Source organism: Triticum aestivum, chromosome 5B (genome assembly GCF_018294505.1).
Source record: "Triticum aestivum cultivar Chinese Spring chromosome 5B, IWGSC CS RefSeq v2.1, whole genome shotgun sequence".
Taxonomy (NCBI): domain Eukaryota; kingdom Viridiplantae; phylum Streptophyta; class Magnoliopsida; order Poales; family Poaceae; genus Triticum; species Triticum aestivum.
The window spans coordinates 109561283-109633371 of NC_057807.1; the positions used below are offsets into that span (position 1 = coordinate 109561283).

Below are 72089 nucleotides of genomic sequence, written 5' to 3' on the forward strand. Positions count from 1 at the left end.
CCAGACCGCATCATTGCTACTATCATCTTTCAACTTAGTTTTCTCTAGGAACATATAAAAACATAGGGAAGCTACAACACAATTTATTGATCTACAACATAATTTGCAAAATACTATCAGGACTAAGTTCATGATAAATTAAAGTTCAATTAATCATATTACTTAAGAACTCCCACTTAGATAGACATCCCTCTAGTCATCTAAATTATCACGTTATCCAAATCAACTAAACCATGTCCGATCATCACGTGAGATGGAGTAGCTTTCAATGGTGAACATCACTATGTTGATCATATCTACTATATGATTCATGTTCGACCTTTCGGTCTTAGTGTTCCGAGGCCATATCTGCATATGCTAGGCTCGTCAAGTTTAACCTGAGTATTCTACGTGTGCAAAACTGGCTTGCACCCGTTGTATGTGAATGTAGAGCTTATCACACCTGATCATCACGTGGTGTCGAGCTCACAGAGACACAAAGACACAGAGATTTATACTGGTTCAGGCCACCGTTGTGGTGTAATAACCTAATCCAATGTGGTGTGATGGATTTCCTCGAGGGGCTATGGATGAACTAGTACAAAGGATGAACAAGCCTCAGGAGGTAAGGTGTTCTTGAGCTGGTGTGGTTCTCTACTTGTTCTGGTTTCGATCCCTCTCTATGGTGGTGGCTAAGTCCTATATATAGTGGCCTTGGTCTTCTTCCCAAATATGAGCGGGAAGGGATTCCACAACGGCGGGATTTGAAAGGGGACAAGCAGTACAGTTTATCCTGACAAAAGTAGTCTTCGCCTGCGAAAAGCCTCTGGTCGTGACGCTGTGGTGGGCTCGTTGATGACCTCCATCCTGCCGTCCTGGCGGTCTTGGTCTTGTTGCATTAGAATGGAAACCTTTGGCAGATTCCTCGGGACTCCGCGCCTGTGGCTTGCCTCCCTTGCACCGAAGAGGAAACCTGCGCTCTGCCACCGCCTGGGGGCCGCCTGGCGCCTGCCTAGCCTTGGTCGTCATGGCTCACGTCAGCTGAGCCTCATGAGGTAACTGCACAGAACTCTCCGCCCCTCAGGAGGCCTCTTACTTCGAGGGTCTTGGCGTCGTCCGCCTCACGAGGTTTGGCCCCTCGCGAGGGTCTTGCTATGTTGGTGTTGAGGCTGGGCCGTACCAGGCCATCGACGAAGCCACGTGGTGGGCCGCAGGCAGGCAAGACTAGATACCCCCAAGTCCAGGACGCAGACAGTAGCCCCCGGGCCCAAGGCGCACTCAGACTTGGCTTCCAGGCAAAGCCAAAGGGCAAGTGCGGAGCGCCGCGGGCCCTAACCGCCTGCGGCCTTGATGACGCGTAGTGATTGATTGGACGTGGGCGAATCCACTTCCCAACGCTGCCTCGGCAACTGCTCGACTCGACCTTCCGAACCTGGGTAAAACATCGTGTCCCTTGTCTCCTGTTACCATCCGCCTAGACGCACAGTTCGGGACCCCCTACCCGAGATCCGCCGGTTTTGACACCGACATTGGTGCTTTCATTGAGAGTTCCTCTGTGCCGTCACCAATAGGATTGATGGCTCCTTCGATCGTCAACAACGACGCAGTCCTGGGTGAGACTTTTCTCCCCGGACAGATCTTCGTATTCAGCGGCTTCGCACTGCGGGCTAATTCACTTGGCCATCTGGAGCAGAACGAAAGCTACGCCCCTGGCCATCAGGTCAGATTCGGAAGCCTAAACTTCACGGCCGGCGTCCGCGGAGACTTGATCTTCGACGGGCTCGAGCCACAGCCAAGCGCGCCGCACTGTTACAATGGGCACGATATAGCTCTGCCGCCGAACAGTGCCTTGGTGACCGCACAAGAATCCGCTCCGGCCCTTAGACCGGAGCCGATCGCCCAAATCGAGGACCGGTGGTTGGACACCGCCTCGGGGGATCCAACTTCCACGGCGATGGAGCCGAACACTAGCCTTGTCCCTCGCGAAACTCGTGACTCCAAGGTACCGGACTCCTTGCCGGACTCCGGACCTCCCACGCCCCTGCCAATCGAATCTGATTGGGCGCCGGTTATGGAATTCACCGCCGCGGACATCTTCCAATACTCGCCCTTCGGCGACATCCTAAATTCGCTAAAGCATCTCTCGTTATCTGGAGAGTCCTGGCCGGATTATGGCCAGGATGGTTGGGATACGGACCACGAAGAAATTCAGAGCCCACCCACCACCCACTTTGTAGCCACTGTCGACGATCTTACCGACATGCTAGACTACGACTCCGAAGACATCGACGCTATGGACGACAATGCCGGAGACGAACAGGAACCAGCGCCCACAGGGCACTGGAAGACCACCTCGTCATACGACATATACATGGTGGACACCCCAAAAGACGGTGACGGCGAAGAAGCAGCGGAGGCAGATTCCTTAAAGAAACAGCCCAAGCGCCGGCGTCAGCGGCGCCGCTCTAAATCCTGCCACAGCAAGAATGGAGATTCCGGCACAGGAGATAATAATACGCCAGAGAGTGCCGAAGATAATCCCCTCCAGCAAGACTCAGCGCAGGAGGATGCAGAAGCAAGCCCTCACGAGAGGGCGGCAGACGAAGAGGTCGAGGATTATAACTATATACCTCCCTCCGAAGACGAGGCAAGCCTCAACGATGACGAATTCGTCGTGCCCGAGGATCCCGTCGAACAAGAGCGTTTTAAACGCAGGCTTATCGCCACGGCAAATAGCCTAAAGAAAAAGCAGCAGCAGCTTCAAGCTGATCAGGACCTGCTGGCCGATCGATGGACCGAGGTCCTCGCGGCCGAAGAGTATAAACTCGAACGCCCCTCCAAAAGCTACCCAAGACGCAAGTTACTCCCCCGACTAGAGGAGGAAGCATACATACCTTCATCACCAGCGCACGATACGGCAGACCGACCACCACGTGGTCGCGACAGAGAGGCATCCAGGCCCTCAACCAAGACCGTACCCCGGCATCGCTCCAAAAGTACGAAGCCAAAAGGGAACGCGCCGGACTTGCGAGACGTATTGGAGGACAAAGCAAGGCAACCCAGATCCATCTACGGATCACGAGGGCGCCCCACGACCCGCGACGAATACCGCCGCGCCGGATACAATAACCCCGGCCGGGCCGAACACAGCAGACAACGCTCTCTCGAGCTGCGTCGTGATATTGCTCAATACAGAGGCGCCGCACACCCGCTATGCTTCACTGACGAAGTAATGGATCATCAAATCCCTGAAGGGTTTAAACCCGTAAACATCGAATCCTACGATGGCACAACAGACCCGCGGTTTGGATCGAAGATTATCTTCTTCACATCCATATGGCCCGCGGCGACGATCTCCATGCCATCAAGTATCTCCCACTCAAGCTTAAAGGACCAGCTCGGCATTGGCTTAACAGCTTGCCCGCAGAGTCAATTGGGTGTTGGGAAGACCTGGAAGCCGCATTCCTCGACAACTTCCAGGGCACGTATGTGCGGCCACCAGACGCCGATGACCTCAGCCACATAATTCAGCAGCCAGACGAATCGGCCAGACAATTCTGGACGCGGTTCTTGACAAAGAAAAACCAAATCGTCGACTGTCCGGATGCAGAGGCCCTCGCAGCCTTCAAACATAACATCCGCGACGAGTGGCTAGCCCGACACCTGGGACAGGAAAAGCCGAAATCCATGGCAGCCCACACATCATTAATGACCCGCTTTTGCGCGGGAGAGGATAGCAGGCTAGCTCGCAGCAACAACCTCAATAAAAATTCTGGCAGTCCGGATACTAAGGACAACAATGGCAGGTCACGTCGAAGCAAAAATAAACGCCGCATTAACGGCGATGACAAGGAGGATACGGCAGTCAACGCCGGATTCCGAGGCTCTAAACCCGGTCAACGGAAGAAGCCATTCAAAAGAACCACCCTGGGTCCGTCCAATTTGGACCGAATACTCGATCGCTTATGCCAGATACATGGCACCCCTGAAAAGCCAGCTAATCACACCAACAGAGATTGCTGGGTGTTCAAGCAGGCAAGCAAGTTAATTGCCAAAAACAATGACAAGGGGCTAAACAGCGACGACGAGGAAGAGACCCGACCGCCGAACATTAGAGGACAGAAGGGTTTCCCCCCACAAGTGCGGACGGTGAACATGATTTACGCAACCCATATACCCAAGAGGGAGCGGAAGCGTGCACTAAGGGACGTCTATGCGATGGAGCCAGTCGCCCCGAAGTTCAATCCATGGTCCTCTTGTCCGATCACTTTCGATCGAAGAGACCATCTGACCAGCATACGCCATGGCGGATTTCCGCATTGGTTTTAGACCCAATCGTCGATGGATTTCACCTCACGAGAGTCCTGATGGACGGCGGCAGTAGCCTGAACTTGCTTTATCAGGATACAGTGCGCAAGATGGGCATAGACCCCTCAAGGATTAAACCTACAAAGACAACCTTTAAAGGTGTCATACCAGGTGTGGAAGCCAATTGTACAGGCTCAATCACACTGGAAGTGGTCTTCGGATCCCCGGACAATTTCCGGAGCAAGGAGTTAATCTTCGACATAGTCCCGTTCCGCAGCAGCTATCACGCTCTGCTCGGACGAACCGCATTTGCAAAGTTCAACGCGGTGCCGCATTATGCATACCTCAAGCTCAAGATGCCAGGCCCTCGTGGAGTCATCACGGTCAACGGAAATACGGAACGCTCCCTCCGAACGGAGGAACATACAGCGGCTCTCGCGGCAGAAGTACAGAGCAGCCTTTTAAGGCAATTTTCGAGTCCGGCCGTTAAACGGCCGGATATTGCAAAACGCGCCCGAAGCAATACCAACCAAGACCACCTGGCACGATCAGAGCACGCGTAGCAATGCGGCCCTAACCCCCACCCTCGCATGATGGCAAGAACAACTCTCCGCGTACATCATTACGCTTTGGAGATACCATGGGCGTAGGGGAAGGGGCACGATCACAATGGACCCAAAATGCGGCTCGACCACACCAGGGGCTCGCAAGTGTGCCACTCTTTTTTATTATTTTCCTTCTTTGTATACACAGGACTCCGTTAACCAGAGGCCCTGTCCGGCGGTGAACCTGCCGAACTCACGATGCAACAGCCAGGGAAAAAAGTAGGCTGCGACGAACACTCAGCTGGTCTTAATTACGAGCATTAAATTCGATTATATACACCAAGTCCGCAGCTCATCCCTGGAGGGGGACATGTTTAATTAGTCCAAATCCCTTGCTTACCGCACTATTTGTATCAGTCCGCACTCATAGCAGACTTCCTTTCATAAATAATGCAGCACTTTTCGACTGCAATTACATTACTTTATATATATATATGTTCATTACATGACATCTTGCACCCGTATATTTTGGTACGGCCTAATACACCAGGGGCTTATGTTCCCCACATTATGGTGTGATAAGTCCGAACACTTTCATAAGTGCGGCACCCCGAACTTATAGCATTATATGAATCGGCTCCGAATCATGTCTTGGGTCAATAGTTGGGTTTGCCCGGCTCCCACGTTTTGGTGCCTTACGTTCTGTTCTGTCGGCTAAGGTGGCACTGGGAGAACCACTGCGATTGCGCCCCGGTTGAGCCGGGCAAGCGCCTCAGTGGAGAAAACTAAAACTGACCGGCATGATAAGGCGAGAGACTGGTCGCTGTTCGAGAGGTCTTTTCGGGTCCTTAAAGACTCACGCCGCTTCGAGCGAAGTTCCGGATAATGTCCTACGAAGGCGTGGATAGCGCCCCGGATTCGGTCTTCTGAATACCAGGGGCTTCGCCGAAATTTAAAATTATAGAATTCTATGGCTAAGTGAGAGTGTTCAAGCATTATAAGTCCGGTTGCCTTGTTCGTTGTGTTGAGCGCCTCCCTAGATGGACCCAAAAATGGGAACAAGAGTGCTCAAGTTTATCCCGAACACCCCAGCACTCGCGGCTCGGGGGCTGAAGCCAACGACTTGCCATCTCTCAGATTTTATAAATGGCCGCACAGAAGGTAATATTTTAAATTAAACAAGCGTTGCTTAAGGCGCATATGAACAAAGTTTTCAGCGCACAGGATAATACATAGCGAGTTTACTCAAAAATTACATCTCTAGGGCATTCATCCGCAATATCGCGGGCTCCCTTCAGGACAGTTTTATAATACATTTCGGGCGTGCGATACTCCTTGCCCGGTGGTGGTGGGTCAGTGAGAAGCTTCTCCGCATCCAGCCTGCCCCAATGCACCTTTGTGCGGGCAAGGGCCCGGCGAGCACCTTCAATACAGGCGGAGCGCTTGATGACCTCCACCCAGGGGCACGCATCCACCAGCCGCCGCACGAGGCCGAAGTAGCTCCCAGGCATGGCCTGTCCAGGCCACAGCCGGACTATAAGGCCCTTCATGGCCTCCTCAGCTACCTTGTGGAGTTCGACCAGCTGCTTCAACTGGTCGCTTGGGGGCACCGGATGGCCGGCTTCAGTGTACTGAGACCAGAAGACCTTCTCCGTTGAGCTCCCCTCCTCGCCACGGTAGAATGCAGCGGCATCAGACACACTGCGCGGCAGATCTGCAAACGCCCCTAGAGAGCTCCGAATGCGGGTAAGTGTCAGGTAGTTTACATTAACATGCTTGCTTTGCATGAAAAATGCCTTACCCGCCGCTATCTTCTTTACATCTTCAACCTCCTGAAGGGCCTTACGGGCCTCGGCCTTGGCGGACTTGGCACTTTCGAGAGCCGAGGCAAGCTCAGACTCTCGAGTCTTGAAGTCGCGCTCCAAGCTCTCATGCTTCTCCATGAGAGCCTGGAGCTCTTGCCGTACTTCCGCCACCTGTGCCTCCTGCTTTTCTCGCTCTGCCCGTTCCGCAGCCGCACTGCGTTCGGCCGCGGACACAGCCTCCTTCAGGGCTGCCACCTCGCTCGTGGCCCCTGCAATACCCATTTTATCCTTGTTAATTTTATTGCAACCAAAATCCTTTTCTGTAAGGTAACTATTCAAAGTGGTGTTACTCACCTTCTTTGTCCTCGAGCTGCTTCTTGGCATGGCCGAGCTCTTGCTCGGACCGCTCGAGATCCTGCTTCAATGCACCGACCTCCGCAGTCAGTGCGGCAGAGGTCAACAGCGCAGCCTGCAAACCCATATTGACATATTTAAAGCAACCCTGCGTATATCTTCTTAGATCCTCAGTCCGGCTTTTCTTTCCGAACACCGAACTGACCATCAGGGGCTACTGTCTATGCGGTATTACATTACATAATTATAACTTCTTACCTCAAAGCCTGTTAGAAGGCTGCTGCAGGCTTCGGTCAGCCCGCTCTTGGCGAGCCGAACCTTCTGAATCACCGCACTCATGATAGTGCGGTGTTCTTCCTCGATGGAAGCGCCTTTGAGCGCCTCCAACAAGTTATCCGGCGCCTCCGGTTGGACGGGGGCTGTCGGTGTCACGGTCTTGTCCTTCTTGCGAAGGGGCCGCCTGCCGGACTCTGGAACCACTGCGGGTTCCGGCGCATAGTCCGGGAGGCTGCCTTGCGGCGCCTCCGGGGCCTCCTCCTGATGGGTCCCTTTCCGGGATCCCACCTCGGCGTCCTCGTCGGCGCGAGGGGTGGAGGCAGTCGGGATGGACTCCACATCCGACACCGCCAACGACCCGCTCGATGAAGCAGGGAGATCATCGTCGGCCGGACTATAGGTATGCGGCATTAGAAAGGCACTTTGTGGCACGAAAGAAATTTCAGATTATACAGGGATCCGGATACTAACGATCTCGCCGGAGGCCTGGCCCTTGAAGGCCACTCCTCTTCGCCAACATTGGTGTTGGCGGAGCTGTCCGGGGGAATAGTTCTCCCCCTCTTGGACCCTTCGGCCTCCCCTGTTGGGGAAGCCTTCCTTTTCCTCTCTCCCTCCTCCGGGAGAGAGTCTTCTTCCTCCTCCTCGTCTTCGAGGGAGGAGTCCGCCTCGTCGTCGGACACCTGATTACGGGAACTCTTTCGAGTCCCTGTGGCCACCTTCTTGGCCTTCTTCTCCGGCACCACGTCAGCTGGCATGGGAGCCGGACAGATGAGCTACTCGGCCTTCTCCATCCATTCCTGCCAAAGGAAAAGAGAGATTGAAACCCTCTTAGAATCAATCTATTTACCATAAGTGTCCCGTAAAGGGGTTGAATCACTTACCTCGTCAGCTGGATGCTACGAGCGAAATCCGCGATCTTCCGTCGCGGATGCGGGGGCTTCGGCGCCCTTAAACAGCACCCTCCAGGCGCCTTCGTACGTCGTGTCGAAGATCCCGCTTAGCGCCTGGTGCTGTTCCGGATTGAACTCCCACAGATTGAATGCCCGTTTTTGGCATGGGAGAATCCGGCGGATGAGCATGACTTGGACCACGTCGACGAGCCTGAGCTTATTGTTCACCAGCTTCTGGATACAGGCTCGGAGTCCCGTCAGCTCCTTCGGATTGCCCCACAACAAGCCCTTCTCTTTCCAGGAGGTGAGCTGCGTGGGGATGCCAGATCTGAACTCGGGGGCCGCCGCCCACGTGGGTTCGCGCGGCTCGGTGATGTAGAACCACCCCGATTGCCACCCCTTAACGGAGTCCACGAAGGCCCCTTCGAGCCAAAGAACGTTGGGCATCTTGCCCAACATGGCGCCTCCGCATTCCGCTTGCGTGCCCTTCACAACCTTCGGCTTGACGTTGAAGGTCTTGAGCCACAGGCCGAAGTGGGGCTGGATGCAGAGGAAGGCCTCACACACGACGATAAACGCCGAGATGTTGAGGATAAAGTTCGGCGCCAGATCGTGGAAATCCAGGCCGTAGTAGAACATGAGCCCCCGGACAAAAGGGTGAAGTGGAAAGCCCAGTCCGCGGAGGAAGTGGGGGAGGAAAACAACCCTCTCATGGGGCCCGGGGGTAGGGATGAGCTGCCCCTCGTCAGGCAGCCGATGCGCGATGTCGCCGGAAAGGTATCCGGCGCTGCGCAGCTTGGTGATGTGCTCCTCCTTAACGGTGGAGGCCAACCATTTGCCTCCCGCTCCGGACATGGTCGGAAAAGGTCGAGGAGAGATGCGCGAGCTTGGGCGTTGGAGCTTGAGTGCGCGGAGATGGATAAGCAAAGTAGGAAGAAGGCGTAGGTGAGAAGGTGAATCCTTATCCCTTATATATAGGCGGGTGAAGACTGTGCGTCCCCCACCAGCCTGGTAAAACTCGCTTATCTCCCAAGCGCCACCATCAATGGCGCGGTTGGGTTACCCACGTCCGTATTAATGAGAATCCCGGAATAAGGGGAACACGATCTCTGCTTCGACAGGACATGCCAAGGAAACCACTTCGCTAAACGTGCTGAGGTGGTATAATAAAAAACGATTCAAGTAAAGGCTTGGTAGCGGTGTGATGTCGTGCCACATAATACGTCAGCAGATTGGACTTGTGTACATTATATTCTCTCTACGGTGGAATGTGGAATTTATTTTGCAGAGCCGGACACTATCCTGGTGTTCATGATCTTCTCTGGATTATTCAAAGATGGAACCCGCCTTGCAATGCCGAACATTATGCGCGCCGGACTTATTGTCATTGAAGCCTGGTTCAGGGGCTACTGAGGGAGTCCTGGACTAGGGGGTGTCCGGACAGCCGGACTATCATTGTCCGCCGGACTCCAAGATTACGAAGATATAAGATTGAAGACTCCGTCCCGTGTCCGGATGGGACTTTCCTTGGCATGGAAGGCAAGCTTGGCGATACGGATATGTAGATCTCCTACCATTGTAACCGACTCTGTGTAACCCTAGCCTTCTCCGGTGTCTATATAAACCGAAGGGCTTTAGTCCGTAGGACACAACATACATTACAACAATCATACCATAGGCTAGCTTTAGGGTTTAGCCTCCTTGATCTCGTGGTAGATCCACTCTTGTACTACCCATATCATCAATATTAGTCAAGCAGGACGTAGGGTTTTACCTCCATCAAGAGGGCCCGAACCTGGGTAAAACATCGTGTCCCTTGTCTCCTGTTACCATCCGCCTAGACGCACAGTTCGGGACCCCCTACCCGAGATCCGCCGGTTTTGACACCGACAGCCGCCATTGCCCTGCCGGCCGCACCACGGACCCACGCCGAGGGTAGCTCGCGCGAGTTCGTGGTGTGGGTGGAGATGCCTCCCGATACCTGGATCCGACTCCCGCGGTTCTTCGCCCGCGAGTTACCTCCGAGGGGACAGGTGGAGCTGTGGCTGCAGCATGCAGGGTGCCGCAACTTGGCAATCGGGGCTGAAGTCGAGGTGGTGCCACCTGGAGACGTCTTCATGATGCAAGGATGGGACGAGATCACCCGGGCTTGCCGCGCGGAGGGAGCCCTGGCGATCCACTTCGAGTATGACAGTGTGTCCACCCTGTTCTTCAAGGTCTTCAACGAGCGGGGTGAGTGGCTGGAGTGCTACCCCGGAGGAGATAGCTCGAGGGACGCCGTAATGGGTGCTGGATATGCCGCTGCCCCCTTCAGCGCTTCGTCCAGCAGCAGCGATGACTCCTGGGAATCCGATGACTCTCCTGAGCCCAGTGATTCTCTAGAGTCGAGCGACGACAGCTACGTGCCGCCGAGCTCCCGTCGAGGCCAGAGTGCTGCTGCCGCTGCCGCCCGGCACCGTCGATGACGTCGTAGGACCTAGTAGTTGCCTCCCTGCATGGAATGAAGATCAGCCCCCATGGGGCTTGTAAGGATCGGAATGTATTTAATATCAATGTTGCTTCTTTTGATCTTGCGATGGATGCGCGTATTCCAGTTCGGCTAGGTTCCTCCCTTTTCTTTTCTCTAGACAGTGTGGTGCTCTACGTCGGCAGGACCCAGTCCCCAGGCAGGCTTCAGCCGTCGCTACTATGCCAAGTCGTGATGTCGTGGTCAAGGCTAGGAGGTGAGCGGCCCAAAGTCCAGTAAGAGCTCATGAGACGCGATGCTCACGAGGTCCCCTTTGGAGTGCAAGCAGCTGTATAGAAAATTGAAAAGGGGAGTTGAACCTCCCAAGTGGAACTGCGGGGCGAGGCGTGTGGAGCAAAAATGGTGCCGTAGCGAGCTGAGACTTATCTTTTTTGCTGTCTGAGTCCATCGAGGAGGTGATGCTTGCTGTCGCACCTGTGGTACCATCAGGCGCAGCCTGTCTTGGCCACCCTCCTGCCTCGCTTGCCAAAGTGCTCTATGTCCTTGGGACCCGGCCCTCGAGCATCCTCAGCCGCCGCTGGTATGCCAGGTCGCGATGCCGTGGTCAAGGCCAGGGGGTGAGGGCTGGAGAGCCAGTAGGAGCTCCCGAGACGCGATGCTCAGGAGGCCCCCCTTTAACGTGCAAGCGACTCGTGAGGCCAGACGGTGGTTGTCCGGGCCGACCTTTGGCCCATAGCTGGGTGAACATGCAGGTTAGATGACAAAGGAGGCCGAGAGCCCCAGGGGCGTGAGACGGAGGCACCGAGGACCCTGCGAGGTGGTGTACGTGAGGCGGGCCGCGAACCAGAGCTTGATCCTCGGGTTTATCGGCGTTGCAGGGACGGACCCGAGCACAAGCGTCGTGCCGATGTGTGTGTCGTGCAGTGATGTGGGAATGGCATTAGCCAGAATGCATGAGGGTCGTGAGGTGGTGGTCACGAGGTGACAGCCATAGACAAATTCACAGAAACAATTAGATATTCCTGGTGAATGCAAAACGATACACGCCATAGGGACGGATCCACACGGCCTGGGGATAGCGCAGCCCACGGGGCGCCTCCAAACTGAACGAACTAGGGAGATGTCACCTGGTACCGTTGCTGAAGAGTTGTTGAAGTAGCCAAAAAACACGCGCCGCAGAAGCCATTCCTCGTGAGCTGCTCCGGTGCCGAGCCTCGGGAGGCTCAGAGGGACCGGAAGGCTCCTGAAGGTGCTCCTCCATCTCCGCGAGGAGCACCTGGTGCCTGGCTTTGCAGGCCGTCCGAGCGTCCCTCATGCAGCGCTGGAACGCCTCAGCCGCGCCCGCCAGGCCGAAAGGCATGCGGACATAGTTGTGAGGCAGACCCTCGCATCGGCCGACACGAGACGGCCACATGAGCTGCCGAGACGCGGCCCTTTTGATCCCGGGGATGTCGATGCAGACGAGGAACTGCTTACCCTCACCGGGGAAGTGAGCTGCGCCATGTGGCAGGCAACGAACGCCTTGCAGAACCCTTCCTTCCTAAATGTCCTCGATTGCCTCGCTAATGAACTCCTGAACGCCTGGTGCCTCACGCCTGTTGCCTTCTCCTGGGAAGTGTGCTCTGAAGAGCGCCTCCACATGGTGCCCGAGCGCCATTCTCGCGACATCAGCTAGATCTGAGGCCCTCTAAAGGAAATCCCCCGAGCCCAGCCTGAGAGGAGCACCGAGCGCGCCTCCCTATGCGATGGGTGAAGGCGCAGTGTCCGGAGACGCGAGACTCAGCGCCGCATCCTCGAGTGATGCTCCCTCATGAGACCCCTGGCCTAGCTGCAGCTTCTTCGTCTTGGGGGTGACCTCAGGAGGGAGGGCACCGTCTCCGTCTTCTGGGTTCTCAACTGCTGCAGCCTGGAAAGCGCGCTTGAGGAAGCACACTGCATCCTTCTCTTGGCAGGTGACCATGATGATGCCGCCGCTTCCTGGCATCTTGAGGACGTTGTAGCCTTGGTGTGTGGCCGCCATGAACTTGGCCAGTGTTGGGTACCCTAGGATGGCGTTGTAGGGAAGACGAATGTCGGCGACGTCGAAATCGATGAGCTCAGTGCGGTAGTTGTTGCGCTCGCCGAAGGTGACAGGGAGGCGGACTTGCCCGATCGGGTGTGTTGATCCGTCGGTCACTCCTGAGAATGTCTTGGTGGGGTGCAGCTGGTAGTATGGCACCTGGAGTCTGTCAAACGTCCGAATGAAGAGAACATTGAGCCCTGCTCCGCCATCGATGAGGGTCTTGGTGACGGTCATGTTGCTGATAACGGGGGAGCAAAGCATGGGGCGCGCCAATGGTGGTCGCGCACTTGAGCCGGTCTGAGGAGTCGAAGGTGATGGCGCACTTTGACCACTTGAGAGGGCGAGTTGCTTCAAGCTTGGGGAGCGCTGCATTCACCTCGCGTGCAAACTTCTTGAAGACACAGTGGGAAGCCGGGGCCTGCGAGCCGCCCAAGATGCAGGCAATGGCCCGAGGCTCCTGGAAGCCCCTAGCCCCCTCATCATGGTGGTGATCTTCGTTCCTTCTTAGCGGTGGAGGCAGAGGAGGCAAAGCTGTGTTGCCCCGAGGGCGGTCCTCACGAGGCTACTCCCTCCAGTTGCCCTCACGAGGCTGGTCCTGCCAGCGGTCCTCACGAGGCTGGTCGCGCCACTCCTGATGGTGGTCGCGTCCATCCCAGCAACGTCCGCCTCGGCCACCTCCGTGATCGTAGCCCTGATCATTGCACTCGGGGCTTCAACCGAGGCGCCCGTCGCGGAGAGCCCTAAGCTCCTGGCAGTCGCTGGTGTTGTGGCTGTAGATGTTGCGCAGAATGGCCGCTTGCCCTTGGATGACTCAGGGTGGTCGCAGCCGCGCTTGGTCTCTGGATCTACCGCCAGCACTGCTGGCCCCTTGCGCTTTGTATCCTTGGCCTTGGTCTTCTTGTCTTCTGGGTCAGCATCAGGGAGCTCGAGGAGGGAGAGGCGTCCCTCCTCAGACCTCGCACACTTGTTCGCCATGTTGAACATCTCTAGAGCGGTGCAGAGGTCCTCGTGGATGGCGAGCTCCTCCTTCATCTTGACATCATGGACGCCATCGGTGAACGCGGAGATGATGGCCTCATCAGACACCTTGGGAATCTTGAGGCGGACATTGTTGAAGCCCTGGATATACTTATGCAGGGTCTCTCCAGGTTGCTGTTTGACGCGGCACAGGTCGCCCACGGACGGCGGACGGTCGCGGGTGCCCTGGAAGTTGGCAATGAAGCGACTGCGCATCTCCTACCAGGAAGAAACCGACCCCTCGGTCAGGTTCAGGAGCCAAGAACACGCGCCATCCTTGAGGGCCATCGAGAACCAGTTTTCCATGATCTTCTCATCACCGTTGGCCGCCTCGATGCTCAGCTCGTAGAGCTATAGGAACTCGGCGGGGTCTCCCGTGCGCGACGCTGATGAGCTCGGCGATCCGCTCGAGCCACTCCTTGTAGAGATCACCCATCGGACGGCAGCGAGGAAGCTCCCGTGCCGTGAGCAGAGCGGCATGTGCGTCCACCTGGCCGCGGCGCGCGTGGGAGGATGAAGCTGCTAGGGTCAGTGGCGGAGTAGCGGTGCAGCCGTCACGGCACACCGACGGGTGCAGCGATGAAGCTTGCTGCTCGTGGCCGGCAGGGCCCGTGATGGCGTTGGCCACCGGAGAAGGAGCACGACGGGCACAGCCGTCACCCGCCGGAGCCGTTTGAGCGACACGGGCGGCGACCGCAACCCAACGCTCGGCGCGAGCCCTGCATGCGTCTGCCATGGAGGTGTCGGAGCGAAGGTGGATCAAATGATGGGAGAGAGAATCCGACGCACCCCTACCTGGCGCGCCAAATGTCGAATTTAGGGATCCAGCAACCCTTGAGAGGTTCGAACTCTGGGGTGCGTGCGGAGATCTCAACCTGCTCAACCTGCCTACTCGCGATCCTCCCTAGCCTAGCGCGTCGAGCTCACAAAGACACAAAGACAGAGAGATTTATACTGGTTCGGGCCACCATTGTGGTGTAATACCCTAATCCAGTGTGGTGTGGTGGATTGCCTCGACGGGCTATGGATGAACTAGTACAAAGGATGGACAAGCCTCAGGAGGTGAGGTGTTCTTGAGCTAGTGTGGTGCTCTACTTGTTCTGGGTTCGGTCCCTCTCTATGGTGGTGGCTAAGTCCTATATATAGTGGCCTTGGTCCTATTCCCAAATATGACCGGGAAGGGATTCCACAACGGCGGGATTTGAAAGGGGACAAGCAGTACAGTTTATCCTGACAAAAGTAGTCTTCGCGTGCGAAAAGCCTCTGGTCATGACGCTGCGGTGGGCTCGTTAATGACCTCCGTCCTGCCATCCTGGCGGTCTTGGTCTTGTTGCACCAGAATGGAAACCTTTGGATGATTCCTCGAGACTCCGAGCCTGTGGCTTGCCTCCCTTGCACCAAAGAGGAAACCTGCGCTCTGCGCCCCCCTGGCCTTGGTTGTCATGGCTCACGTTAGCTGAGCCTCATGAGATAACTGCATAGAACTCTCCGCCCCTCAGGAGCCCTCCTGAGGAGGCCTCTTCCTTCGGGGGTCTTGGTGTTGTCTGCCTCGTGAGGGTCTTGCTGTGTTGGTGTTGAGGCTGGGTCGTACCAGGCCATCGATGAAGCCACGTGGTGGGCCGCAGGCAGGCAGGACCGGATACCCCCAAGTCCAGGATGCTGACACGCAAGATCTATCTAGTTGATGCATAGCAACAAGAGGGGAGAGTGTGTCCATGTATCCTTGTAGACCTAAAGCGGAAGCGTTAAGTAACGCAGTTGATGTAGTCGAACGTCTTCGCGATCCAACCAATCAAGTACGGAATGCACGGCACCCCTGTGATCTATACACGTTCATCTCGGTGACGTCCCTCGAACTCTAGATCCAGCTAAGGCCAAGGGAGAGTTCTATCAGCATGATGGTGTGATGGTGATGATGAAGTTCCCGGCGCAGGGCTTCGCCTAAGCACTACGATGATATGACCGAGGTGGAAAACTGTGGAGGGGGGCACCTCACATGACTAAAGATCAACTTGTGTGCCTTTGGGGTGCCCCCCTCCCCCGTATATAAAGGAGGAGAGGAGGGTGCCGGCCAGCCACAAGGGGCGCGCCCAAGTGGGGGGATCCTACTCCTAGTAGGAGTAGGTTCCCCCTTTCCTAGTCCAACTAGGAGGAGAAGGAAGGAGAGGGAGAGGGAGAGGGAAAGAGGGGATGCGCCCCCCTCCCCTTGTCCTATTCGGACTCCCCTTGGGAGGGTGGGCGCCACCTCCTGGTGCAGCCCTCTCTCTCCCCTAAAGGCCCACTAAGGCCCATTACTTCTCGGGGGGTTCCAGTAACCCTCCGGCACTCCGGTTTTATCCGAAACTATCCAAAACACTTCCGGTGTCTGAATAACATGGTCCAATATATTAATCTTTATGTCTCAACCATTTTGAGACTCCTCGTCATGTTCATGATCTCATCCGGGACTCTGAACAACCTTCGGTACATCAAATCACATAAACTCATAATACCAATTGTCATCGAACGTTAAGTGTGCGGACCCTACAGGTTCGAGAACTATGTAGACATGACCGAGACACATCTCCGGTCGATAACCAAGAGCGAAACCTGGATGCTCATATTGGTTCCTACATATTCTACGAAGATCTTTATCGGTCAAACCGCATAACAACATACGGTGTTCCCTTTGTCATCGGTATGTTAGTATCATCATACCTAGTTCAATCTCGTCACCGGCAAGTCTCTTTACTCATTTTGTAATACTTCATACTGTAACTAACTCATTAGTTACAATGCTTGCAAGGCATATAGTGATGAGTATTACCGAGAGGGCCCAGAGATACCTCTCCGAAACACGGAGTGACAAATCTTAATCTCGATCTATGCCAACCCAACAAACACCTTCGGAGACACCTGTAGAGCACCTTTATAATCACCCAATTACGTTGAGACGTTTGGTAGCACACAAAGTGGTCCTCCGGTATTCGCGAGTTGCATAATCTCATAATCTGAGGAACATGTATAAGTCACGAAGAGAGCAGCAGCAATGAAACTGTAATGATCATAATGCTAAGCTAACAGATCGGTCATGTCCATCACATCATTCTCATAATGATGTGATCCCGTTCATCAAATGACAACAAATGTCTATTGTTAGGAAACATAACCATCTTTGATTAACGAGCTAGTCTACTAGAGGCATACTAGGCACAATATGTTTTGTCTATGTATTCACACATGTACTAAGATTTCGGTTAATACAATTCTAGCATGAATAATAATCATTTATCATGAAATAAGGAAATAATTAATAACTTTATTATTGCCTCTAGGGCATATTTCCTTCACCTTCTTTGTAAATAAACATTTTGGTACAGCCAAAACAATACAATCTTTACTCTCAAGAAAAAAATGGGGCTTGTAAGCAACTTACTATCCCTTTCATCTCAGCTATCTGGTCCATTGCTTTCTCTGAATAAGCGGGGGACTGGTAAGCATATGTCAGAATCTCTATTGCTTCAGCTGCCGTTTTTCTCATAGCTTTGGAACTTTCTACAGTTTCATGCATGCATATGGGATCACATAGCCAAAGTAAAGATGATGCACTTCTTGTTCAGAGTATCATACAACAAAATGACAAGGAAAAACAGGTACTACCTCGTCAATATCTTTGTTGATTGTCCTCAGGAAGTTGTCAGATGGGTTCCTCAGGTGTGGGCATGGGAAGCCACTTTCAGTGTAATATCTGAAAGGTCAATAACACACATGTTTTTCTATCATAGGTCAAAAGTAATTCGGTAGGAATAAACTGGATTCTTTAGTATGTTTTCATTCTAAAGGAAAAGAAACAACATTGGCTAACACTTGTACACATTAACACGAGGCTTATTATACAACCAAAGTTCGATCAAGCCAATAGCAAATCTGCTAATACACATACTACTGAACGTTTATAGCACTCGTGTAGCACTACCAGCGAGGTTGACCAGCGAATAGCAAATCTATAGCTACAAAGAGAGACCAACCTGTGGACGGTTGCATCGTTCTCCTACCCATGCTCGACATTGACGGCGGTGCTGCCATGCCACCACGAGGAAGAGCAAGAGGAATGCCTCCACCTGTGGCGTGGTGCGGCCTGGAGAAGAAAGTGGCCGCCGCCATCTGGTGGCGCCAACCTCTAGGGGTTGGCCTGGTGCTCCTCCCATTGAAGCCACCCGTGCTCCCTCTATCGAGCATCATGGAGGAGTGGATGAAGAGGAAGCTAAGGTGAGCTCGTGTGGTAGCTAGAATTGGGAGAGGGATGGGAGGGAGAGAGAAGTGTGCCTGGTCGCCCAGGAACGCCTCGCTAGAGCCAGAGATGCGGCGAGGCCTGGGACAGTTCATGGTGCTGGGAGGCCAAGCACGCGCCATGGCCAGCGGGAAGCGGAACCGCACATGGGGGCGAGGGAGGAGATGGAGAGGAGCCGCCGGAGTCCACCGGCGACGAAGGCGATGCCCAACCCAAACCCCTAGCCACAGCTGAGGGTCGCGAGCAAGCAAAAGAGGCCTTGTTCCGTGAATCTGGCTGGATGGGAGGAAGAGGCAGGTCAAGGGGAGGTCCTCGGGGTATTGCGCGTTGTCGGGAGTGGGAGTGGAGGAGGAGTAGGCGAAGGCGTTGGCCGATGGATGAAGGAGATGGCGGCGGTGTGTGGTCACGGGAGGGGTGGAGGAGGAGCGAGTGCGGGCGCGGGTCTAGGGTTCTCTCCACGGGTGTGCTCCTATTTTATATAACTGTGTGCGAAATGACGAAAATGCCCTTGGCGGGGCACGGGAACTACAGGCGGTGGCATGGGCGAGAGTGGCACTGCTCATAGCAAGAAATATCGAATGGCTCACGTCAATCAGGTAAATATCCAACGGCCGAGGTCATCCGGGCGCGAGATCGGATGGCCCAGATCGCATCAGAGAAACGATCCGACGACCAGCAGACACTGAGCTCTGAGAACGCTCGGTTTCCCCTTGGTTTCTTGTTCCTAGATGTTGAAATCTTAAAAATGGGCTTATATTTAAGAACGGGGGAGCAGCTGATTTTTTTCTGTATCTAAAAAACTGATTTTTAATTGAGGTAAATAATAGATAATTGGGTTTGTTACAAGTACAAAGAACACATTATTACTCTCGCAAAATTATTCACCCCAATTTTTTACTCCGACGATGACCCAAAGGTTGGGTTCGGTCAAGATAATGGTAAGCAAGATTGTTGGTGGAGCGCTTTTAAGCCTAAAAACCCTTGTGTTTCGTTCATTCAAATTGTCCACAAGATAAGCATGGTGAGGGAGGATTGTTCGTTCTATTGTTGAATCAAACCACTAAGCTAGCGCAGTTGGGACTTAGAGTGTCATGCATGAAATGAAAGAGTATTTTCATTCCTCTAGTCTACCAGCCAAAACCTAAAATGACACTTCACACCTGATTTGAGACAGCAGTTTGGAAACACCTTGCTTGTCGATTTGGCATGCCGTCGGCGCAGGTACTTGCCCACCAAGCCTCGACCTGTCCATGAAGGGCCAAGTGGAAGTGACCAGCCCAAAGATGTGAATTTTTTTGAGGACCAAGAACCAAGGCCTTAGAGTGTAGCGACATGCAAAGTAGGTAAATAACGCAATTTGCACACCCACACTTGGCTAATCTATGGGCGGTCAAATTTTATCTTGAAGTACCAACCAAACAAAGAACTTGACTTTTGGAGGGAGCCCAAGCCTTCCAAACCATTTGGTCCATGGGTGAGTGCACCATCCCTAGGAATTGCGCCTCATAGGGGGAGGCCACCGCATAGTGCCCACTAATCGTATGTTTCCACACAATGTCATCCTTAGAGAGCTTGTCTAGATGCACCTCATGCAAGAGCATCCAAAGGGTGAAAATTTGTGTGATATGCTCAATGGAAACGGTGGTGGAGGGTTTCATCTTGAGAATCCACACATTGTGCTTGAGGCCTCCCGCACTTCCAATTCTTTTCGTGGGGAAGCTTTGTGGATGATCATGGCAATGTCTGTAGGCTTGCACCAAAGGAGCCAAGGTGAATCCCCAAAAGGGGTCTCTGCGCCATTACCACCATAGATGGTGTGGATGCATAGACAAAATTGAGGTCCTCCTCATCGCACGGGTTTCCTATCCCCCACCCACATCTATGTAGGCTCCTTCCATTCATACCAAGGCCACCGCAAACAAAGATCATGCGCAAACTTGTTAGTGTTGAGAACCCCAAGCCCCCATAGTCAAGTGGTCGGCAAACAATCTCTCAATTCACCTTGCATTTTTTTCTGTCATCTTGTCCGAGCCGGACCATAGGAAAGCTCTCTTGAGTTTGTTTACATTAAGAAGGGTGCTTGGCGGGATGACCAACGATGTGATGAAATAGACCACTTGGGAAGTGATCACAAACTTGATAAGAGCCATGTGTCGAATGGTGTTGATGTTTGGCCCTCATAAGTTGTCAACTTGCTTGCAACCTTGTCCATAAAAAAATGTAGATCCAACAACTTCAGTTGCCAAACTAAGAGATGAAGTCCCAAGTACTGCAAAGGGAAGGAAGTCGTAGTTGTTGGGAAACTTTGGGTTATATGATCAAAGTCAAGATGATTGCAATGAGTGGGAACCATTGAAATCTTGTGGAAGTTGGTGTAAAAGGGCACACTAAGGCGTAGCCTAGTGGTGGGAAGGGGCTGATGCCTTCCCACCCACCCGGCCAGGTTCTAGGCATAGTACTTGCAATTTGGGTTTGTTGCACCAATTATACTGTAGGGGGTTCCCTTACAGTTTTTCTATCAAAAAAAAGTTGGTGCAAAGGTCCGTGACCTCCCCATAGCGTCGCAAAATACTCGCAAGATTATCAACATCTTTTTCTAGATCGGAGCCATGAACACAGCCGCATCGTCCGCATAAAGAGACACTAATGCAGAATTGGGCTATAATCTCGGTTCGTAAGGGCCTTTAGTGCCGGTTCCAGAACCGGCACTAAAGTGTCACGACTAAAGGCCCCCATTTAGTCCCGGTTCAGCACAAACCGGCACTAAAGGCCAACTACGAGGCACGAGGCCGCGCCGTGGGCTAGGGGAACTTTAGTCCCAGTTAGTGTGGTAACACCAACTGGGATTAAAAGGTTATTAGTTTCCCATTTAATTTTTTGTTTATGAATTATGGTTTAATTATTTTTCATTCCAAACATATTTGACGGTACTACGTATTGTACACGTTATGCATAATATATATATATATCACATCATCGAATTCGACCATGCATGCATTCACATGCAACTTGGTACATAAAATTTCTCCTACAATTTGCAGACCATTACAATGCAGGCATTACAGCGGGTAATAGTATTCTCCATTGGGATCTATGACCTGCTCGAGGAAAAATTCTGCTATTTCCGCTTGAAGTGCTTTCATGCAGTCATCTTCTAGGAGCTGATCCCGCATCTGGAGCAACTTTATTAAAAAAAGGAGATGAATATGGATATATTAGTTGTGTGTATATATATTAGATCGTGAAAAAAAATATTTGTGAATTGTGTTCTGGCAAACGTACCTGAAAGTTTTTGTCCATTAGCTTCCTTTCGGACGTCTTCATGCGAATGTTCTCGCAAACTACGTAGCCACATAAATTAGTCCCCTGCGCTTGCCTCATGCACTTTACGAGAATAGAATTAATCAGATAATAATTAATCAAGCATCATAATGGTATTGTGATCAAAGTAGAATTCAAGAGAGATGCGCAGATGTAGCTAGCTAGTAGTAGTGCTTAATTAATTATTACCCCGAGTTTCACAAATGACAGCTTTTCTTTCCAAGGGCCTTTCACCTTTTCCTTGAATTTTGCATAAGCCCTGCCCGCCGGCAAAGAAAATGAATGAAGAAGTGATAAATTAGCTGATATAAGGAAATGAACTAAAGATCGAGGCCAGCATATAGTGCGATATTGATTGAAATTACGTGTCGAGCATCCCAATAACGTTCAAGTAGTATATTTCTTTTGTTTCCTTTATTGTGTCCAGCAATGTAACTTTTCCCTCGTCAAGTTCAATGACTAGCAAGATCCAGTGACAACTGCATGCATGCGCACACGTTTGTATAATTAAGCGGGCATGTACATATATAACTCATCAACTACACTTACTAACATCTAGTGAGCATAAATAGAATTTGTATTACAAGCTATATATTACCACTCACCCGTAGATGTGAGGAAATAGTATTTCCGGTTCGGTATTTTGATCCACCAAAAACTTTAGCAAGTTTTCCTCTATTTCTTTTCCATGACGTTCCCATATTTTTTCATTAATGGTATTTGGGTCAATGAACCCAACGCCAAAACGTCCAGCTTTTTTCATTTATTTTTCCAAATGACTTGTTGATGCTTGCATGGAATGCTAGGGTGGGATAATCCCTCGATAGAGTACGCAACCACCCTTTTGTTGCCCAATCAGGTATTAGATCACACTGAACAACAAATGAAATGTGCCTAATCATCATTGTGTTGTAATGCATTGCAACATATAAACAATCAACATTTGCACTAAGAGCACAACTTAAAATGATACCTTATTTAGTAAGAATAACAGGTGTTTGTGCTTGGCATTCTCCTTCAGATATTTCTCCAGAAGGTAGCGTCTCGTGCCCATTGGATCCCTGGCATTCAACACCAGTGGAAGAAATAACAATTTAAGCAATCAATATATAAAATACTAATTTAAAACAATATCTACATGCATAGAAATTCTATCGATTACATAGTACAGAGTAACTCTGATGGGGTCACCACATTGTGTAACACTCACTTGCACAACAAAATCTGAAGAGTCAAGAACTTTATAAATTTCACCCCAATTTCTTTTGCTTTGTCCTGTCTCAAACATATTATGCCTGACTAGATCCCTTAAGCCATCTTCCTCTTCATCCTTTGGCAACTTTGATGAAGCATGTTTTTCCTCAAACGCATCTAAAAAGCACAAAATAAAAGTTTACCAAGATACACAGCTATCCTTGACAAATAATACATGCAACATCATGCAATTAAATATTACTTTAGAAAATTATGGAAATTCTTAAGACTAACACACTTATTACTTGTCACATACAGTAGCAGATGAACAACCAGTAGGCCAGATTTCTTTGTAATATGCATGCAAAGATGAATGACATATTCGGCTCTAGCTCCAGAACTGGAGACCAATCTTAAAGCTAATTGCTCTGACTCGTACCTTGAGAATCATCAGATTTCTTTATTAGAGATTCATAATCAAGACTGGATAGTTTTGGTCGTTTACGGTTGCCCTTTGGTCCAAAGGCATGCTCAAAAGGCTCAATGTCAAGAATATGTGCACGAGCTTGCTGTGAAATCAACACGAGCAAACATATGTGAGTAGAAAAATCATATTACAATAGGATACTTCACAATAATGTGGAAGGTTCCAAGCTATTTAACCAAAAATAAAATTGAACCCAGGAGTATAAGTAATTAAGTTAAACACTAGTTTCAGCAAAATAGTGTCAGTCACATACACTAATACTCCATGAGCTGCACGTGCAAAATCAATGATCAGGATGATAGAAGTATACATAAGTGTTTACCTTCTGATGATCCTGCAGAAGTGATAGTGGCAGATGTTTAGATTTCAGTAACACACTGTAGTTATTTGTAAGCCGTGCCTGGAGTTCTTGCCTAAAATATTCAAGTTCTACCTGATTGATAACTCTGTATTTCCTGTGATAACCAAGAGGAAGAATAATACAATCAACATTCACTGTTACACCACCAGGCTTATAATGGAATAAATTCGTATAATAATTTAATCGTCAATCATCTGCACTGCACATCCTGTGACAGTATAACAAATTCAATCCAGCATACATCATAACAAAGTTTAATTTAAGAGTAAATTCTGGTTTTTACCCTCTATTCTGACATTTTTGACACTAATTACCCTATTTAGCGAGATTTTGTCCGTTTTACCCCATTTAGCAAAAGTTCTGCCAGAATTTACCCTGTTTAGCGAGATTTTGTGTTCTGACCGACAAGTTTCAATTGTCTGGTCCAGCTGGCATGCCACATCAATGGTTTTTTATTGCCTATTTTTCTCCCTGCCGAACCAGTCCTCGTAGCTTCTACCGACCAGGACAGCCTGATGGTGATCACTCGCATCGCGTCCAACGCACAACGTGCGAGTCGGCCGAGCGGCGAGCGCCATGCTCGCCTCTACTCGGTTCTCGCTTGCGTTGCTCGCCCCCAATCGTTGCTCAGGATTGTCAAGCAGTGGCGACGATGACGGCGACGGTGGCGGGTGCTGAGGTCCTGGCCATGCGCTTTCATACCTCCTCGGGCCGGGCTGTATGGCCACAACATCATGGCAAGAAATGACCTCGTGGAATCCGATGGTCCCGTCAAGTTCGCTGACGTCGGCGTAGTCCTCTGAATTTGATATACTTAAAAACTAATCATGTATGTGACCGCATCAGGTTGTGCTTAGTTCTTCTTCCTACTTTGGCGACATAGCAGGGACCCTATTAGTCTGTGCTCAGTTGATGGCGGTTCTATGGCGACGTCTGGTCCAACAAATCAGCGAGGTTGGTGAACAAACAAGCCCTCTCAGTCATACCCCATTCCACATGATTTTGACCATCTCTATTACAGCAATTTGTGTATTCTAAAATTTTCCTGACTCATGCATTTGCTGGTTAGGCGTTTAATTCGGACAAAATTAAGATGCTTATTAGAAGATCATGTCTATATATATATCACCCTTCTGTAATTGAGGTACATTGATTTAAAGTGTTTTTCAACATTTTGAATATTGGAATTCTTTTACTTCTTCAGTTTGATAAACCTTTATCAGAATATATTTTAGAGTAACCTAGATCTCCTTCAGTGGTTGTAAGGCGCATAGATGGAGGATGATTTTTGTGGTTTGTGACAGCTCGTGGAAGTGATGGAGGACAAGATGATGTTAGCATCCTAGATGGAGAGCTTTGCAAGGTGTAGGAGCTAAGAAAGGTGAAGACTGACAAGGTGTATGTGCCACTGCTACTGTTTGGTGTATTCTGAAGCTTCTGCAGTTGTGAACTAGTGAAGCTATCTATACATGTGATGTTATTCAGCTGTATTATAAGGTCCTGGTGCTATCTATAAATGGGAAGCATCATTCAACCTGTTTTCAACATGTGAACCCGGAGCAATCTGTAGTCTATATTAATAAATTTTGATAGTAGTGTATTTCCATGATCTGTTGCAAATAATAGGAGAATGATCTGATTTATAAATAATAGGAGAATACCATCAACTCCAAAAATATCAAACATGGTAACACAATTGGACCAGCGTGTCAGAATGCTTATAAAATATTAAACTGGGTAAACTGTGGCAACACTTTTGCTAAATTGGGTAAAACGGATGAAATCTCGCTAAACGGGGTAATTATTGTCAAAAATGTAAAAATAGGGGGTAAAAATCGGATGTATCACCCACCAAGTTCACTATATGTACTGTGTCTTAGCAATTGCTTGAGCCAATCAGTACTCAGACAGACTCTAATCAGCAAAAGAGCTTTAGGCATGGTAATTGCTACACTACTAACTGGATGCAAAAATGAAAGCATAACATCTTCTCTGCTCTCCTCGTACATCTATCAAGCTCCCGACTGCTCCTAAAAGTGTACATATCCCTACTTGATCCAAATCAACAGCAACGTAATTGCCTGCCCTCGTATCTTAAGGGCATCGATCAAGTGCGCAACTAGAAAAACAAACAGAGAGGTAGGGGGATTTGCTCACGGAACCACCGGCGGTCAGGCTCAATGCGGGTGTTGGGGAGCTCCTTGGACTGGAGGTCGTGCTTGACAATCTTCCCACCGCGGTCCCTCATGGGCCTTAGTTTGTACATCTTGAGCCACCGCCAGCACCCTTCTTGTCATTGGGGCGGTTGACGTCGAGAGAGTGACGGGGCTTGCCCGACACATTCACTGACCGCTCCTTCTTCCCCATCGCGCGCTGGGTGAAGCTCTCTGGATGGTTTTCCCCTGTTTGTTTCCGTGAGATGAGAGGAGGCGGTTTTAGGAGGCGGAGAGGAGGGAGAGGCTAGGGTTTTGTAGGATAGGCGTCGGGGATGGGTCGGTCGACAGGCCATCTGCAGGCCGAGATGATACTGTACCCACCTCCCCAGGCTGCGGGGCCGTGACCCATTTGCGACGGACACCATAACGGATAAGTATCCTCCTACCACAAATGAAGGGAGAAAAGAAGACTAATTACTTCATCCATTTCTAAATATAAGCCTTTTTACATTAAAAATAATATAAGTTTATTTAGATATTTCAATATGAACTACATATGGATGTATATAGACATATTTTAATGTGTAGATTCACTCATCTTGCTCCGTATGTAGTCTACTAGATCGGGAGCGCGCCTTGGCGCGAGGGTGTCGGTCCGAACGTTTTGGGGAAGCATGTAATACTAAGTCATTAGGAATTTAGGGTTTAACGTACGGGCTTATATAGTATATCAAAAAAGCAGAGAAGAAACATTCAACCGTGATAGAAGCAAAAGATGATGGAGTTCAATTCGACATTAGATGATAAGGTAGCAGTAAATTCAGTGCTTTATAATACCACAAAAGACATGATAGGAGTTAGTAAGAGCAGGAACACAGCAAAGAAGAGCAAATCACATAATCCAATTGCCTTGGCGGCCTACTTCATAGGCGCCAATTCATACAAGAAATTGAAAAAAGAGACATGCCAGAAGATTGTTGCATGAATGAAACTATTAATAAAGGCCAAGGCAACCGTATGGATAGTTCATACAATTTAACAGAAACGAAATTCCAAAGAGAATCTATACGCGGTTGTACTCAAGCACAAAGCATCGTAGAGGAGATAAGGTGATACACCCAGAGGAATGCATATCCAAGCAAAGGTATATCCTCCACACTATATACCAACAAATATGATAAAAAGTAAAGAACAATAACGATCAATTAGAAGCAAAGGGCGTTTGTGTGCAGAAGATGAGAATCCACCTCATAAGACACGAACATAAACATAACATTTCACAGGAGAAGATGAGAAGCCACCTGATAAGAGTACAGACAGCTGCTTGCCTCACACTTGTTTACACAAATACTTACATAAAGGAAGCTGCCATTGTAGGTTCATTCTTTGGAGCAGAACGTCATCGCTACATGATTCTTGCATAGTACAAATCTAAAAGCACTTGGAGACCTCCAAAAGACAATTGTTCCACTACTAAACTTGACTAATAAGAACCAAAAGCATGTTGCCTACTAAGCACTCAAGCCTGCTGATTGGGACATGTTTTTTTGAAGGTTATCAGAAGCTATCTCTAATAGTCATCAGCCGCTCCTCTGACTTCACTCCAATATAATGTAACCTCTGTGTCAGTTCTTCAATTGCCTGCCAGCGTTGATTTCATAATCCCCTTGGTATTAGCTTGCCCTCTTAGGTGCCGAGCAGTTGTTGAGTTCTGTATCTGGTCAGAATATGAGCTCATATACCTAACAGCATAGTACCAGCCTTTGCGTAGTTTCTTGATAGTCTCATTTCCTTCCAACAACCACGTGACCAAATGCCTAACTTGATTTTGAAGCGTTATGACATGGGTGTAGTGGTAGTATCTAATTTCATTCCCACACGTGTTTTCCATATATCTAATAGCTTCTATAGCGGCACTGTCTTCTGCATCTTCATAGGTATGTGAAACCATACCAGATATTGAGGTAGGAACAAGCAAACCATCAAGCTGCTCTAAGGAAGAATTGAAAGTGACTATCACACGAGCCTTGCCACCCGGACGTATCTTGTGATGGTAAATTGTAGGGGGCAATTTTAAAGCTTCCAACATAAGCCCAAATATGTGGGAATAGGAGATTACTATCGCATAGTCATCTTCCTGTAGGTTCATAGTGAGGTCAAAATAGTTGTTTCACAAAAGAACATCTAGGTAGTCAGATGAGGGTTTGAATCGGATATGCCAGTTCATAGAAAGTAAGAGCATGTGTTTGGAAGATTACTCTGGGTTCAGGTGTTCTTGTCCTTGACGATGTTGAACCTGGAGATCCCTCGTCATAAATCACACCAATGTCCATGGCATCCATGCCTAAGATGTCCATGGCGTCCATGCCTCTTGGATCTGAGCCTGTAGTGTGAGAACTAAGTGAGGAAAAAGTCAACAGTGAACGAGAGAGGAAAGCAGGTGTTGAATTACCTTTACTTCCAAGAATGGCTGCCGAAGACGCTGGTGGAGCCGTTGCTGGGCACACCTCATATTCAATAGATTTGGATGATGAAAGGGAGAAGCGCTTCATACTCGACAGATTCACATGATGAAAGGGAGAAGTGCACAGGTTCAGGGCATTATACCAAAAGCAAAGCAAAGCAGGATCGCATCACACTAACATATTTACAATGTAGTGACTTTTTTTGAGGGAATACAATGCAGTGATAGTAATATTTGATAGAGTGTGGCTTATCGAACCCCATTTTTCCCCAACCATATCAAGCCCAGTATGGTTCACAAAGATGAAAAGGTTCGGAGCATCGAATTCTATTACATACCAGTTGTGTTTTACCATATAGGCAATGCAACATGTGATACACCAAAAGGATCGAGGATTCAAGGTTCAGTTCATCGTACCAAAAGGTCACAAATAACCATTCATCTATTAATACTCCTAGATGTTGAGTCACAGGAATAAGAGCGGTACTAACAATACATCAGAGCTTATATGTGCACACCATTTCATGTTCATTATTCATTAAGCGACTTTACATCACCGATAGGATGTGCAGCTCGCTGCAACCCACTGATGGGGAACGTAGTAATTTCAAAAAAATTCCTACGCACATGCAAGATCATGGTGATGCATAACAACGAGAGGGGAGAGTGTGTCCACGTATCCTCGTAGACCGAAAGCGGAAGCGTTAGCAAAACGCGGTTGATGTAGTCGTACGTCTTCACGATCCGACCGATCAAGTACCGAACGCACGGCACCTCCGAGTTCTGCACACGTTCAACTCGATGACGTCCCTCGAACTCCGATCCAGCTGAGCTTTGAGGGAGAGTTCCATCAGCACGACGGTGTGGTGACGATGATGATGTTCTACCGACGCAGGGCTTCACCTAAGCACCACTACGATATTATCGAGGTGGATTATGGTGGAGGGGGGCACCGCACACAGCTAAGAGATCCAAGGGATCAATTGTTGTGTCTATGGGGTGGCCCCTGCCCCCGTATATAAAGGAGCAAGGGGGGAGGCGGCCGGCCTAGGAGGAGGGCGCGCCAAGGGGGAAGTCCTACTCCCACCGGGAGTAGGACTCCTCCTTCCCTTGTTGGAGTAGGAGAGAAGGAAAGAGGGGGAGAGGAAAAAGGAAAAAAGGGGATGCACGCCTTGTCCAATTCGGACCAGAGGGGGGGCGTGCGCCTCCTTCCTTTTGGCCTCTCTCTTCTATTCCCGTATGGCCCAATAAGGCCCACATACTCCCCGACGAATTCCCGTAACTCTCCGGTACTCCAATAAATACCCGAATCACTCCGAATATAGTCGTCCAATATATCAATTTTTACATCTCGACCATTTCGAGACTCCTCGTCATGTCCCCGATCTCATCTGGGACTCTGAACTACCTTCGGTACATCAAAACACATAAACTCATAATATAACCATCATCAAACTTTAAGCGTGCGGACCCTACGGGTTCGAGAACTATGTAGACATGACCGAGACACGTCTCCGGTCAATAACCAATAGCGGAACCTGGATGCTCATATTGGCTCCCACATATTCTATGAAGATCTTTATCGGTCAAACCGCATAACAACATACGTTGTTCCCTTCGTCATCGATATGTTACTTGCCCGAGATTCGATCGTCGGTATGTCAATACCTAGTTCAATCTCGTTACCGGCAAGTATCTTTACTCGTTCCATAATACATCATTCTGCAACTAACTCATTAGTTACAATGCTTGCAAGGCTTATAGTGATGTGCATTACCGAGTGGGCCCAGAGATACCTCTCCGACAATCGGAGTGACAAATCCTAATCTCGAAATATGCCAACCCAACAAGTACCTTGGGAGACACCTGTAGAGCACCTTTATAATCACCCAGTTACATTGTGACGTTTGGTAGCACACAAAGTGTTCCTCTGGTAAATGAGAGTTGCATAATCTCATAGTCATAGGAACATGTATAAGTCATGAAGAAAGCAATAGCAACATACTAAACGATCAAGTGCTAAGCTAACGGAATGGGTCAAGTCAATCACATCATTCTCCTAATGATATGATCCCATTAATCAAATGACAACTCATGTCTATGGTTAGGAAACTTAACCATCTTTGATTAACGAGCTAGTCAAGTATAGGCATATTAGTGACACTATGTTTGTCTATGTATTCACACATGTATTATGTTTCCAGTTAATACAATTCTAGCATGAATAATAAACATTTATCATGAAATAAGGAAATAAATAATAACTTTATTATTGCCTCTAGGGCATATTTCGTTCAGTCTCCCACTTGCACTAGAGTCAATAATCTAGTTCACATCACCATGTGATTTAACACTAATATTCACATCTACATGTGATTAACACCTATAGTTCACATCGTCATGTGACCAACGCCAAAGGGTTTACTAGAGTCAATAATCTAGTTCACATCGATATGTGATTAACACCCAAAGAGTACTAAGGTGTGATCATGCTTTGCTCGTGAGAGAAGTTTAGTCAATGGGTCTGTCACATTCAGAGCCGTATGTATTTTGCAAAAATATTCTATGTCTACAATGCTCTGTACGGAGCTACTCTAGCTAATTGCTCCCACTTTCAATATGTATCCAGATTGAGACTTAGAGTCATCTGGATCAGTGTCAAATCTTGCATCGACATAACCCTTTACGACGAACCTCTTGTCACCTCCATAATCGAGAAACATATCCTTATTCTACTAAGGATAATTTTGACCAATGTCCAGTGATCTACTCCTTGATCACTATTGTACTCCCTTGCCAAACCAGCGCAGAGTATACAATAGGTTTGGTCCATATCATGGCATACTTTTATAGAACCTATGACTGAGGCATAGGGAATGACTTTCATTCTCTTTCTGTTTTTTGCTGTGGTCGGGATTTGAGTCTTACTCAATTTCACACCTTTGCAACACAGGCAAGAACTCTTTCTTTGACTGTTCTATTTTGAACTACTTCAAAATCTTGTCAAGGTATGTACTCATTGAAAATCTTATCAAGTGTCTTGATCTATCTCAATAGATCTTGATGCTCAATATGTAAGTAGTTTTACTGAGGTCTTTCTTTTAAAGAACTCCTTTCAAACACTTCTTTATGCTTTCCAAAAAAAATTCTACATCATTTTTGATCAACAATATGTCACTCACATATACTTATCAGAAAGGCTGTAGTGCTCTCACTCACTTTATTGTAAATACAGGCTTCACTACAAGTCTGTATAAAACTATATGCTTTGATCAACTTATCAAAGCGTACTGAGATGCTTGCACCAGTCCATAGATGGATCACTGGAGCTTGCACATTTTGTTAGCATCTTTAGGATTGAAAAAACCTTCTGGTTGCATCATATACAACTCTTCTTTAAGAAAACCATTAAGGAATGCAATTTTGACATCTATTTGCCAGATTTCATAAAATGTGGCAATTGCTAACATGATTCGGACAGACTTAAGAATCGCTACAGTTGAGAAAATCTCATTGTAGTCAACACCTTGAACTTTGTCAAAAACCTTTTTCGACAAGTCTAGCTTTGTAGATAGTAACACTACTATCAGCGTTCTTCTTCCTCTTGAAGGTCCATTTATTTTCTATGGCTTGCCAATCATCGGGCAAGTCAATCAAAGTCCACACTTTGTTCTCATACATGGATCCCATCTCAGATTTCATGGCCTCCAGCCATTTCGCAGAATCTGGGCTCATCATCGCTTCCTCATAGTTCATAGGTTTATCATGGTCTAGTAACATGACTTTCAGAACAGGATTACTGTACCACTTTGGTGCGGACCGTACTCTGGATGACCTACGAGGTTCTGTAGTAACTTGATCTGAAGTTTCATGATCATCATCATTAGCTTCCTCACTAATTGGTGTAGGAATCACTAGAACTGATTTCAGTGATGAACTATTTTCCAATTTGGGAGAAGGTACAATTACCTTATCAAGCTCTACTTTCCTCCCACTCACTTCTTTCGAGAGAAACTCCTTCTCTAGAAAGGATCCGTCTTAGCAACGAATATCTTGCCTTCGGATCTATGATAGAAGGTGTACCCAACAGTTTCCTTTGGGTATTCTATGAAGACGCACTTCTCCGATTTGGGTTCGAGCTTATCAGGTTGAAACTTTTTCACATAAGCATCGCAGCCCCTAACTTTAAGAAATGACACCTTTGGTTTCTTGCCAAACCACAGTTCATAAGGCGTCGTCTCAACGGATTTTGATGGTGCCCTATTTAAAGTGAATGCAGCTGTCTCTAATGCATAACCCCAAAATAATAGTGGTAAATCGGTAAGATACATCATAGATCGCACCATATCCAATAAAGTGCGGTTACGATATTCGAACACACCATTATGTTGTGGTGTTCCATGTGGCATGAGCTGTGAAACTATTCCACATTGTTTTAACTGAAGGCCAAACTCGTAACTCAAATATTCATCTCTGCGATCAGACCACAGAAACTTTATTTTCTTGTTACGGTGATTTTCCACTTCACTCTAAAATTCTTTGAACCTTCCAACTATTTGAGACTTATGTTTCATCAAGTAGATATACCCATATCTGCTCAAATCATCTGTGAAGGTCAGAAAATAACGATACCCGCCACGAGCCTTAATACTCATTGGTCTACATACATCGGTATGTATTATTTCCAACAAATCAGTAGCTCGTTCCATTGTTCCGAAGAACGGAGTTTTAGTCATCTTGCCCAAAAGGCACGGTTCGCAAGCATCAAATGATTCATAATCAAGTGATTCCAAAAACCCATCAGCATGGAGTTTCTTCATGCGCTTTACACCGATATGACCCAAACGACAGTGCCACAAATAAGTTGCACTATCATTATCAACTTTGCATCATTTGGCATCAATATTATGAATATGTGTATCATTACGACCGAGATCCAACAAACTATTTTCATTGGGTGTATGACCATTGAAGGTTTTATTCATGTAAACAGAACAACAATTATTCTCTTACTTTAAATGAATAACCGTATTGCAATAAACATGGTCAAATCATATTCATGCTCAACGCAAACGCCAAATAACATTTATTTAGGTTTAACACTAATCCCGAAAGTATAGGGAGTGTGCGATGATGAATATATCAATCTTGGAACCACTTCCAACATACATCGTCACTTCACCCTCAACTAGTATATGTTTATTCTGTAACTCCTGTTTCGAGTTACTAATATTTAGCAACCGAACAAGTATCAAATACTCAGGGGCTACTATAAATACTAGTAAGGTACACATCAATAACCTGTATATCGAATATACCCTTGTTCACTTTGCCATCCTTCTTATCCACCAAATATTCAGGGCATTTCCGCTTCCAGTGACCATTTCCTTTCCAGTGTAAGCACTCGGTTTCAGGCTTTGGTCCAGCTTTGGGCTTCTTCGCGGGAGTGACAACTTGCTTGTCATTCTACTTGAAGTTCCCTTTCTTTCCCTTTGCCCTTTTCTTGAAACTAGTGGTCTTGACAATCATCAACACTTGGTGCTCTTTTTTGATTTCTACCTTTGTCGATTTCAACATCACGAAGAGCTCGGGAATCGTTTTCGTCATCCTTTGCATACTATAGTTCATCATGAAGTTCTACTAACTTGGTGATGGTGACTAGAGAACTCTGTCAATCACTATCTTATCTGGAAGATTAACTCCCACTTGATTCAAGCGATTGTAGTACCCAGACAATCTGAGCACATGCTCACTAGTTGAGCAATTCTCCTCCATCTTTCAGCTATAGAACTTGTTGGAGACTTCATATCTCCCAACTCGGGTATTTGCTTGAAATATTAACTTCAACTCCTGGAACATCTCATATGGACCATGACGTTCAAAACGTCTTTGAAGTCCCGATTCTAAGCCATTAAGCATGGTGCACTGAACTATCAAGTAGTCATCATATTGAGCTAGCCAAACGTTCATAACGTCTACATCTGCTTCTGCAATATGTCTGTTACCTAGTGGTGCATCAAGGACATAATTCTTCTATGCAACAATGAGGAAATCCTCAGATCACGGATCCAATCCGCATCATTGCTACTAACATCTTTCAACACAATTTTCTCTAGGAACATATCAAAATAAACATATGAAAGCAACATCGCGAGCTATTGATCTACAACATAATTTGCAAAATACTACCAGGACTAAGTTCATGATAAATTGAAGTTCAATTAATCATATTACTTAAGAACTCCCACTTAGATAGACATCTCTCTAGTCATCTAAGTGATCACGTGATCCAAATCAAATAAACCATAACCGATCATCACGTGAAATGGAGTAGTTTTCAATGGTGAACATCACTATGTTGATCATATCTACTATATGACCCACGCTCGACCTTTCGGTCTCAGTGTTCCGAGGCCATATCTGCATATGCTAGACTCGTCAAGTTTAACCTGAGTATTCTGCGTGTGCAAAACTGGCTTGCACCCGTTGTAGATGGATATAGAGCTTATCACACCCGATCATCACGTGGTGTCTGGGCACGATGAACTTTGGCAACGATGCATACTCAGGGAGAACACTTTTATCTTGAAATTTAGTGAGAGATCATCTTATAATGCTACCGTCAATCAAAGCAAGATAAGATGCATAAAAGATAAACATCACATGCAATCAATATAAGTGATATGATATGGCCATCATCATCTTGTGCTTGTGATCTCCATCTCCGAAGCACCGTCATGATCACCATCGTTACCGGCACGACACCTTGATCTCCATCGTAGCATCGTTGTCGTCTCGCCAACTATTGCTTCTATGACTATCGCTACCGCTTAGTGATAAAGTAAAGCAATTACAGGGCGATTGCATTGCATACAATAAAGCGACAACCATATGGCTCCTGCCAGTTGCCGATAACTCGGTTACAAAACATGATCATCTCATACAATAAAATATAGCATCATGCCTTGACCATATCACATCACAACATACCCTGCAAAACAAGTTAGATGTCTTCTACTTCGTTGTTGCAAGTTTACGTGGCTCTTATGGGCTGAGCAAGAACCGTTCTTACCTACGCATCAAAACCACAATGATAGTTCGTCAAGTTAGTGTTGTTTTAACCTTCTCAAGGACCGGGCGTAGCCACACTCGGTTCAACTAAAGTTGGAGAAACTGACACCCGCCAGCCACCTATGTGCAAAGCACGTCGGTAGAACCAGTCTCGCGTAAGCGTACGCGTAATGTCGGTCCGGGCCGCTTCATCCAACAATACCGCCGAACCAAAGTATGACATGCTGGTAAGCAGTATGACTGGTATCGCCCACAACTCACTTATGTTCTACTCGTGCATATAACATCTACGCATAAAACCAAGCTCGGATGCCACTGATGGGGAACGTAGTAATTTCAAAAAAATTCCTACGCACACGCAAGATCATGGTGATGCATAGCAACGAGAGGGGAGAGTGTGTCCACGTACCCTCGTAAACCGAAAGTGGAAGCGTTAGCACAACGCGGTTGATGTAGTCGTATGTCTTCACGATCCGACCGATCAAGTACTGAACGCACGGCACCTCCGAGTTCTGCACACGTTCAACTCGATGACGTCCCTCGAACTCCGATCCAACCAAGCTTTGAGGGAGAGTTCCATCAGCACGACGGCGTGGTGATGATGATGATGTTCTACCGACGCAGGGCTTCGCCTAAGCACCGCTACGATATTATCGAGGTGGACTATGGTGGAGGGGGGCACCGCACACGACTAAGAGATCCAAGGAATCAATTGTTGTGTCTATGGGGTGCCCTCCTGCCCCCGTATATAAAGGAGCAAGGGGGAGGCGGCCGGCCTAGGAGGAGGGCGCGCCAAGGGGGGGGGGTCCTACTCCCACCGGGAGTAGGACTCCTCCTTCCCTTGTTGGAGTAGGAGAGAAGGAAAGAGGGGGAGAGGAAAAAGGAAAAAAGGGGCTGCATCCCTTGTCCAATTCGGACCAGAGGGGGGTGCCTCCTTCCTTTTGGCCTCTCTCTTCTATTCCTGTATGGCCCAATAAGGCCCATATACTCCCCGGCGAATTCCCGTAACTCTCCGGTACTCCGATAAATACCCGAATCACTCGGAACCTTTCCGATGTCCGAATATAGTCGTCCAATATATCGATTCTTACGTCTCGACCATTTCGAGACTCCTCGTCATGTCCCCGATCTCATCCGGTACTCCGAACTACCTTCGGTACATCAAAACACATAAACTCATAATATAACCGTCATCGAACTTTAAGCGTGCGGACCTTACGGGTTCGAGAACTATGTAGACATGATCGAGACACGTCTCCGGTAAATAACCAATAGCGGAACCTAGATGCTCATATTGGTTCCCACATATTCTACTAAGATCTTTATCGGTCAAACCACATAACAACATACATTGTTCCCTTTGTCATCGGTATGTTACTTGCCTGAGATTCGATCGTTGGTATCTCAATACCTAGTTCAATCTCGTTACCGGCAAGTCTCTTCACTCGTTCCGTAATACATCATCCTGCAACTAACTCATTAGTTACAATGCTTGCAAGGCTTATAGTGATGTGCATTACCGAGTGGGCCCAGAGATACCTCTCCGACAATCGAAGTGACAAATCCTAATCTCGAAATACGCCAACCCAACAAGTACCTTGGGAGACACCTGTAGAGCACCTTTATAATCACCCAGTTATGTTGTGACGTCTGGTAGCACACAAAGTGTTCCTCCGGTAAACGGAAGGTGTATAATCTCATAGTCATAGGAACATGTATAACTCATGAAGAAAGCAATAGCAACATACTAAACGATCAAGTGCTAAGCTAACGGAATGGGTCAAGTCAATCACATCATTCTCCTAATGATGTGATCCCATTAATCACATGACAACTCATGTCTATGGTTAGGAAACTTAGCCATCTTTGATTAACAAGCTAGTCAAGTATAGGCATACTAGTGACACTATGTTTGTCTATGTATTCACACATGTATTATGTTTCCGGTTAATACAATTCTAGCATGAATAATAAACATTTATCATGAAATAAGGAAATAAATAATAACTTTATTATTGCCTCTAGGGCATATTTCCTTCACCCACCTCTAGCCAACCTGGTAGTACACTATTCAATAGATCCAATGAATGCAAAGGTATAAGGGCAGCAGACAGATGAAAGGATCAAAGGAAGACACAGGGAGGAGTAATCACATGTAATATTAATGGTTTGGTTCATACATCCCTTTGAGCATGTCATGGAACTAATATATAAGGTTCTAAGTTTGATCCCATCTTTGAGTGAAACTACATTTTTACAGATCTCCTAATTTTGATCCCATTATTTTATAGTCCAACATTCAATAGTTTATTTAACATCAACATCAGGAGGGAGTGTACCTCCCTTTTGCATTTGAATCGGTTGAAACGATTAAACCTCTCCGCAAACAACATCTGCAAAGCATGTATCAAACATTTTAGAGTATGCTGGCAATACAGAGCAATAAACGAACCACAAGACAATAATAATGGATGGGCCTAACTTCACATAATATGAAAAATGCTCAATTCAATTTTTTCGATAGTCGATAAGTGTTTTCCATGAGAAGTTGTATGGTATAGATCTGACCAGAACTACACACCCTGATCAGTACATAGTAGTAATTGTAACATATATTCTTTCTATCTGTATATGCCTACAAATTTATGTACTTCACGCAGTAAGTGATATATGACTTGTAAGTATTCCATTACCAATTACCAACCACATTTATATCATAGCTCTGGAAGCTTTGGACCTGAATACACCTTTGTTTGACCACTATGGGGCCTTTCAAACCCTTTTTGTTCGCCTAGTCAGCACCTTACAATGCAATGGACATCTTTAGCACATCAAGAAATACATATCTGGATCATACAATATATAGCTAGTGACTTCGTTATTCCAGTAAACACATAACCTATATAGATAGGAAAGCGCCACGCGTTGCCCGCAGAAGCGGTGGGCTAACCAACATTAATAACCTCTTTAAAAGCCAATAAGGTTAAAGAAGTATACACCTAAATAACTAATCATGCATATACACAAATAGATATGGGATCTAAATATTTTTCTAGTTACATATGGTTTTTAGACAAACGAAAATAAATAGGTGTTCCTTTACGAAAAGGGTGCATACCATAAACTGTAGAAATTGAATATTCATTATAGAAAACAGAAGTAGAAGAGCTAGATTCAAAACAGTGATGACAAACTGCAACCAGTTATTCTATCTGTATGTATCTATGGATCGAAGTTTATCACAATATTTTGAACCATACCAAGCTTCTGGTGCATGCTCCTATATTTTAGTTCATGAAAGAAAAAATTCCAGTAAACTGAAACAAAATCAAAAACGGACGTCGAATGCATATTTCAGCACTCGGCACTCCGCCGCAATAGTCACAACATGCACCTGCTGGCAAAAGATGAACAACTCTTTTTAATCTGCATTCTTATAGTTCCCCTATTCAAAATTTAAATGAATAAATTTGATGACACACAATATTACAGGACAGTAAATAACTACAGTTCTTGTCCTGGAAAGGCAGAATCCAAACTCGCCAGGGTCAAATTGATAGTTAAGTGACTGACTGTTTTTGATTGAACTAAATCAACTACGAAGGGGAAGAAATCACAAAGTTTTAGTGGTAGAAACCATCCAAGAGATACACCATCAACTTGTTATGGCGCTGCTAGAAGGAGGGCGCGAGAGGGCTAGCCGAGGGCCTTTTTGCCCACGGCCGGGCAAGAGGAAAGGGATTTCCTTCTTAATTCTTACTTGATTAGATTGATACATCTCCTCCCTTTATATAGAGAAGTTTACTTGACTACCAAGCAAGGCTTACTTGACCCCTAAGCAAGCGACCCTTATCTCTAATTAACCCTAAGACTAATGGGCCCACTAGGCCCATTACGTACTCTAACACTACACCCCACCTGGACATGCAGCTTGTCCTCGAGCTGCAACCTAACCAACTTATAACCATGACTCGACGCAACACAAACCTAACACCTAAAAACAAGCCTTTTACACCTCGGCTTGTTTTATTATTCTCAACCTGAAATGGACTGGGACGCTTTATTTTGGACCCCTTAACAAAAAGTGGACACCATCCGCACGTCGGACGTGCACGTGTACAGCCACCTGGATCCCATGGACACCACCTGGACAAAAGGAGTGCATGTGTATGACCACCTAGAAGTGGTCGCAAGAGTGACCAGCAGAGGCACCCTCGCGGCGGCCGGTGGCGGAATGCAGTGGTGCTACGCGGTGCGCTGCTGTCGGTGACACCATGCCTTCTCCCTGCCGGACGGCTGTTGGTTTGCACCGCACAGGGAAGAGTGGAGGGCTTGCAATGGAGAATGATGAGGAGGGGTGCGCCCCCCCAACCGCCGATGTCGCAGACTTTGAGGTCGCTGCCCACGGGGAAAATAGCATGTCCGCCGCCCATGGGGGAAACCGCATGCCCAAGATCCCCGACGCAGCGGACGAGATCGAGGTCCTTTGCGCAGCGAAGGGCAACTTGGAGGAGCGGCAGCTGCAGACCACGCATCTCCCGCACACGCCGACACGCTAGGAGGCCGCGCGCAGCAGCCTGCAGCCTCACCGCCGCCGACACTTGGAGGGTAGCGATCCAAGCCAGAAGCGGTGACGGCGACGGCGGGGACTTGATTTGCTGGATGTGGACGCCCTGGGATGGCGGCGGCGTTGATGGGAACGAGGTCGTCGCACTCCCGTCGTAGGGCATCCCATACTGGGCGGCGGAGCTGACCGGCGATGGCTGCTGCAGCGGCTGCTGCGGTGCCGCGCCGGGCAGCGGCTGCGGCTGCTGCGGCAGAGCGCCAGGCGCGGCGGCTGCCACTGCAGCCAGGGCTAGACGATGGTGGCGATGGATGGCAGCTGCAGCGGTCCGGCGAGCGCGTCGAAGGCCGCCTGGTGCGGCGTCTGCCACGGCAGCCACGGCGGTGCGGGGGCGGCGTTGGGCGGCGCAGCCGGGTGCGGCCTGTATGACCCGGCCAAGAACAGGTGGATCTCCTGAACCGTCTGGGTTAGGTCCCGCAGCACCCCGGACACCTCCTCCCAGGTGAGGACGGCGGGGGCGGGCGCGACGAAGGATCCCGACGCGGGCAGGAGCGGGGCGACGGTCGTGGTGGTCGCCGGAGGCGACAAGGTGACCGGCAGAGGAAGAGACGGGCTTGGCGGCGGTGAAGACATGATCGAAACAAAGCTAGCTGATACCAAATAGTTATGGCGTTGCTAGAAGGAGGGCGCGAGAGGGCCGGCCGAGTGCCTTTTTGCCCACGGCCGGGCAAGAGGGAAGGGATTTCCTTCTTAATTCTTGCTTGATTAGATTGATACATCTCCTCTCTTTATATAGAGAGGTTTACTTGACTCCCAAGCAAGGCTTACTTGATCCCTAAGCAAGCGACCCTTATCTCTAATTAACCCTAAGACTAATGAGCCCACTAGGCCCATTACGTACTCTAACACAACTACACATTTATCACACGCTGGAGCTGAATAAAAAAACACTGGACAACTTTGGTGATATTTTAAATGGCTTAAACTGGTAGAATTAGTTTGCACCGTTTTAAGATGGCAAAAGTAGCATTTTATACTTCTTTTCATGAAGGAGCACATCCAGCGGCAAGAATCAATAGGCAAGACCCACCTTACCAGCGTCACGCTGGTGCGAAGGCATCTCGCAGATTCAAGGCGACCAGCCCCACCCACTGTAATTGTAATTGATGGTAAGACAGCAGCTAATAACAAAAGTTGGAATTGAAATGAGAAGATTCAGACCTCCTTCCATCTTTCTAAGCTTCAACTTTATGTTCTTACAATGGTTTCCATGCTCCCAGCAGCTGCTTCCAAATGCAGTGGAAGCAAATTGTCGTCTTCTGAATCCTTGTAGACAACCTCCATGGTAAAGCAAGAATCGAGAAAGGTTTTCTACAAACCTGACCATAAACATGAACACAATAACAATATAAAACTCGCAGTGCAAAAGGCCACACCTTGTTGGGTAGTTTTGGTTGCAGCTCACTTGATTTGTTCCTTTGGTGTTATCTAAATTAGGATCAACAACGAAAACAAAATCCATTGAGCATCATCACCCCTTGCACCCCGGCCTCGACGATGATCCCCATCAGGAAGTCTGGGACGACGACAGCGATGATCATCATCATGCTCTCCACCAGCAGTGTGCACATGCACAGGTTGACGATGAAGTAGGTGAAGCGGTCACGTCCTTTCATTAGCCCGGTAAGGTAGTACAGCATTGCGCCAGGGATCACAGCGATGACGGCCAGGTATGGAGTGGCTGACAATGTGTTTGAGATCACAAACTCTGCCACGCCGTAATGGCCACTTGGCCTCTCCCGTCTGAATACCTAGAAACAAAGTGTGCAGACAAACTTTTATTTATTTCAGCCTTTCAATATACAATGAAAGCATGGACATATAAGTGCTCTTGTGAAAATGTTAGTCTGATGGCAGGGACAAAGCAACCTTTACGTCCTCTACAAAAGAAGGGAATCCTTCAATGGCCATGAAGGTAAGAAGTGTCGTCGTATACATTATTACTTCACATCTAGACTGAAAAATCAAGGGAACAGATCAATTCTGTTGACATATAAATTATTTATGTTGCCTAATGAATCATGTCTTCTACAATTCACCTGCATGGAACTGTAACTGTGGCCAACTTGGTAGAATATGGTGCCAAGACAAATGCCAATGCCTAGGTAAACACCCAAGCGCATCCAGTAGTATCCTATGTCCCTGTGCATATTCACAAATGACCTTCTATTGAGTACAAAGAGCTTTGTTGAGAAGCTCGCTTGTGCCCTCTTCCTAAATAGAGTTCCACCCTGGAACATAGCTCAATAATACTAGAACAATAATTTGATTTTGAATGTGTAAACATCGCTAGGCCAGCACCGTATACTCCACGGCGAGAAGTTTGTTGCCGGTTCATTCAAATGAAAAATGACATGTTGTACAGATGCTGAATTAACATGTTGTTCCCTCCAGTTCATAATGGAGATTCTTTAGGAGCTGAACTTCGAAAACTTTGACGGCTAGTATGTTTTGAATATTTAGATCCAAAATGATATGCGTTTCTCAGAAAATATTTCCAACATGTTATAATTTTACTGGGTATTATATGTACATATTATACCACAACAAAAACAAGTTGCCAAAGTTACATTTTGAAGGCCGTGTAAAAGACACCACTTTTTCGTGAGCTAGAGGGAGTACTTCACCGACTGCATTTGCCCCAGTAATTATTTTGCAGTTGGTATATACAGATTTGTCCGCATTTGGGTAGTCCCTTCTTTGTAACCAAACATTTTGGTACAGCCAAAACAATACAATCTTTACTCTCGAGAAAAAAATAAATGGGGCTTGTAAGCAACTTACTACCCCTTTCATCTTAGCTATCCGGTCCATTGTTTTCACTGAATAAGCGGGGGACTGGTAAGCATCTGTCAGAATCTCAATTGCTTCAGCTGCCATTTTTCTCCTAGCTTTGGAACTCTCTACAATTTCCTGCATGCATATGGGATCACATAGCCAAAGTAAAGATGTTGCACTTCTTGTTCAGAGTATCATACAACAAAATGACAAGGAAAAACATGTACTACCTCGTCAAAATCTTTGTTGATTGTCCTCAGGAAGTTGTTCCTCAGGTGTGGGCATGGGAAGCCACTTTCAGTGTAATATCTGAAAGGTCAATAACACACATGTTTTTCTATCATAGGTCAAAAGTAATTCAGTAGGAATAAACTGGATGCTTTAGTATGTTTTCATTCTAAAGGAAAAGAAACAACATTGGCTGACACTTGTACACATTAACACGAGGCTTATTATACAACCAAAGTTCGATCAAGCCAATAGCAAATCTGTTAATACACATACTACGAACGTTTATAGCACTCGTGTAGCACTACCAGCGATTTTGACCAGCGAATAGTAAATCTGTAGCTACAAAGAGAGACCAACCTGTGGACGGCCGCATCGTTCTCCTACCCATGCTCGACATTGACGGTGGTGCTGCCATGCCACCATGAGGAAGAGCAAGAGGAACGCCTCCACCTGTGGTGTGGTGCGGCCGGAAGAAGAAGGTGGCCGCCGCCATCCGGTGGCGCCAACCGCTGAGGGTTGGCCTGGTGCTCCTCCCGTTGAAGCCGCCCGTGCTCCCTCTATCGAGCATCATGGAGGAGTGGATGAAGAGGAGGCTAAGGTGAGCTCGTGTGGTGGCTGGCATTGGGAGAGGGACGGGAGGGAGAGAGAAGTGTACCTGGTCGCCCAGGAACGCCTTACTAGAGCCGGAGATGCAACGAGGCCTGGGATGGTTCTTGGCGCCGGGAGGCCAAGCACGCGCCATGGCCATCGGGAAGCGGAGCTGCACGTGGGGGCGAGGGAGGAGACGGAGAGGAGTTGCCGGAGTCCACCGGCGACGAAGGCGATGCCCAACCCAAACCCCTAGCCACAGCTGAGGGTCGCGAGCGAGCGTGAGAGGCCTTGCTCCGCGAATCTAGCTGGATGGGAGGAAGAGGCGGGTCAAGGGGAGGTTCTCGGGGTGTTGCGCTGCCGGGAGTGGGAGTGGAGGAGGAGTAGGCGAAGGCGGCGACCGATGGATGAAGGAGATGGCGGCGGCGTGTGGTCACGGGAGGGATGGAGGAGGAGCGAGTGCGGGTGCGGGTCTAGGGTTCTCTCCACGGGCGTGCTCCTGTTTTATATAACTGTGTGCGAAATTACAAAAATGCCCTTGGAGGGGCACGAGAACTACAGGCGGTGGCACGGGCGAGAGTAGCGCTGCTCATAGCGAGAAATATCGGACGGCTCACGTCAATCAGGTAAATATTCGACGGCTGAGGTCATCCGGGCGCGAGATCGGACGGCCCAGATTGCATCAGAGAAACGATCTGACGGCCAGCAGACACTGAGCTCTAAGAACGCTCGGTTTCCCCTTGGTTTCTTGTTTCTAGATGTTGAAATGTCAAAAATGGGCTTATATTTAAGAACGGGGGAGCAGCTGATTTTTTTTCTTTATCTAAAAAAACTGATTTTTAACTGAGGTAAATAATAGAGAATAGGGTTTGTTACAAGTACAAAGAACACATTATTACTCTCGCAAAATTATTCACCCCAATTGTTTACTCCGACAATGACCCAAAGGTTGGGTTCGGTCGAGATAATGGTAAGCAAGATTGTCGGTGGAGTGCTTTTAAGCCTGAAAACTCTTGTGTTTCCTTCATTCCAAATTGTCCACAAGATAAGCATGGTGAGGGAGGATTGTTCGTTCTGTTGTTGAATTGAACCACTAAGCTAGCGCAGTTGGGACTTAGAGTACCATGCATGAAACGAAAGAGTATTTTCATTCCTCTGCTCTACCAGCCGAAACCTAAAGGACACTTCACACCCTATTTGAGACAGCATACTGGAAACACCTTGCTTGTCGGTTTGGCATACCGTCGGCGGGTACTTGCCCACCAAGCCTCGACCAGTCCATGAAGGGCCAAGTAGAAGTGACCAACCCAAAGATGTGAAGTTTTTCGATGACCAAGAACCAAGGCCTTAGAGTCTAGCGACATGCAAAGTAGGTAAATACCGCAATTTGGCCACCCACGCTTGGTTAATCTATGGGCGGTCCAAATTTTATCTTGAAGTACCAACCAAGCAAAGAACTTGACTTTTGGAGGGAGATCAAGCCTTCCAAACCATTTGGTCCATGGATGAGTGCACCATCCCTAGGAATTGCGCCTCGTAGGGGGAGGCCATCGCGTAGTGCCCACTAACCGTATGTTTCCACATCATGTCATCCTTAGCGAGCTTGTCAAGATGCACCTCATGCAAGAGCATCCAAAGGGTGAAAAATTGTGTGATATGCTCAATGGAAACGGTGGTGGAGGGTTTGATCTTGAGAATCCACACATTGTGCTTGAGGCCTCCCGCACCTTCCAATTCTTTTGATGAGGAAGCTTTGTGGATGAGCATGGCAATGTCTTTAGGCTTGCACCCAAGGAGCCAAGGTGAATCCCAAAAAGGGGTCTCCGCGCCATTATCAACAGTGATGGTGGTGGATGCATAGAAAAAATTGAGGTCCTCCTCATCACACGGGTTTCCTATCCCCCACCCACATCTTGGTAGGCTCCTTCCATTCATACCAAAGCCACCGCAAACAAAGAGCACGCGCAAACTTGTTAGTGTTGAGAACCCCAAGCCCCCATAGTCAAGTGGCCGACAAACAATCTCTCAATTCAGCTTGCATTTTTTTCCCGTCATGTTGTCCGAGTCGAACCATAGGAAAGCTCTCTCAAGTTTGTTTACATTAAGAAGGGTGCTTGGCGGGATGACCAACGATGTGATGAAATAGACCACTTGGGAAGTGATCACAAACTTGATAAGAGCCATGTGTCGAATGGTGTTGATGTTTGGCCCTCATAAGTTGTCAACTTGCTTGCAACCTTGTCCATAAAAAAATGTAGATCCAACAACTTCAATTGCCAAACTAAGAGATGAAGTCCCAAGTACCGCAAAGGGAAGGAAGCCCTAGTTGTTGGGAAACTTTGGGTTATATGATCAAAGTCAAGATGATTGCAACGAGTGGGAACCATTGAACTCTTGTGGAAGTTGGTGTAAAGGGCAGACTAAGGCGTAGCCTAGTGGTGGGAAGGAGCTGATGCCTTCCCACCCACCCAGGTTCTAGGCATAGTACTTGTAATTTGGGTTTGTTGCACCAATTATACTGTAGGGGGTTCCCTTACAGTCTTCTATCAAAAAAAAGTTGGTGCAAAGGTCCGTGACCTCCCCAAAGCATCGCAAGATTATCAACATCTTTTTCTTGATCGGAGCCATGAATGCAGCCGCGTCGTCCGCATAAAGAGACACTAGTGTAGAATCGGGCTATAATCCCGGTTCGTAAGGGCCTTTAGTGCCGGTTCCAGAACCGGCACTAAAGTGTTGCAACTAAAGCCCCCCCCCCCCCCCCCCAGTCCCGGTTCAGCACGAACCGGCACTAAAGGCCAGCCACATGGCACAAGGCCGCGCCGTGGGCTGGGGGAACTTTAGTCCCGGTTGGTAACACCAACTGGGACTAAAATGTTACTCCCTCTGTCTCAGAATATAAGAACGGTTTTGACACTACGTTAGTGTTAAAAACGTTCTTACATTTTAGGACGGAGGGAACATTAGTTTTCCATTTGATTTTTTTGTTTTATGAATTATGTTTAATTACTTTCTAATTAATTATTTTTCATTTCAAACATATTTGACGGTACTACGTACCGTACATGTTATGCATAATATATATATAAATAGAATTTCTCGTAAAACCGATCAAATATATATATCACATCATCGAATTCGACCAGATGCACGATCGAAGAACCTGAATCTGCGGCCGCTCCCGCGTGCTTCACGTCCCCAGCGACGGCAGCTCCTACGTGTGCACACGTCTCCGCCCTGCGTGTCCTCGACAGTGTAGCCGATGCATCAAGCAAAGAGTCTGGTCGGGGGCAGGTCTCGTGCGTGGGGCGGCGAAGGCGCGTGCAAGGCCGGCGGCTAGTGCAAAGAGTCTGGTCGGGGGCAGGTCTCGTGCGTGGGGCGGCGAAGGCGCGTGCAAGGCCGGCGGCTAGTGCGTCGAGGGGTGAGGTTGGTGGCTCCCACGTACCTGAAGACGGCAGTGGTGGCGGAGCGGGAGGCCGCGGTGGCTCGGGTCCATGGCGGAGGATGCATGGCATGGGGCAGAGCGGAGCAGGCAACGGTTGGCAGCGGCGACGTGCGGGGTTAGCGATCCAACAATTAGATTGATGATTAGAGAGCTGATATGCTTAATTGTGGATCTGCGCTTGCATGCTTTTATAGGGATAGTAGATAGCAACAAAGAGAAAAATGTCTGATTTCTCCAGCCAAATTTGTAATATGATATAGTATCATAAGGTAAGGGTAACGCAGATCCACCTATGTCAACATCAAGTGGAAAACAAAAATTAGAAATGATATAGTATCATAAGGTAAGGGTAACCCAGATCCACGTATGTCAACATCAAGTGGAAAACAAAAATTAGAAAGGCATACTTGCAGAAGTTGCATTTTGAACCAAATGGTATTTATCTATGTATAAAACAGGGTGTGAAATCCAACTAGAACTTGAGGTGAACAAAAGACAAGTTTTGATGTAGATGCCAACCACGCTCTACCTAATCCATTAGAAAGCTACAGATAACATGAACGATACATATCAAAGGATTGTCCCCCCTGCGTAACTGTGTCCTTCATGGCAAACAGTGAATAACTTCGCTGGCACTCATGAAGATGTTTGCGGGCAAAAATACCAGGGATCTTCTCATGCAGGATTGCTACCCTTTCACTCTTTTACCAAAAGGTCTGATTGCTCCGGGAGTTCACTGTCTTCGCCATTTCTGCCAAGTTCCTTCTGGCAGGGGACATTCATAGTTTGCTGCGAAGAGATAATTCCCGCAATGGCTTTCATGGCAGCAGCAGCCCGGTCACTGCTGACCACTTCCTCACCAGATCCCTCCACAGGTTCAGTAATCTTAGAAGGACCATCTTCATTCTGCTGCGGCGGAGGCACAAAAAAGGGTATCTTGCCCCTCTGCCAGTCATGAAGTACCATCTTGGCTGCTGTTGTCAGATCAGGTTCCCCACCCTAGGAATCAAAAACAGAGGTTGAGAATGAAGCAGTAGATCAGCCCACCAATGTGCTGGGGCCTGGCTAGTCTAGGTTTTGAGTTAACAGCGTTCATCAATATTCTAATCATAATAGTCAGTAGCTGTATGTTCAACTCCGAATATAGTGAAGTCAAATATATTACTTATTATATAAAGACATACAAGTGTTACGAAATTGCAGTACAGTATGTTCATCTCTGAACAGGCGACAAATATTTGGTAAAATTGTAATAGGAACGGACAATATCACAAGTTTATGCTGTACCTTAAGTAGCTTTCCACTCATCTTGCTCAGCTGGACGAGAAAATCATTATCATCAGCCCTGGTGAGAGCAAAATCAGTAAGTATAAAAGATGTGTCATCTCCTTTGGCTGTGGGTTTTAGTTATTATAGTGAAGGAACACCATCAGGTCAACAATGATGTGTGACGTTCATTATGGACCAGAGTACTCAATAACCAGATATGCCAAGAGCTCCAGAGTTCTAAACATTAGGAAGACTTCAAAAGCAACGCTGTGCACAAAAAAACACAAACACAGATAATAGGCTGCTATTAGCACTATAGCTAATATAGTTTGCAGCTGTGATATATATATCATCTTTAGACGTTACTCCCACGGTAGTGATTAGATATGATTTTTATGATCTTGTTTTTACTCCGTTTATGTTATGTTCAGTTTATAAGCATGGGATTATTATTTGATGCTTTAGCACCACTATTTAATTTTTCAGAATATTAATCAGTGTTACCTAGATACTACGATATCTCATATAGGATAGCTTCGGTGACTGCCTTTCCAGGACCTTGCCGCTAAGAAGCTTTACCAGAAGAGAAAATATGTGTGCTCAGAAAGGAACACAGCTAAAAATAAAAGTAAACCAGAACCTTCGGTTGTGTGTGTGTGTGTGCGTGTGTGTGGGGGGGGGGGGGGGGGGTACCAGTCTTGTATTTTGTAAGCTCTTTGTAGATGTTCCTTCTTTACACGCCTTAGAACTTCCCCAATGTGCTCAGAAGCATCATCCAAATTTGTCACCCGTACCTGGTGACAAATATTAGTACGTTATTTACTAAAAAAACTCAAAACTAGCATTGCTAAACCAGTGCTAGTCAAGAAAAACAAATATTACTGTCATTCCATAAAATAGGACACAACTCTGTACCAATACCCTTCCTACAATGCATATCATGAAATAACAATATACATGAAGACATGGAAATGATGGTTGCAATTAAAGGAATATAATTACTTACATGTTGAAATGGAAGTTCAACACTTCCTTGAAATAGGAACAAAGATGAGAACATAAAAAAAACAAGATGGGAAAGATAAAAACAGATGAAAATGATAAGAAAATGCTTGAATATCTGCAACTTCAAAAAGAGAAGACAAAAAGGGCACAAGTAGAGATACATACCACACCCTTAAGAACTACATCAGTCTCTGTATCATTGTTTTGGTACACAACCCCAGGGCAATCAATTAAGAAGATTCTTTTAGTCATGGTGATGTATTGCCACACCTTAGTCTCTCCAGGAATCGGAGCTACCTTGCAAACCTACAGGTATATAAAAATCCATCAGAATTTTTTCCTAAAAATTGTCATTTAAAGGACAAGAAAGAAAAGAAAATTACAGTCTTGGAGCGTAATGTATTGATAACTGAGGACTTCCCAACGTTGGGATATCCAACAAATCCAACAGATATGGCTTGCTTGTCACTCCTCAAACGGGCAAACTGCCTTAATACTGATAGAAGAGATCCCTGGAAGTGGTTCAAAAGTATAAGTGCACACTATAAAGGAGCACAACAATCATAACACAATATAAAAATAAAAACTCACTTACTTTTCCAAATGACTTGTTGATGCTTGCATGGAATGCTAGGGTGGGATAGTCCCTCGATAGAGTACGCAACCACCCTTTTGTTGCCCAAGCAGGTATTAGATCACACTGAACAAATGAAATGTGCCCAATCATCATTGTGTTGTAATGCATTGCAACAGGTAAACAATCAACATTTGCACTAAAAGCACAACTTAAAATGATACCTTATTTAGTAAGAATACCAGGTGTTTGTGCTTGGCATTCTCCTTCAGATGTTTCTCCAGATGGTAGCATCTCGTGCCCATTGGATCCCTGGCATCCAACACCTGTGGAAGAAATAACAATTTAAGCAATCAATATATACAGATACTAATTTAAAACAATATCTACATGCACAGAAATTCTATTGATTACATAGTAAAGAGTAACTCTGATGGGGTCACCACATTGTGTAACACTGACCTGCACAACAACATCTGAAGAGTCAAGAACTTTATAAAGTTCACCCCAAATTCTTTTGCTTTGTCCCTTCTCAAACATATTATGCCTAACTAGATCCCTTAAGCCATCTTGCTCTTCATCCTTTGGTAACTTTGATGAAGCATGTTTTTCCTCAAACGCATCTAAAAAGCACAAAATAAAAGTTTACCAAGATACAAAGCTATCCTTGACAAATAATACATGCAACTTCATGCAATTAAATATTACTTTAGAAAATTATGGAACTTCTTAAGACTGACACACTTATTCTTTGTCATATACAGTAGCAGATGAACAGCCAGTAGGCCAGATTTCTTTGTAATATGCATGCAAAGTTGAATGACATATTCGGCTCTAGCTCCAGAACTGGAGTCCAATCTTAAAGCTAATTGCTCTGACTCGTACCTTGAGAATCATCAGCTTTCTTTATTAGAGATTCATAATCAAGACTGGATAGTTTTGGCCGTTTACGCTTGCCCTTTGGTCCAAAGGCATGCTCAAAAGGCTCAGTGTCAAGAAGATGTGCACGAGCTTGCTGTATAATCAACATGAGCGAACATATGTGAGTAGAAAAATCATATTACAATATGATACTTCACAATAATGTGGAAGGTTCCAAGCTATTTAACCCAAAATAAAATTGAACCCAGGAGTACAAGTAATTAAGTTAAACACTAGTTTCAGCAAAATAGTGTTAAGTCACATACACTAATACTCCATGAGCTGCACGTGCAAAATCAATGATCAGGATGATAGAAGTATACATAAGTGTTTACCTTCTGATGATCCTGCAGAAGCGATAGTGGCAGCTGTTTAGATTTCAGTAACACACTGTAGTTATTTGTAAGTCGTGCCTGGAGTTCTTGCCTAAAATATTCAAGTTCTTTCTGATTGATAACTCGTGTATTTCCTGTGATAACCAAAGAGGCAAAATAATACAATCAACATTCACTGTTACACCACCAGGCTTATAATGGAATAAATTCGTATACAAATTTAATCGTCAATCATCTGCACTGCACATCCTGTGACAGTATAACAAATTCAATCCAGCATACATCATAACAAAGTTTGATTTAACCAACTGTTATGTAGACGATCTGATGTATCACCCACCAAGTTCACTATATGTACTGCGTCTTAGCAATTACTTGAGCCAATCAGTACTCAGCAGACTCTAATCAGCAAAAGAGCTTTACGCATGGTAATTGCTACACTACTAACTGGATACAAAAATGAAAGCATAACATCTTCTCTGCTCTCCTCGTACATCTATCAAGCTCCCGACTGCTCCTAAGTGTACATATCCCTACTTGATCCAAATCAACAGCAACGTAATTACCTGCCCTCGTATCTTAAGGGCATCGATCAAGTGCGCAACTAGAAAAACAAACAGAGAGGTAGGGGGATTTGCTCACCGAACCACCGGCGGTCAGGCTCGATGCGGGTGTTGGGGAGCTCCTTGGACTGGAGGTCGTGCTTGACGATCTTCCCACCGCGGTCCCTCATGGGCCTTAGTTTGTACATCTTGAGCCGCCGCACCGTGGCCGCGGACCGGCTCCCGCCGGCGCCGCCGCCGCCGCCAGCACCCTTCTTGTCATTGGGGCGGTTGACGTCGAGAGAGTGACGGGGCTTGCCCGACACATTCACTGACCGCTCCTTCTTCTTCCCCATCGCGCGCTGGGTGAAGCTCTCTGGATGGTTTTCCCCTGTTTGTTTCCGTGAGATGAGAGGAGGCGGTTGAAGGAGGCGGCGAGGAGGGAGAGGCTAGGGTTTTGTAGGACAGGCGACGGGGATGGGTCGGTCGGTCGACAGGCCATCTGCGGCGCATTGTTGGGCCGGCCCGCGAACGCAAAGGGCAGAAAAGCGCAAAAAAAAAAAAGCGGCTCGCCAGGATTCGAACTTGCAACACCAAGTCTCCGGCCGAACTTTTTTTTTTAAACTGGAAATACCAGAATATATATTACATAATACAGTGTGGCACATCGCCAGCCACCGCAACATTTACAAAGTTTGGAAATACACCTAGCTGTTGTTGGCTACCTAATTCCAAACCAGCGCCAAAGGACGCTACATTATGAGCAACAGAGTTGCAGGAACGATTACACCATTTAACACTTGCATCATCAAAGTATGTATGCAGTAATGTTTTGATTTCTTTAAACAGTGCTCCATGCCTTGAGTTGTCGTAAGCTTCACTCATTATTGCTTGTTTCAGTACAAAAGCATCGGTTTCAAAAATTAATCGGTTACATCCCAGCTCATTTGCCATGTTGATTGCCTGGAGGAGTGCTAGACTTTTTGCATGAATAGCTTCAGAAATATGCTGCATAGATCCTGCACCTGCTGCCAACACCTCTCCTTTGTCATTTCTAAGCACATATCCCCATCCACCTTTGTGAGAATTTTCAACATACGCACCATCAGTATTTATCTTCAGAACATTAGGTGGAGGAGGCTTCCATTTGTCCGAGCAGGGAAGTTTAGGTAATTTTTTCCTCTTTATTCCGTTCCTCCTCAAATTCTCTGCAGTGGATTTCAATGGAAGCTTGGATTTCATTACAACCTCTTATCCTTTCCCCTGAGTGTGCTTTGTTTCTTTCAAACCACCAAAGCCATAACATGGTGCAGATTTTAGAGCATACCTTGTCCTCCATCTAGAAAATTTCCTGTAGGACATGCCTTGGGCTTTGGTAGGTTACAAGCTCTTGTCGTATGTTTTCCCACTCAAAGCTTCTCCATAACTCCTTGACTGGTTTGCATTTGAAGAAATAGTGTCCTCCATCCTCATCAACTCGGTTGCACACTGGGCATTTAAGATCGACATTCACTCCTCTTCTCCTTAGTTTTGGTCAGAAAGGCAGACTATGATTTGCAAATCTCCAAATAAAATGTTTCACTTTGTTGGGCAGTGGGAGTTTCCAAATTTTGTTCTAGTCAAAGTTCTCTCTTCTGTCTCCCCTATTTGATGTTGAGGTGCTACTTTGAGCTGGTTTGTGAATGTCAATATCTATGGCCACCTTATATGCAGACTTGACCGAGAATGAACATTTCTTGTCAAAGTGCCAGGCCACATAGTCTTCCTCCTCTTCATTTACTGGAATCTGTAAGATGGCTTCTACATCTTCTGGAAAGAAGGTTTGTTGTACCAGTGCCACATCCCACCCTCCATTGATTGGGTCCATCAGCTCCGAAACTTTGTTCACAAGATGTCGACCTTTGTGGGTCATGGTGCGTCTCGTGGTGCCTCTTGGGATCCAAGGATCATTCCAGATGTCTATGTTATTTCCATTCCCCACTCGCCATATTATACCATGTTTTAGAAGTTTGACGCCCTTTAGAATGCTACGCCAGACGTAGGACATGCCACTGACTCCTTTGGCATTTAAAATATTTCCATCTGGGAAGTATTTCGCTGAGAGCACTCTGGCACATAGAGAGGATGGATTATGCAAGATCCTCCAAGCTTGGCGAGCCAACATTGCCAGGTTGAAAGCGTATAAGTCTCGGAAGCCCAATCCACCATCCCTCTTCCGAAGTGAGAGTTTGTCCCAACTGATCCAGTGGATTCTATTTTCTTTGTCCATCTGACTCCACTAGTACTTGCATATTATTTTGCTCATTTGATCACATAGAGATTTGGTGAGATCAAAGCACGCCATTGCATAGATTGGTACTGATTGTGCTACCGCTTTGATTAGAATTTCCTTGCCATCCATTGATAGCATGCGTTCTTTCCAACCTTGGATCTTTCTCCAAATCCTATCCTTTAGGTATGCAAATGTTTTTGACTTTGAATTTCCGATATAGATGGGCAATCCCAGGTATTTCTCTGTTTTGGCTTCACAATTCAGGTTCAAAATCTGCATTGTGGCATGTCTCTTCTCCCGAGGAGTATTTTTGCTGAACATGATAGCAGATTTGTCTTTGTTAATTACTTGTCCAGAGAAATCTGCATACTGCTTCAAGATTTGATCCACTTCTTTCATGCTTCTATCCTCGACCTTCATTAGTAGTAAGGAATCATCTGCAAAGAGCAGATGGTTCACACTTGGAGCCCTTCTTGAGATTTTTATTCCTTGAATCTTTTTGCTCCTTTCTGCATCATGAAGTAGAGCTGAGAAACCTTCAGCACAAATTAAAAATAAGTATGTGGACAATGGGTCACCTTGTCTCAGGCCTCTGCTAGGGGTAATGACATTTGTCACATCATGGTTGACCTTTATCTGATAGTGCACCGTAGTAACACATTTCATGAATAACCGGATCCACCATGTGCTAAATCCCATTTTCCCCATCATATCTCTTAAAAAAACTCCATTCGACTCAATCGTACGCGTTGCTCATGTCCAGCTTTAAGGCAGCATAATTAGCAGTTCCGCTCCTTTTGTTCTGCAAGAAGTGGGTTAGTTCATATGCTAATAGAATGTTGTTTGGAATCATTCTCCCTGCAATAAAAGCACTTTGATTTGGGGAGATGATATGACGGAGAATTGCTTTCAGTCTATTTGCAAGGATTTTTGAATAATCTTGTATACCACATTGCAAAGGCTTATGGGGCGAAGATCTTTAAATTTCTCAGGCTTACTTGTTTTGGGGATTAGAACCACCATTGTATCATTCCATCCAATAGGCATGTCACCTCCTTTGAGAAATTGTAGAATCTCATGAGTAACCTTTTCCCCCACAATGTGCCAAAATCTCTTGAAAAATATTGCAGACATCCCATCAGGCCCTGGAGCCTTTAGATCGCCAATTGACTCTATGGCAGCCTTTACTTCTTCCTTGGTGAACTCAGCACTCAGCAGCTCGTTCATATGTCGGTCCACTCTAGCATGTACATGTCTAGTGATATTATCATTGTTGTTGCTATTAGTGGATGTAAATAAGTCTGTAAAATAGTCTTCCACTAAGCTCTTTAGCTGTTGATTCCCTTCTACCCAATCTCCATTGTCCTTCTTCAACTTCCTGATTGTGTTCTTTTTTCTTCTTTCAGAAGCAAACACATGAAAATAATGTGTATTTTTGTCTCCTTCTTTTAGCCAATTTGTGTGTGCCCTCTGCTTCCAATATACATCTTGTTGTGACTCAAGTCGGTCTAGTTTTTCTCTTAGAAATGCTTCACGAGCCACTTGATCTGGTGAGATGTCTTTCTTTCGGACTTCTTCCAATTCCTTCTTGGCCTCTTTGATCCTCTTATTCAAATCCCCAAGATTGTTGGCGTTCCAATATTTTAAATTTGTTGCCACTTTCTTCAACCCCTGGAATACATCATTCATACCTTCTTCTTGTGCTTCTTGCCATGCATTTTGTACAATCTTTTCACAATCCTGCTCCCTTAACCACTTCGCTTCAAATTTGAAGGTATTTAGGCTAGCAAAGCTTACTCGGTCCTCCTTTCCCTCAATCTAGACTATGACCGGGCGGTGGTCTGAGTGTCTTGGGTCACTGTTTATCACTTTGACATGAGGGAATTTGGCAGCCCAATTTGGGGAAGCCGCGGCTCGGTCAAGCCTTTCTTTTACGTAGTGCTGCACCAAGTGATTGTGATTCCGCCATGTATACTTATCACCAATGAAGCCCAAGTCTTGCAGGTCGCAAATTTCCAGAGTTTCCCTAAATTTATCCAAGCATACTTGTGGCATTGGTTTTCCTCCTCTCTTTTCATGGTTAAATAATATTTCGTTGAAATCCCCAAGGCATAACCATGGTCTGTCCAATTATGCGTTCAAGTTTCTCATGAGCCTCCACGTATTCTCCTTTTTATCCCTTGCTAGTTCTCCATAAATTCCAGTCAACCTCCACTTAAAACCATCATCTTCCACTATTTCCACATCCATGTGATATTTTGAGTAATTATGGAGTTCCACCGGGATACCTTCTTTCCAAAAAAGTGCTAAACCACCGCTTTTCCCTCTGCATTCTTTGACTACCATGTGTTTCATTCCCAACAACCACCTGATGTGTTTCATCCTCTTCTCGTCGCTCTTAGTCTCCGACAAGAATAGGATGTCGGGGTCCTCTCGCTTCTGGAGGTCCAGAAGCCCTCGAACTGCTGGCCCATTACCCAATGCCCGGCAGTTCCAAGCTATGATCCTCATTTGGTCTCGCCAGGCTGTCCGTGCAGCCCAGTTTCACATTCAAAGATGGGTCTTATTGTTTGTTTTTCGTTCTCTCCCTCTACATCCATTCTTGACTTTTTCAACACCTCCTTGTTTTCATCGATCTCCATCAGATCTGCACCTCTTCTTTTTTTTATTCTGGCTGAGTGAGGGCTGAGGTTCGCTGGTATTGGGGCGCGCCATCCTTTTGAACGTGTTTCTCTTACCTTTACTAGCCTGGAGGTTAGGAGGTTCTGTTCCCACATACATTAAAATTGAATCCCCTTTACTAGCCTCACACAAAGGCTTCTGACTTCTACTTAGCATGTAAGTAGTTGCTTTTTCCTGTTCTCCCTGCCTTCCCAAATCAGTCGCTTTTACTGTCTGTCCTTTTCCTTCACTATTGGTAGGCTCTTGGGTCTCCTTCCCCTCATGCCCTTCTTCCTTGTTCCTACTTCCTGTGTCCATTATCATCTCAGCTGGAGAAGTGGCCTCACCCAATGCAACATTTTGATTTCTAGTTTTATCTGTATCTACATCTTGTAGTTGGTTCTGTATGCCGTATCTACTAGGAGTCGAGAAAACTAGCTTTTTTCCTCCTGCAGATACTTATCCTCTTGGTTTTCTATTAGGGGATTTGTGACTTCCCCCTCATCATTTTTCTTCCCCTTCTCTAAATTTTCACTCTCCTTCAGGTTCTTACTCCAGGATTTTGCGTCGCTACCCTGACTGCTCCCTCCACTACCTCAACTATTACTCCTCCAAGATCCATACCTGCCACTTAAAAATTTGGCTTGTTCTTCTTCACCATCCCTTCTCTTTGGGAAGGGTACTTTCAACCATTTTCCATAGATTTGGGGGCTTCTTTTTACTTCTGATGGTCAGTTCCTCTCGTTGTGGCCTATGATACCACAATTAAAGCAAAACACAGGAAGGAACTCATACTTAAGATCACAGATTCTACCCACTTCTGTTTCATTCTCCTCCCCATCTGTCGCATTCATTGTTTCCTCATCTGAATCTGACTCATCGTCGATGGTTACATATCTCATCAAAGGTTTTGTGATATCTATTCTCACCTTAATTCGTAAATATTCAGTCAAGGCAGATCCCTCTTCGTCCACATCCATGTCTAACACCTTTCCTATCATCCTTCCAACCATCTCCCCCGCTTCTTTATTTAGCGCACCCAGTGGAACTCCATATACCCTCACCCAGATTGGGATATATTTGAATTCATACTCATCTATGGCCTTCCGAGCAGCAAAATCCTCCATCACAATGAGATCTCTGTTATTAAACAACCATGGTCCTTCATCTATTGCTCTCGGTTTCCCCTTCTTGTTCATAAAGGTGAAAATAAATCTATTCTGCCCCATATCTTTGCAATCTACACCATGAACCGGACTCCAAATTTCCCCCAATGTTTGTTCTAGAACCTCCGGCCTGGCTTGTTTCTCTGATAAAATTTTCGCTACTGTCCGGAGATTACCTGCACCATCTTTACCTATAGAGCCAGATTTCAGCTTGACTGTCTTCTTCTCTGCCTCAGACAGGTGACGTTTCTTCAGTTGATTTCCAATGTCTTCCGCCGCCATTGCCAGCCCAGAGGCTCGGCCACACTGCCGGACCACCACCTCCTCCTCCTTCCTCTCTATGAGATTCGTATTTCACTAGGGATTTGTTGTTTTATGATCGCACACCTAGCTTGTGCAAAAGGCCTTTAGTGGATTTGGGTAGGCAGAAGATTTTAGATCAGAAAGTACTGCCGCAAGGATGAGCAGCCCGGTCTGTAGCGAGTGGGGAGACAAATCTCAAGTTGGCTGCACCTACGAACTTGAGATGGAGCACCGCGGGGCGCCCTACCGCAAGGAAGAATCCTACTGTTGTGGGGGAGTAGTGGAGACTGCGAGGTTAGATTAGAAGATTTGGGGGAAAACGAGCTCTCAACACAAGAGAGACAATGGAATTTGGGAACGAACTCAATCCCACTAGGGGAACACTGGTTGCCAGAGGCACTTTGCACCGTCACTCCTGGGACGGACCAGAAGGTTCTATGAGCTCCCGGCCGAACTTAGTTAACCACTACAGCAAGTGGAGAGTTGTGACTGGTCATAGTGCTATCAGTATAAGAACCTTGAGTTGTGTGGCCGCTATTTTTCTATCACTTAGGTTTTTATTTACAAAATTCCATGAATTTTAAACAGTTAATCGATTTTGAGAGAAATGTTTATCATTTTTCGAGAAAAAGTACATAAAGTTAAAAAAGTTCATCGCTTTTGAGAAAAGTTCATCGATTTAGAAAATATGTGATTACTACAAAAAAGTTCATGAATTCAAAAAAGTTCACGAATTCAAAACTTTGTTGAAATTGGAAATAGTTCATCAATTTAGAAAAATTTCATTGAATTTGAAAAAAAGTTCACTTTTTTGAAAAAAGTTCATCAAAAAAAGTTCATCAAATTTTAAAAGTAGTTCATCAATTTTCAAAAAAAGTTCATCAATTTGTTCAAGAAATTCGAAAAAAGTTCATAGAATTTGAAAAAAAGTTCATCTATCTAGAAGAAAAGGTTCATGAATTTAAAAAACGCACACTAAAGAAAACAAAAGGAGGAAACAGAATAAAGGTTACAAGAAGAAAAGAAAATGCAAAAAAGAAGAACAAAAAGGAAAAAAAGAAACTAAACTAATGGACGAAATAAAAGGAAAAGACCAAGCATTTGTGCAGCACGCGGGATGGATAACTTGGTGGTTGGAACGAGGCACTTACGATCAAGGGGTCGCCGGTTCGAACCCCTTATCGCACTTTTTGTGCTCGCGACACTGGAAACAATGGGTCGGCCCAGTTTGGAGCGCTGCAGGCGCCCGTTTGCAAAATGCACAGTAACGGGCGCCTGCAGCGCCAAATAGGAAATATCAGGGGTTTGTAGGACAGGCGATGGGGATGGGTCGATCGACAAACCATCTGTGGGTCGGGCTGATACTGTACTATACCTGGCCAAATGGGTCGTACCTGGCAGGCCGACCTATTAGCACGCGTGCCTGGTCCATGGTGGGCCGGCCCAGCACGTGATTAATCGGGTCGTGCCTAGCACGTGGCCCGCCTATGGTCGTGCCTGGGCCTGGAGGCTGGGCACGCATGCCGGCCCGACATGACCATTTAGTTTTTTTTAATGTTTTAGTGGTGAAATAGGCTAAAAATTAGTTGGGCTAACGGATAAACATGCCGATGGGCCGGCCCGTTTAATAGTTGTGTCGTGCCTGGGCCCTGGATGTCAGTACGCGTGCCGGCCCGGCACGGCCTGTGTACTAAGCATGCCTGGTCGGGCCGTGCCGTGCCTGGCCTGTTTAACTCATGACGGGCCATGCCGGGCCAGCCCGACCCATTTGGCCAGGTATATACTATACCCACATCCCCAGGTTGCGGGGGCCGTGACCCATTTGTGACAGACACTGTAACGGACAAGTATCCTCCTACCGCAAATGAAGGGAGAAAGAGAAGACTAATTACTTCCTCCTTTCTAAATATAAGCCTTTTACATTAAAAATAATATAAGTTTATTTAGAGATTTCAATATGAACTATATACGGGTGTATATAGACATATTTTAATGTGTAGATTCACTCATTTTGCTCCGTATGTAGTCTATTAGATCGGGAGCGCGCCTTGGCGCGAGGGTGCCAGTCCAAAGGTTTTGGGGAAGCATGTAATACTAACTCATTAGGAATTCAGGGTTTAACGTACAGGCTTATATAGTATATCAAAAGGCAGAGAAGAAACATTCAACTGTGATAGAAGCAAAACATGATGGAGTTCAATTCGACATTAGATGATAAGGTAGCAGTAAGTTCAGTGCTTTATAATACCACAAAAGACGTCCACTGGACATGTATTTCGACAACTAAACCGATAATACATGATAGGAATTAGTAAGAGCAGGAATACAACGAAGAAGAGCAAATAGCATAATCCAATTGCCTTGGCGGCCTACTTCATAGGCGCCAATTCATACAAGCAATTGAAAAAAACAGACATGCTACAAGATTGGTGCATGAATGAAACGATGAATAATGGCTAAGGCAACCGTATGGATAGTTCATACAGTTTAACGGAAACGAAATTCCAAAGAGAATCTATACGCGGTTGTACTCAAGCACAAAGCATCGTAGATGAGATAAGGTGATACACCCAGAGGAATGCATATCCAAGCAAAGGTATATCATGCACACTATATACTAGCAAATATGATAAAAAGTAAAGAACAATAACGATCACTCAGAAGCAAAGGGCGTTTGTGTGCAAAAGATGAGAATCCACCTGATAAGACACGAACATAAACATAACATTTCACAGCAGAAGATGAGAAGCCACCTGATAAGAGTACAGACAACTGCTTGCCTCACACTTGTTTACACAAACACTTACATAAAGGAAACTGTCATAGTAGGTTCAGTCTTTGGAGCAGAACGTCATCGCTACATGATGCTTGCATAGTACAAATCTAAAAGCACTTGGAGACCTCCAAAAGACAAATGTTCCACTACCAAACTTGACTAATAAGAACCAAAAGTATGTTGCCTACTAAGCACTCAAGCCTGCTGATTGGGACATGTTTTTTTGAAGGTTATCAAAAGCTATCTTTAATAGTCATCATCCGCTCCTCTGACTTCACTCCAATATAATGTAACCTCTGTGTCAGTTCCTCAATGCCTGCCAGCACTGATTTCATAATCCCTTTGGTATTAGCTTGCCCTCTTAGGTGGCGAGCAGTTGTTGAGTTCTGTATCTGGTCAGAATATGAGCTCATATACCTAACAGCATAGTACCGGCCTTTGCGTAGTTTCTTGATAGTCTCATTTCCTTCCAACAACCACGTGACCAAATGCCTAACTTTATTTTGAAGCGTTATGACATGGGTGTAGTGGTAGTCTCTAATTTCTTTCCCACGGGCGTTTTCCGTATATCTAATAGCTTCTATAGCGGCATTGTCTTCTGCATCTTCATAGGTATGTGAAACCATACAAGATATTGAGGTAGGAACAAGCAAACCATCAAGCTGCTCTAAGGAATAATTGAAAGTTACTGTCACACGAGCCTTGCCACTCGGACGTATCTTGTGATGGTAAATTGCATGGGCCAATTTTAAAGCTTCTAGCGTAATCCCAAATATGTGGGAGTAGGGGATTACTATCAGATAGTCATCTTCCTGTAGGTTCATAGTGAGGTCAAAATGGTTGTTTCACAAAAGAACATCTAGGTAGTCAGACGAGGGTTTGAATCGGATATGCCAGTTCATAGAAAGTTAGAGCATGTGTTTAGAAGATTACTCTGGGTTCAGGTGTTCTTGTCCTTGACGATGTTGAACCTGGAGATCCCTCGTCATAAATCACACCAATGTCCATGGCGTCCATGCCTAAGATGTCCATGGCGTCCATGCCTAAGGTCTTGGATCTGAGCCTGTATTGTGAGACTGAAGTGAGGAAAAAGTCAACAGTGAATGAGAGAGGAAAGCAGGCGTTGAATTACTTTACTTCGAAGAATGGCTACCGAAGACACTGGTGGAGCCGTCGTTGAGCACACCTCATATTCAGTAGGTTTGGATGATGAAAGGGAAAAGCGCTTCATATTCGAAAGATTCACATGATGAAAGGGAGAAGTGCACAGGTTTAGGGCATTATACACAAAGCAAAGCAGAGCAGGATCGCATCACACTAACATATTTACAATGTAGTGACTTTTTTTGAGGGAATACAATGCAGCGACAGTAATATTTGATAGAGTGTGGCTTACCGTACCCCATTTGTCCCCAACCATATCAAGCCCAGTAAGGTTCACAAAGATGAAACATTCGGAGCATTGAATTCTATTGCATACCAGTTGTGTTTTACCATAGGCAATGCAACATGTGATACACCAAAAGGATCGAGGATTCAAGGTTCAGTTCATCGTACCAAAAGGCCACAAATAACCATTCATATATTAATACTCCTAGATGTTGAGTCACAGGAATAAGAGCGGTATTGACAGTACATCAGAGCTTATATGTGCACACAAATTCATGTTCATTATTCATTAAGTGACTTTACATCACCAATAGGAAGTGCAGCTCGCTGCAACCCACCTCTAGCCAACCTGGTAGTACACTATTCAATAGATCCAATGAATGCAAAGGTATAAGGGCAGCAAACAAATGAAAGTATCAAAGACAGACACAAGGAGGAGTAATCACTTGTAATATTAATGGTTCGGTTCATACACCCCTTTGAGCATGTCATGGAACCAATATATATGGTTCTAACTTTGATCCCATATTTGAGCGAAACTACATTTTTACAGATCTCCTAATTTCAATCCCATTATTTTATAGTCCAGCATTCAATAGTTAATTTAACATCAACATTAGGAGGGAGTGTACCTCCCTTTTGCATTTGAATCGGTTGAAGTGATTAAACCTCTCCGCAAACAAAATCTGCAAAGCATGTATTAAACATTTAAGAGTATGTTGGCAATGCAGAGCAATAATCGAACCACAAGACAATAATAATGGATGGACCTAACTTCACATAATATGAAAAATGCTCAATTCAATTTTTTTGGTAGTCGATAAGTGTTTTCCATGAGAAGTTGTATGGTGTAGATCTGACGAGAACTAGACACCCTGATCAGTACATAGTAGTAACTGTAACATATATTCTTTCTATTTGTATACGCCTACAAATTTATGCACTTCATGTGGTAAGTGATATTCGACTTGTAAGTATTCTATTAGCATTTACCAACCACATTTATATCATAGCTCTGGAAGCTTTGGACCTTAATACGCCTTTGTTTGACCACTATGGGGCCTTTCAAACCCTTTTTGTTTGCCTAGTCAGCACCTTAGAACGCAATCAACATCTTTAGCACATCAAGAAATACATAACTGGATCATACAATATATAGCTAGTGACTTCGTTATTCCAGTATATACATATCCTATATAGATAGGAAAGCGCCACGTGTTGCCTGCAGAAGTGGTGGGCTAACCAACATTTATAACCTCTTTAAAAGCCAATAAGGTTAAAGAAGTATACACCTAAATAACTAATCATGCATATACACAAATAGATATGGGATCTAAATATTTTGTTAGTTACCTATGGTTGTTAGACAAACAAAAATAAATAGGTGTTCCTTTACGAAAAGGATGCATACCATAAACTGTAAAAATTGAATATTCATTACAGAAAACAGAAGTAGCAGAGCTAGATTCAAAACCGTGATGACAAACTACAGCCAGTTATTCTATCTGTATGTATCTATGGATCGAAGTTTATCACAATATTTTGAACCATACCAAGCTTCTGGTGCATGCTCTTATATTTTAGTTCACGAAAGGAAAATTCTAGTAAACTGAAACAAAATCTAAAACGGACGTCGAATGCATATTTCAGCACTCGGCACTCCACCGCAATAATCATGACATGCACCTGCTGGCGAAATATGAATAACTCTTTTTAATCTGCATTCTTATAGTTCCCCTATTCAAAATTTAAATGAATAAATTTGATGACACACAATATTACAGGACCGTAAATAACTACAGTTCTTGTCCTGGAAAGGCAAAATCCAAACCCGCTAGGGTCAAATCGATAGTTAAGTGACTGACTATTTTTGATTGAACTAAATCAACTACGAAGGGGAAGAAATCACAAAGTTTTAGTGGTAGAAACCATCCAAGAGATACACATTTATCACACGCATATGCTAGATATTTTACCACAATGGAGCTGAATAAAAAACACCTGACAACTTCAGTGATATTTTAAATGGCTTAAACTGGTAGAATTAGTTTGCGCCGTTTTAAGATGGCAAAAGTAGCATTTTATACTTCTTTTCACGAAGGAGCACATCCAGCGGCAAGAATCGATAGGCAAGACCCACCTTACCAGCGTCACACCGGTGCGAAGGCATCTTGCAGATCCAAGGCGACCAGCCCCACCGACTGTAATTGTAATTGATGGTAAGACAACAGCTAATAACAAAAAGTGGAACTAAAATGAGAAGAGTCAGACCTCCTTCCATCTTTCTATGCTTCAACTTTAAGTTCTTACAATGGTTTCCATGCTCTCGACAGCTGCTTCCAAATGCAGTTGAAGCAAATCATCATCTTCTAAATCCTTGTAGACAACCTCCATGGTAAAGCAAGAATCAAGAAAGGTTTTCTCCAACCTTGACCATAAACATGAACACAATAACAATATAAAACTCACAGTGCAAAAAGCCACACCTTGATGGGTAGTTTTGGTTGCAGCTCACTTGATTTGTTCCTTTGGTGTTATCTAAATGAAAGCACAAGTGCTCCCTAGGTGGTTTTGGTAATTAATGTCAATATATCTCTTGTTGGACTAACACTTTTATCTAGTATGTTTCAGATAAGTTCAACAATGGAGTGGCATGGACTAAAGGATGTGGGAACTCCTTCAAGATGCTAAGGACAAAGGATTGGATCAAGCTTCAAGCTCAAGACTCTTCATTTTATATTTTAGTGATCCAAGATCACATTGAGTCTATAGGAAAAGCCAATACTATCAAGAAGGGATGAGGTGTTGCTTAATGAGTTTCTTGCTCCATAGTGCTTAGTGATATGCTCCAAAACCCTCAACTACTTTCCCACTTCCACACATATGACCTAAACCTAAAGTCAAACTCAGCCCCACCGATTCTTTCTATCCAGCGCCACCGAGTTCAAATGTCTTAGCCACTGCCACAAACCCTAGACAAATCGGTCTCATTGATAGGGATCTCGGTCTCACCGAGATGGGATTGTAATCTCTCTGTGTATGTCCATTACCAAAATCGGTCTCACCGAGTTTGTGCAATCGGTACTACCGAGATTACAATGAAAACTCTCTGGTTAACTTATTACCAAAATCGGTCCCATCGAGTTTGAGTAATTGGTCCCACCGAGTTTGCCTGACCAACTCTCTGGTTAGCTAATTACCAAAATCGGTCTCACCGAGTTTGTGTAATCGGTCTCACCGAGATTAGTTATGCCCTAACCCTAACCATATCGGTCCTACCGAGTTGCATGTCGGTCCCACCGAAAACCCTAATGATCACTAGATTTACTAAATCAGTCCGACCGAGTTTGTTGATTCGGCCCCACCGAGTTTGGTAAATTGTGTGTAACGGTTAGATTTTGTGTGGAGGCTATATATACCCCTCCACCTCCTCTTCATTCGTGGAGAGAGCCATCAGAACAAATCTACACTTCCAACAACCAGTTCTAAGAGAGAACTACCTACTCATGTGTTGAGGCCAAGATATTCCATTCCTACCATATGAATCTTGATCTCTAGCCTTCCCCAAGTTGCTTTCCAATCAAATCTTCTTTCCACCAGATCCAAATCCTATGAGAGAGAGTTGAGTGTTGGGGAGACTATCATTTGAAGCACAAGAGCAAGGAGTTCATCACCAACACACCATTTGTTACTTCTTGGAGAGTGGTGTCTCCTAGATTGGCTAGGTGTCACTTGGGAGCCTCCGACAAGATTGTGGAGTTGAACCAAGGAGTTTGTAAGGGTAAGGAGATCGCCTACTTCATGAAGATCTACCGCTAGTGAGGCAAGTCCTTCGTGGGCGACGGCCATGGTGGGATAGACAAGGTTACTTCTTCGTGGACCCTTCGTGGGTGGAGCCCTCCGTGGACTCGCGTAACCGTTACCCTTCGTGGGCTGAAGTCTCCATCAATGTGGATGTACGATAGCACCACCTATCGGAACCACGACAAAAACATCCGTGTCTCCAATTGCGTTTGAATCCTCCAAAACCCTTCCGTTTACATTCTTGCAAGTTGCATGCTTTACTTTCCGCTGCTCATATACTCTTTGCATGCTTGCTTGTTATGTATTGTGAATGTTAAACTTGTGCCTAAACTCCACTTAAACTTAAAGAAGTTAAAAACTGCAACTTTGATACTTAGTGTCTAATCACCCCCCCTCTAGACACCTCTTCTCAAGGTCCTACAAGTGGCATCAGAGCAAAGAATTAAGAAAATACCTTCATGCCCATGAGTCCTTCTTGCAAACAGTATGTACATCAGCAAGAATTCCTCATACACATGATTGTGATGCATATACTTACCTTGTAGTCTTGAGTTGGCTTAGGATGGAATGAACCTGCGTAAACAAGGTTAGATAACACAGGTACATCTACTCGCCAGAGCAAACAGAAGAAACCACAAGAATACCAAGACTGGGATGACATGTAGAGAGTGAGTACTAAGTACCACATTGGATTAGACATGTCCCCAAGGGTAAAGATATGCAATGAATTTAAATGATTTCTTTCCCTTAGATGTCTTGCTCCCCCTGAATCTAGCATGGGATAGTGGGAGAAGATAGGGAACAGAAAATCAGAGCTGAAGGATATAATTGACCAGAGCTAATGCAAATAAGCACATATGAACATGTCTTTCCCCTCAAGAAGACATGTGGCATCTCTCCTCTTGAACACCAAGCATCTGGGATCCTTGAGAAATACTTTCTACTTGAGTATTCTCTCCCCCTGGAGATCTCTTTCTCCCCCTGTGGAAGTAATGCTCTCTCCCTTTTGGAAGTGATAAGCTTTGATGTGATCTCTCTCTCCCCCTTTGACATCAATTTCGAAGAAGGGTTTGATCCTTGAGTCACAGCACAAAGCATTTATATAAATGTGATGCTTGTAGAGGACAAGATTCATTGAGTGGAGCTGGATCAGAAGAAACACAGAATAAGTGGCAAACTGTTTTTTCTGTTGTGAAATCGGTGGCACCGAGTGGTATGCTTCGGTTGTACCGAAAGGATTCGGTTGGACCAAAAACAACAAATCGGTGAAACCGAGTTCATCGCAAAGAAAACACTTGTCACCTCGGCTCACTAGACTAGTAACATCTCACAAAGATTTGCAAGGAATTTATTGAATGATATGCAATGAATTGGATGCAGAAAATGCAGAGCAAACAGAAAGAAATCTAGATGAAGTTTTTTTTGAAAGGGGAAACAAATATGCATGAGACAAACGCAAAAGCACAGAAAAGAACACAAGAGAACTTCATCTAGAGATGGTCGGCGACAAAGTCACCTATGTTAGAGTATATTGACTTAGGAGTCAAGTGAGATCACTTGATCATAGGTCATACTCATCGTTTAAGCTCAAAATGGGGTTACCATTTTTCATTTAAGCATCTTGATGTATTCACATCTTGTCGAGTTGCTTTAGCTCATGACTCAGAGTAAAGCTTCTCTAAGATGGAATAACATACCTGGGTTGGTGGTGTTGAACATGTAGTTGAACTTGTTTGGGTTGCTCAAGGTTGATGTAGCTCATCAAGAATTGGGAGCACCACTTGGAATTTGAGTCCATCTACCTACATGGGTTAGTTCTTGCAAGGAAGAGCACTTGTGTATCCAAAAATGACAATCATGAAGCTCAACATAGAATTTGTCAAAGGATATGTTTGAATGGTTCTGTGCTTCCTTTTCTTCAACCACCATAGTGTAGAAACTTGGTGATGTAGAGATTGCTCAAGATGTGAGTAGATTACAATCTCATGGAATTTGATTCAACCAAGTACCTACATGGGTTATATAACATGCAAGATGCAAATATATCCAAGATATAAGATCTTCATCATAAGAGAAATATCAAGGATTAGTCATAAGCTCATGTCTTGCTTGTGTCCAATGGAGTTTCTACTCTAAGTTTGAAGCATCTATGATGTTCAATTCTCCTCTCAACCTGCAAAACACTTTCTCATCAAGAGGTTTAGTGAATATATCCGCTAATTGCTTTTTGGTGCGAACATGCTTAAGATTAATGTTGCCCTTAGCAACATGATCTCAAATGAAATGATGACGAACTTAAATATGCTTAGTTCAAGAATGTTGTACGGGATTATGACCAATTTTGATAGCACTTTCATTGTCACAAAGCAATGGAACATGTTTCACATATATCCCATACTTTTTAAGAGTTTAGGTCATCCAAAGTAATTTAGCACAACATGAACCAGCGGCAATGTATTCCGCTTCGGCAATGGATAAGGATACCGAGTTTTGTTTCTTGGAGGACCAAGACACAAGAGATCTACCAAGAAATTGACAAGTACCGAAGTGGACTTTCTATCAACCTTGTCTCCGGCATAGTCCGAGTCGGAGTAGCCAACAAGATCGAAAGAGGCCCTCTTAGGATACCAAATGCCAAAATTTGGTGTATGGATTAAGTATCTCACTATCCTTTTCACGACCTTAAGATGACATTCATTAGGAGCAGCTTGATATCGTGCACACATGCACACACTTAGCATGATATCGGGACATGAAGCACATAGATATAACAATGAACCAATCAGAGAGCGATAAACCTTTTGATCAACTGGTTCACCATCTTTTGTCAAGTCAAGATGTCCACTAGTAGGCATGGGTGTAGTCATACCTTTGCATTCTTGCATATTGAACTTCTTGAATAGGTCCTTAGTGTACTTCGTTTGAGAGACAAAGGTACCTTCCTTTGTTTGCTTGATTTGCAAACCAAGAAAGAATTTGAGTTCACTCATCATAGACATCTCAAACTTCTCCGACATTAGCTTCCCAAACTTTTCACTAAAATGAGGGTTAGTTGAACCAAATATAATATCATCAACATAGATTTGGCACACAAATAGTTCTCCATTAACCCTTTTAGTAAAAAGTATGGAATCAATTTTCCCAATTTCAAAGCCCTTTTCAATGAGGAACTTGGTCAAGCATTTATACCACGCTCTAGGAGCTTGTTTAAGACCATAAAGGGCTTTGTGAAGTTTGTAAACATGATTTGGTTTCTTAGGATTGACAAAGCCAGGAGGTTGCTTAACATAAACTTCCTCCTCTATTTCACCATTTAGAAAAGCACTTTTAATGTCCATTTGGTACAAGGTGATATCATGGTGATTAGCATAGGCAAGTAAGATGCAAATGGACTCAAGTCTAGCAACGGGAGCATAAGTCTCACCATAGTCCATACCTTTGACTTGTGAGTAGCCTTTGGCGACGAGACGTGCTTTGTTGCGAACTACTTGTCCATCTTCATCTTGCTTGTTGCGAAACACCCATTTGGTACCGATGATGTTGTGGTTGTTGTCGGGCTTCTCAACCAATGTCCAAACTTGGTTCCTCTCAAAGTTGTGTAGCTCTTCATGCATAGCATTTATCCAATACGGATCTTCCAATGCTTCTTCGACCTTCATAGGTTGAATGCTAGAGATGAAAGAATAGTTTTCACAAAAGTTAGCTAAACGAGTTTTAGAGCGAGTGATTCTCCCGATTTGAATATCATTGTAGATTTGCTCGACGGGATGGTCTTTAGCAATTCTTGCTTGAACTCGTGAAAGCTTTTGCTTGGTTCTTGGTTGAACTTCTTCTTCATCTTGTTCTTCTTCTTGGCCTTCTTCATTGTTGGTGTTGTTGTTCTCTTTTCGTGGTGGAGAAGGAGGTTGTTGACATTCATCTTGATGCACTTCCTCGTTTTCTTCATCTTGGTGTGTCCCACTTGTGGATGCTTCCGTATCAACTCTTGGTTCACCTTGTCGTGAAGTAGAAGCTTCCACTTGGACGGACGAGGTACTCTCCTTCACCTCCGTTGGACGGACCTTGCTAATAGACAAGTCTTGGATTGCTTCCGAAGGATCTTTGTCTCCTACATCAATTGGCAATTGCTCTACTTGCGAGCCGTTAGATTCATCAAATTTCACATCTACCGTCTCTTCAACCTTTCGGGTGAAATTGTTGTAGACACGGTAAGTGTGAGAGTTTGAGCCATAACCTAGTAGGAAACCTTCATGAGACTTAGGAGCAAATTTAGAACGACGATGCTTATCAAGAATGTAGCACTTTGAGCAGAATACTCGAAAGTATCCAACCTGGGGTTTGTTACCGGTGAGGAGCTCGTATGCCGTCTTGCCAAGTAGCTTGTGAAGATACAAGCGATTTGTTGCATGACAAGCTGTCTCAACCGCTTCTGCCCAAAAGTGCTTCGGTGTCTTGTACTCATCAAGCATCATTCTTGCCATTTCGATGAGCGCCCGGTTCTTCCTCTCAACAACTCCATTTTGTTGAGGTGTGTACGTAGCCGAGAACTCGTGTGAAATCCTTTCTTCAACTCAATGAATCTTGTCCTCTACAAGCATCACATTTATATAAGGGACAATTGCATTTTTGCCCCTAGTTGGTTCCTACCCACGGGTTTTGCCCTTACTTTTCGAGCTTGCTCAGTTTTGCCCTTACTTTTTCCGTCGAGGTCCCTCGAATGCCCTTTGACCGTTTGACCAAAAATTTGAAAATTCATAACTAATTCATATGAACTCAGAAAAATGCAAATAAGATATCAAAATGTTCAGATAAACATTACCTTTATGTGCATATCATTTGCATTCAGGACAAAAGCACCCTTTAAACTACCCGAGGTAATTAATGTTATTAAAATCATTAAAAATAAAAAGGTATACACAATATTTTTTCCATGCATAAAAATTACATGCAAATGTAGGTGATGTTTCGTGAACATCCCGATATCTTATTTCCATTTTTCTGAGTTCGTATCAATTTGTTATGAAGTTTCCAAATAATTTTCAAAGTCGTTAGAACATTCATAACAAGATGATACAAACACAGAAAAATTCAAATAAGATATCTGTATATTCAGAAAACATCACCTACATTTGCATGTAATTTTTATTCATGAAAAAATATTGTTTATACCTTTTATTTTTAATAATGTTAATAACATTAATTACCTCAGATAGTTTAAAGGGTGCTTTTGTCCTGAATGCAAATGATATGCACATAAAGGTAATGTTTATCTGAACATTTTGATATCTTATTTGCATTTTTCTGAGTTCATATGAATTAGTTATGAATTTTCAAAGTTTTGGTCAAACGGTCAAAGGGCATTCGAGGGACCTCAACAGAAAAAGTAAGGGCAAAACTAAGCAATCTCGAAAAGTAAGGGCAAAACCCGTGGGTAGGAACCAACTAGGGGTAAAAATGCAATTGTCCCTTTATATAAATGCTTTGTGCTGTGACTCAAGGATCAAACCCTTCTTGGAAATTGATGTCAAAGGGGGAGAGAGAGATCACATCAAAGCTTATCACTTCCAAAAGGGAGAGAGCATTACTTCCACAGGGAGAGAAAGAGATCTCTAGGGGGAGAGAATACTCAAGTAGAAAGTATTTCTCAAGGATCCCAGATGCTTGGTGTTCAAGAGGAGAGATGCCACATGTCTTCTTGAGGGGAAAGACATGTTCATATGTGCTTATTTGCATTAGCTCTGTTCAATTATATCCTTCAGCTCTAATTTTCCGTTCCCTATCTTCTCCCAGTATCCCATGCTAGATTCAGGGGGAGCAAGACATCTAAGGGAAAGAAATCATTTAAATTCATTGCATATCTTTACCCTTGGGGACATGTCTAATCCAATGTGGTACTTAGTACTCACTCTCTACATGTCATCCCAGTCTTGGTATTCTTGTGGTTTCTTCTGTTTGCTCTGGCGAGTAGATGTACCTGTGTTATCTAACCTTGTTTACGCAGGTTCATTCCATCCTAAGCCAACTCAAGACTACAAGGTAAGTATATGCATCACAATCATGTGTATGAGGAATTCTTGCTGATGTACATACCGTTTGCAAGAAGGACTCATGGGCATGAAGGTATTTTCTTTAATATTCTTTGCTCTGATGCATATGGCCAAGATACATGTAACACATTGCCTGCTCTATCATGGTTATGCTCTCACATGCTTCTATATTCCATATTCACATGATTGCATACATGTAGGGGGAGCCTATGTGATGCGGAGCATCCTACCGTCATCACCATGTCAAGAGTCCGTTTGGCAAGTGACACATGCGACCTCTACTTCACATACTCAAAGGTGAATCTTCTCCTTTATACGTGCTCACTTGACCCCTT

At 45.7% G+C, this 72089-nt stretch overlaps 2 protein-coding genes across 6 annotated transcripts; both read right to left on the minus strand.

Moving 5' to 3' along the window:
• Positions 1-20933: 20933 nt before the first annotated feature.
• Positions 20934-25815, minus strand: LOC123115793 (uncharacterized). 5 transcript variants are annotated; one of them, XR_006456742.1, is made up of 10 exons: positions 25494-25815; positions 23298-23430; positions 22928-23057; positions 22505-22665; positions 22268-22355; positions 21900-22166; positions 21660-21773; positions 21484-21553; positions 21256-21357; positions 20934-21155 (listed from the first exon to the last, which is right to left on the minus strand). XR_006456742.1 is itself a non-coding variant. In XM_044536884.1 (4 exons), the coding sequence occupies exons 1-4, from the start codon at positions 21668-21670 to the stop codon at positions 21033-21035; spliced, it is 306 nt and encodes a 101-aa protein (XP_044392819.1). In that variant the 5' UTR covers positions 21671-21887; the 3' UTR covers positions 20934-21032. The 5 variants fall into 5 exon arrangements, 1 of the variants encoding a protein (XP_044392819.1); XR_006456741.1 differs by lacking the exon at positions 21660-21773; XR_006456738.1 differs by having other exon boundaries at positions 21484-21773.
• Positions 25816-47083: 21268 nt separating this feature from the next.
• Positions 47084-51774, minus strand: LOC123110674 (nuclear/nucleolar GTPase 2). Its single transcript, XM_044531260.1, has 11 exons — positions 51437-51774; positions 50795-50928; positions 50424-50553; positions 50001-50161; positions 49763-49864; positions 49560-49664; positions 49348-49476; positions 49130-49270; positions 48653-48753; positions 47978-48035; positions 47084-47689 (listed from the first exon to the last, which is right to left on the minus strand). The coding sequence occupies exons 1-11, from the start codon at positions 51690-51692 to the stop codon at positions 47387-47389; spliced, it is 1620 nt and encodes a 539-aa protein (XP_044387195.1). The 5' UTR covers positions 51693-51774; the 3' UTR covers positions 47084-47386.
• Positions 51775-72089: the final 20315 nt, after the last annotated feature.

What these genes read in the sequence shown, in the direction of transcription:
- LOC123115793 (XM_044536884.1), bottom strand. An exon ending in TGTCATTTGTGAAACTCGGG is followed by an intron (nt 21,358 to 21,483) that starts GTAATAATTAAT and finishes ATTCTCGTAAAG; the next exon opens with TGCATGAGGCAAGCGCAGGG. An exon ending in TAATGGACAAAAACTTTCAG is followed by an intron (nt 21,156 to 21,255) that starts GTACGTTTGCCA and finishes TTTTTAATAAAG; the next exon opens with TTGCTCCAGATGCGGGATCA.
- LOC123110674 (XM_044531260.1), bottom strand. Translation starts at nt 51,692, where the DNA reads ATGGGGAAGAAGAAGGAGCGGTCAGTGAATGTGTCGGGCAAGCCCCGT. An exon ending in GAAAGCTGATGATTCTCAAG is followed by an intron (nt 50,162 to 50,423) that starts GTACGAGTCAGA and finishes TGTGCTTTTTAG; the next exon opens with ATGCGTTTGAGGAAAAACAT. An exon ending in TCAACAAGTCATTTGGAAAA is followed by an intron (nt 49,477 to 49,559) that starts GTAAGTGAGTTT and finishes AACCACTTCCAG; the next exon opens with GGATCTCTTCTATCAGTATT.